Source organism: Theobroma cacao, chromosome 1 (assembly GCF_053813885.1).
Source record: "Theobroma cacao isolate CCN51 chromosome 1, ASM5381388v1, whole genome shotgun sequence".
Classification (NCBI taxonomy): Eukaryota; Viridiplantae; Streptophyta; class Magnoliopsida; order Malvales; family Malvaceae; genus Theobroma; species Theobroma cacao.
Window position 1 is genome coordinate 15,411,469 of NC_142639.1, and position 72,089 is coordinate 15,483,557.

The 72,089-nt window shown below is 34.7% G+C and overlaps 4 protein-coding genes and 1 non-coding gene across 6 annotated transcripts; 2 read left to right on the forward strand and 3 right to left on the reverse strand.

The window, feature by feature from the left end:
- The first annotated feature begins 3,094 nt into the window (after positions 1-3,094).
- Positions 3,095-7,330, forward strand: LOC18612644 (embryonic stem cell-specific 5-hydroxymethylcytosine-binding protein). Its single transcript, XM_007049549.3, has 8 exons — positions 3,095-3,295; positions 3,407-3,566; positions 4,176-4,261; positions 4,899-5,011; positions 5,304-5,369; positions 6,037-6,137; positions 6,252-6,317; positions 6,646-7,330. Exons 1-8 carry the CDS (start codon positions 3,201-3,203, stop codon positions 7,039-7,041), a joined length of 1,083 nt encoding a protein of 360 aa, XP_007049611.3. The 5' UTR covers positions 3,095-3,200; the 3' UTR covers positions 7,042-7,330.
- A 250-nt stretch (positions 7,331-7,580) lies between these two features.
- On the reverse strand, positions 7,581-9,330 carry YLMG1-1 (YGGT family protein). Of its 2 annotated transcripts, none has more exons than XM_018118911.2 (2): positions 8,479-9,330; positions 7,581-8,021 (listed from the first exon to the last, which is right to left on the reverse strand). In XM_018118911.2, the coding sequence occupies exon 1, from the start codon at positions 9,201-9,203 to the stop codon at positions 8,523-8,525; it is 681 nt and encodes a 226-aa protein (XP_017974400.2). In that variant the 5' UTR covers positions 9,204-9,330; the 3' UTR covers positions 7,581-8,021; positions 8,479-8,522. The 2 variants fall into 2 exon arrangements, with proteins under 2 accessions (XP_017974400.2, XP_007049612.3); XM_007049550.3 differs by having other exon boundaries at positions 7,581-7,976; positions 8,479-9,329.
- Positions 9,331-10,096: 766 nt separating this feature from the next.
- LOC18612646 (uncharacterized) lies at positions 10,097-11,022 on the reverse strand. The gene has a single exon (XM_018119059.2). The coding sequence runs from the start codon at positions 10,557-10,559 to the stop codon at positions 10,260-10,262; it is 300 nt and encodes a 99-aa protein (XP_017974548.1). The 5' UTR covers positions 10,560-11,022; the 3' UTR covers positions 10,097-10,259.
- A 1,483-nt stretch (positions 11,023-12,505) lies between these two features.
- Positions 12,506-14,046, reverse strand: LOC18612647 (uncharacterized). Its single transcript, XM_018119008.2, has 2 exons — positions 13,744-14,046; positions 12,506-13,057 (listed from the first exon to the last, which is right to left on the reverse strand). Exons 1-2 carry the CDS (start codon positions 13,867-13,869, stop codon positions 12,776-12,778), a joined length of 408 nt encoding a protein of 135 aa, XP_017974497.2. The 5' UTR covers positions 13,870-14,046; the 3' UTR covers positions 12,506-12,775.
- Positions 14,047-24,131: 10,085 nt separating this feature from the next.
- LOC148764574 (small nucleolar RNA R71) lies at positions 24,132-24,238 on the forward strand. Its single transcript, XR_016024313.1, has one exon. It is a non-coding gene; the product is annotated as a small nucleolar RNA R71 (small nucleolar RNA).
- Positions 24,239-72,089: the final 47,851 nt, after the last annotated feature.

The window sequence follows — 72,089 nt, forward strand, 5'->3', positions numbered from 1 at the left end:
AAGAACTATGCATAAAGATGCATAATTCATCCGTTAAATACAAAGTATTAGTAGGATGCATATTGATGTACTACTTATATAAATCGAGTTTATTAAATGATCCAATATGAATGATTATATAATAATCTTTATTCAATGGAATAAATTCAAAGTAGTTGAATACATTAAATAAGATAAACTTATTTTGTGCAAATCATAAGGTTAGTGGGAGTAAGATAAGTTACTCATCAAAAGTGTATATGATACATTTTCTAGTCCAAGGAAAATAAAATGGAACTAAAGAGTTAGAGCCTAAAAGCAGACTCAACAAAAGAATTTAGGATGATACATTAAAAGAGTTTAACATAGATAAAATCCTCAATGTTAAAGGTGACATAAAGTCATGATTGAACAGTTGTATTGGAATAGTTCTAAAACAAGAGATAACTGCATGATTATATCTATAATTAGATACAAACCTTTTGTTTAGGCTACAAAAGAAGAGATATTTGGATCATTGGTTTAATAAGCCAATAAATAATTCTGAGTTATTAAAGTAACAACAAGAGCCATAATAATAAAATCAAGGTCTCGTTGTGATCTAAATTAGTATTTCTATTATGATAATGGAGATTGTCAAACATATAAATTAACATATTCTCAAATATTGTAATTTAAGTTGTCCTAGTAGAGAGATAGTCGCTAAACGAAAAAGTTTGATATTGGATACATTAGTAATTGACTCAAGTGGAAGTGAGAGATTGTTGGTATATGCGCTTGAGTCAATTGGATTGGTTAAAGAATATATATTGTCATTTAATATATATTTAATCGCATAAGTATATGTGATAGATGTTTTCTTTTATGTTAGTGTAATAATAAGGAGTCACTATGCATCAAAACCATGTTCTTAAAATTATTCCTAGTCATTGTATTGTCAAGACAAGGCATTAACAATGCTCAAAGACTAGTACATGTTAAGCCTCCTTACTTGGGAAGTAAGCAATCGATCTCATAGATTGAAGTATATGGATACTTGAAGATAACATGTGGGTGCTTGTTAAAGAACAAGTTCACTGAACATGACATGCTATGAGAACTCCATTTGGTATTTCACTCTAGTGTTTATGGAATATGTTCTCAAGTGATGGTTGTGCAACTAGTTCTCGGACTTGAGATACTTGATCATCTTGTATGGGGAATGACATACTTTGATTTCACTTCTATAGGTCTAGAGGCAACCAAATGCCTAAAGAGGGTGTTTTTGATATGTCAACAAGCATACGAAGGTGAATGAGTGGTCAAGAGAGAATTCATCACCCTAAGTAATATGAGGGGATTTATCTCACTTGTTCTTAATTCTTGATTAACTTGTATAAAATCTTTGACTAAAGTATGATGAATTTAAAGAAAGCTAGTTTCCTAAATTCATAAAGTTAGTAACGAATTATGAAAACTAATATGGAATGTCATAAGTAAACACTAAGTCATTCTTTATGACATATCCAGGATATTTGACTAAAGGACCGTATTGCACTAAAAGGCTTATCACTAAAGGGCTTTATCAAATTCTTTAATTAATTTTCTAACATTTGGGTGGTTATGATGTATTGCTAGATGCCGCTCATTATCTATAAATATGAATCAATTATTAAATTGATATTTGATTAAAATTTATTTTTATTGCCAACACGTTAAAAGCCTAATAGGTCACACACATTAAGCGACATAATTGAGATTAAATAAGAATAATTAATTAAGTTGGACTTAATTGAAACAGACCAAAATATAGTGAAAAAATTAATTATGTTCACAAGGACTTAATTGAATAAAAATACAACGATTGTATCAAGGGTTATAATTTAGTTTGATTATATAAATATGTTATATTAGCCAACTAAAACTCTAAGCCTTTAGCTGTCTCATAAAAATAAGAAAAGAAAAATAGTTGTCTTTATCTTATAGAAACAAGATTTAGTAAGAATTTTTGGTCTTTTTGTTTTAGAAACAAAACTAGTTAACACAAGTAAAAATCTTATATTTGATAAGGTCTTATTCAATCATTGTATGAATTACTGTTAGAGGCCAAATATTTGAATGGTTGAAGATTTGACAAATCCTAAAAATGAAGAAGCAAAGATTTTGACTATAGGATTTCACATTGATTTGTTCTCTTTTTGGGTTACTTGCTTCATTACAAGTTTTTTGAATTTAATTGACTTTTGATTACAATATTTATAGTAAGGTATGTAACTTTTAAAATTATGAATGTTCATAATTTATTTTAAAATTATGAATGTTCATAATTTATTTTAAAATTATGAATGTTCATAATTTATTTAAAAATTACATGAAAAACACAAATATTGATCTTGTGCGATTTGATTGTTTCTTTGATTAAAATCTAATTTCTTAATTTTCATCGCGTTATTTTTTGAAATTTTTAATTATTCTCATATTTGAAAATGAAATCGAATCCCAGCAGCAACAATAACTTTACCATAAAACTCACATCTTTAGATTAATCACTTTGAATATGGAGGTTGCGAGGATATCGCAGGTATAATCATAAGAAGATGATTTCGAATCAATTGAAAAAAAAAGTTCTTAATAGATATGAGAATTAGATCAAAGTATTGAAGAATTATTTTTTGAGAACATCTTGATTGAAAGTGAGTGATTGACCATGGTACTAGTTCTTGATTCCCCTCCATTTAAATCTAACAAAATGGTGCATCAAAAAAAATTCTTACAAAATGGATTAATCACATAATTTCTTTCCTCGATTATAACATTAAAGAAGTAAATTCTCAATTAACACCAACATTAATTAACCCCGCAAGCGGGTGAAATCGCTTGTAAATTACTAAAAACTATTACTAACTCACCCAAAGGGAAAGAACCATTATATTATGATCAAGGTGAAATGGAAAAGAAAAGAAGAAACCACAAAGATTAAAACACGTCAGCATATCCACGTGTCTGAACTTAGCAGAATTAGAAAAAATACCCGGGAATTTGATTAGACAAGAACCGCCGATCTCCAGGCACCCGGAAATCCAACGGTTCTCAGAAAGTCTGTCAAGCACTTGCTTGGAAGCATTGGAATTAAAAAAAAAAAAAGAGCACACCGGCACTTGCTTCCCGCCCCTAAAAGTGTATTACTACTTATTCAGTTGACAAAAATCGCAAAAGTAGAAACCGATTGGAAGCAAAAAAAGATGTGCGGAAGAGCTCGTTGTACTCTTCGCGCCGATGACATCCCCAGAGCTTCCCATCGCAACGACGGCCCCGTCCGCCACGTTCACATGGACCGGTAAGATTAATCTGTTCGACTTTTTTTTTTTATCCTCCCTAGTTGCCGTGCGTGTATTTATTTATTTGTTTATTTTTGCTGATTTTGGATTTTGATTTTAAAACCATATAGGTACCGTCCATCGTATAACGTTGGCCCGGGAATGAATTTGCCGGTTGTTCGACGGGACGATGGATCTAATGGCGACGGAGGAGTTGTTCTTCACTGCATGAAATGGGGATTAATTCCTAGTTTTACTAAGAAAACCGATAAGCCTGACTTTTACAAGATGGTAATCTCCTGATTAATTCCGTTTTGAATCTGTTGGCAGCATTCTTGTTATTTAGGCTTTGTTTTGTTTTGTTGTTTTTGTTTTTGCTATTTACTTTTTACACACATAAGTAAAAAACAAATAATGCATTTCTATTTAATACTAGCAAATAATATATCCGAGGAATTAAATTTGAAATTGCACTTTTAGAAATGAGAAAACACATGCTTTACTTTCATGTGAAAATGAAACAATTATGTTTTGAAAGTAATGCTTTATTTTAGCAATCTATTCTTTTTTGATCAAATATGATTTTGATTTGTAGGTTTTGCTTTTACATTTTAGTAACTTTGAAGAAGTAAATAACAAATAGTTAAAACAAGTAACAAAAGTAAACCAAACAAAGCCTTAGAGGCATGTTAGCAAAATCTTTAGTTGCTTATTTACATTATAGAGTTATTACTGTAGCTTCTTATTTCATTTTGCTTGTAAAATCCCGTCATATCTCCAAATTTTTTGTGGCTTAAATTTAAAATCTGTATTTATATACCTTCTGTATATGCATTTCGAGGAGACTGAATATCTAATGTTGTAAAACTACTTGATGTAACATGGATTACAAATTCACAGTTCAATGCTCGGTCTGAGTCAGTATGTGAAAAGGCTTCTTTTCGGCGTCTACTCCCTAAAAGCCGGTGCCTAGTAGCAGTTGAAGGGTATGGATGGTACATTGATCTATTTACTAAAAATTACATATTCTCTCTGGTTCTCTGCACCTATTCTTATGCTTTATGAAATCAAATTTCAAAGCCCTCTGATTTGTTTATGAAGATGCTATAGCTGAAGCCTGCTACCGCAACCAGTGTTGAAGCAATATTTCTGTGGAGTGCACCAACACTCAAATTGAGAATAATGACCTATCTTGAAGCATTGCATGTCTGTTTCTTTTGATGTCTTCTGTTGGCTTATGGATAAGAGCAAACTGCAGGTTCACTAACCTTGTTAGAAATTTTGTTAATTGGTTCTGGTGGTTGTTTTCTAGCCTGAGAATATCTTAGTTTTATTTGAATTTTTGCCTCTTGTAAGACAATATAAATCAAAACTTATTTCAATAGGAAACTGGACCTTCCAGGTTGACTATATCCTGTTGCTGGTTGTGTCCTTTTTTTTTGGTAGACTGTTTGTGCCTTATTCAAGTTTGATTTACAAATCTCTTCCTGAACTTTTATTTGTGCTGTTTTTGTCATCATTTTGTAGAAGTTTCTGCCCTCATATTTGTATAGGTTTCCTTACTACAGGCGCTTACCATTTGATTGTGTCATTTATCTCCACAAGCATTGTTTGTATATTCAGATTCTATGAGTGGAAGAAAGATGGCTCGAAAAAGCAGCCTTACTACATTCATTTCAAAGATGGTAGGCCTCTAGTGTTTGCTGCTCTTTATGACTGTTGGGAGAATTCAGAAGGTGAAGTGCTCTTTTAAATGCCTTTGGAATTAAATTTAGGCCGTTTGCTTTCAGTATCTGATTTTTCTTTCCCCATTTGGTTAACTTGGTAATAATTTTGTTGGCCCTCTGCTTTATTCATTCACTTCAGACAATTATTTATATTTGTGTTGTACCACATTTAGATTTTCTTTGGGTCAAAATTTGTTCTTTGATGACATAAGATACCTCTTCTTCTAGGATACAAGCTGTAATCATTTTTTTTCATTATTATTCATTTAAGTCGATTACAGTGGTGTATTTGTTCTTGCAGGTGAGAAACTTTACACCTTCACGATACTTACAACTGCCTCCTCATCAGCTTTTCTGTGGCTGCATGGTAAGTCATGCTTCTTTGAATTTGTTTTGTGCTTACTAAGGTTATGGGCCTAAACAGAGTACAATAGTGCATTCTGATCCATGTGCCAACTCCTTGTAATGAGAAAACCCTTAGTTTGTTGATTTTGTTTGTTTGTTTCAGAATATAATAATGTTCCTAAAGCCTGATGGTTACAGGCTTTGTTTCATTTGAACGAGATCAACAGTCCACTTTTATAAATAAAATTTAAGACACATGGTTGTGGCATAGTGAACTTTGAAGTCAAATAAAGGTGAATAAAGAAAAGGGGAAAAGGAGTAACTGGTTGATAACCAAAGCATCTCTGGCTTTTACTCAATTTTTTCCAAACCAATATATAAACATCAATGTAGATCTTAATGTAAAGGGGTTCTTGTGGAAGAGGAACCGTTAAGGGGTTCTTGTGGAAGAGGAACCGTTAGGGTTGCTTCCAGAAGAGGTAGTGTTGGGGGTCCTTCTGGAAAAGGTAAAGTTAGGGTTTCTTTCCGAAAGAGGTAGTGTTGGGAGTTATTCTGAAAGGGGTAGTATTGGAGTCCTTTCGGAAGGGCAAAGGCTGCATCGTAAACAAGTGAAACAGGATGTACAAATATCCATGAATTACAAATTCTTTCAAGTATTGCTAACATATTCAGTTAATGTTTCTTTGTAGACAGGATGCCGGTAATTTTGGGTGACAAGGAATCAACAGATACATGGCTAAATGGTACTAAAATTGATACGCTGCTTAAGCCATATGAAAATCCAGATTTGGTAAGAGCTTTATTATCAATGTGAGAAATTACCAGGATACATCTGCCTTTTACATATCTTGAATGATAACGAGGTTCTAATTGATTTTCTTGGATGCTAAAATTTATCTTTCAGGTTTGGTATCCAGTGACCTCTGCAATTGGTAAGCTGTCTTTTGAAGGACCAGAGTGTGTCAAGGAGGTAGGGCAAATAGGATATTATGTAATGTAGTATCTTATTCTAGCAGATTCTGCTAGTCCAGATTCTAGGTCTAGATACACCATATATAGGGAATTTTCTGAATCTCCTTGGTCGCAGGGATCGTGTTCAACAGTAGGGAAGGTTTAGCCAGTAACTTTGCATCTGTCGTGATTCCTTACTTTGTTTGATTAACTGGTTCTGCTTAGCTTGGTTGAGAAATTACTTTACTTGAGTGAAAAAATTTTCCAAAGTTGCATTCCGGGGTAACTCCTCATTTTGGGTTTAATTCCAAAGAATCCAATAATTACTTCTTCAACTGTGTTGGTAGGTACCATTGAAGACACAGGAAAAGAATCCGATTTCAAAGTTTTTCTCAACAAGGGAGGTTAAGAGGGAACAAGAATCAAACATGGAGAAAAGTTTGTGTGATGAATCTGTCCAAACAAATTTGCTGAAGAACTTGAAGGAGGAGCCGAATAGTCCAGAAGACAAAGAAATTCCATCCTTGGCTTCAAAGGAGGACAACGATTCAAAATCTAGTGTTCTTGTCCCAACTTGTGAGGACGTCAGGAAGTGCCAAACAAAGAGGGACTACGAGGAGTTTTCAGCTGATACAAAGCCAGCTAAAGATGAAATTGAAGTAAGTCCTGCCAGGAAAAAGGGAAACATCAAGGGTGTTGCTGGTAAGCAACCAACGCTATTTGCGTACTTTGGCAAAAGATAGTTTGTTCCACTGCAATGCATTTGCTTGGGTCAAGGAACAGGTTCACTGTATGGAAACTGCATGTTTATGAGACAGTGCAGGTTGTATTTTGGAGGCCGGGTGGGATCTACATGTAGGATTTTGTGGCAAATACTGGTCTGCATTTTGGAATTGTAGTTTAGATCTCTTTGGGTGGCACATTTTGAACTCCTTGTTTGGTGGGAAGAGACTCGGTTGTACTTGTATGGATTTAGGATCCATGTATATGATTATGAATAGTTCCTTTCAAAAGAAAACAGAACCTTACTAACTTCCTTCTCAGATTTTTCATGTGAGAATTATCTTATACATTGAACAGTTTGCTGGGGACAATCCTGCTTGAAATAACTTATCATTACTGGTAACATTCTTTATCTCTCTATCTTCATTTCTGGGATTACAATTAACTCAGGTAATCTGTCCAAAACAATCAACACGTTGATAACATCTAAGCTGATCAAACATTCAAAAGTAATACAAGAATGTCTCCAGGTGGATTAGTATCGAAGTTCCTCAAGCTATTTTGAAAGGATTAGTAATCTTTTAATTCACCAGTGTCTGTTCCGTTTGTACGGACAACATAACTAGTACAAATCCTCAGTATCTTCCGCACATCCACATTATTTTTCATCAAAGCAAGTTTTTGTTCAATATAATTGTCAACCTAACGCTTAACCTTGCTGACTGAACCTAATGCTTAACCCTGCTGACTGAAGGTTCCACCTAATTAGCCTAATTGTTCCTTCAGGAGAAGAAGATTAAGATTGCTCAACAATGAGAAGTCCTACCAGTATTCAACAAAATTAAAGAACTACATTCCAAGCCTTGATATTGGATACACTTTTGAAAGATCCCATAGCAGTGGACTAAAAGTATTTGGCAGCAGCTCCTTAGCAGGGCAGTGATCAATTCAGCAGCTAAAGAATTACATGTTTCAGTAGTGCGAAACCAAATGTATTTAGCTGTTGTAAAAATCAAAATTAGCAGGGTCTAATGACATTCACAACAAAGTGCATCACATTTCATTTTGGATGGAAAAGATGGAAACTATTGGCAAGTTAACTAAGTTTTCAAGGCTTACAAGTACTTTAACATTATACACTAGTTTCATCAGGAGTTGGCTTTTAATTCAAATATGCAATAAAACCTTAAAATTCTTCTACATTTCCATCACAGAAATCGAAAACACTTTTCTTCTGACAATCCTAGAGTTCAATGATAGGATTTTATAGCATTTCTCTATATAAAGTCATTAAAACAAAAGAAAAAACAGAGCATTGTATTAGTAACATCTAATATCTCAGATATAACTGCCAAGATTTATATATCTGAATGTACTACAAAATAATACCATAACATAAACAAGAACAAAATTTTTTTTTTACTAAATTCACTACAAAAGTGCACACTAAAAACTACCTTGAATTATCATTTCTTACTCACTCTCCTTGTGGCACAAGGAATCAATACATTCCTCTGCTGTTATTCAGAATCGACCCGAGAGTCCCCAACACCGCAAAAGCCAGAAGTGGACTAACATCCAAGGTATCGAAAATGGGCGGAATTATATTCCTAAACAGATTCAAATAAGGATCACAAAGATCCCTAATAGCTGAAAGTGGCTGCCTGTCCCAAGGGATGTTAGGGAACCAACTGAGTAAAACCCTAACCATCAAAACCCCACTGTATATATCAAGCCACTTTGCTAAACCCGCGGCCACCACCGTCAACGGCGTGTTCAGGTATCCGCTCGGGCGGTCCTTTAAGGAAGCGAAGAAGAGCGGTCCCACAGTGGAAAAAGCGTTAGGGTTCTGGGAGATTGTTTTGAGAGCAAAATTTTGGACCATCTTGGTGAAGATAATGGTGGCGGAGAGGGCTATGGAGAAAAGGGTTTTGAGGGTTCGAGTTGAATCCTTGAGTCGGGACTGAGCCGGGATTTGGGGTGGTCTGCAGGGTATCGTTCGGGAAGGAGAGACGGAAGCTAAAAGGGTAAACTTGGGGTGTTTTTGGTTGGGGTTTGAGGGTTTAATGGGGAGAGAGAGGGCAAGGGAGTTGGTTTTGGAGGTGAAGATTGGGGAAATAGGGTTTCGTGGAGGGAGGTAATTTGAAGCTCGGAGAAGGAGGGTCTGGCTGAGTAACGACATGCTTGGAAATTTTTGTTTAGTTTTCTTTTTCTTTTTTTTTTCTCGGGAAACAAACGTAAAGAGAGAGACGGGTTTGAGGTTACGATGGAGAAAAGTGGATTAACTACCGGAGAGCTACGTTATCCATATGTACTGAGTCGACTCTCGAGTTAGGAAGCTTCGGTTTTCCATTATACTTACTTGGATAATAGGACTGGCATAAACAGGAAACTCAAAAACTCACAAGCCCATTAACAATAGAAGCCCAAAGAGATAAGGCCCAGTTGGGACAGAGTATTGTATTTTCAAGCATATGAGGTGAGGAACAGTGAGTACTTAGTAATGATTAATTGAAAATGATGTAGATGTTTAATATTGCCTACTTTCTTATACAAACGAAATTAAGTGACTTGGTTAATACCATTTTAAAAAGTACTCTGTCATTGGAAGGGAAAAATCAAATTATTATGCATTTTGTATTAAATGAGATAATTAAAAGTCACGTTTACATAATTTTGTTTAAGTCGGTAAAATATGAATGATAATCAATACTAACAGATATCCTTGGTTGTACGTGGAATTAACTTGTTAGATGATGAGAACTTGCATTCTGGCGCTGCAGCCTCATTATTTCCAGTTGAAGCTGTAGGTTTTTATAGCCAAGAGGGGTTGGCCCCGGCAAAGGAGCAAAGTCCAGTGTGGTACCTAGTAATGAGATGAGCTAGCCTCCTGACAGCTAGCTCACAATTCTTTTCAGGTAAAATCCAACCTATCTTTTGAGCTCCACCATCGTTTTAGCCTGAATTGCTCAATCAACATACATACATTAAATTTGAAAGAGGACCAAAAACCAAAACAGTGAGAGGGAGGAAGAATTTTCAGTTTCTGTGTAAAGCATATTGGAAGAATCTTCAATCTTCAGCACCATAATTTAGTCAATATTGGCAACATTAGATTTACTTGTTACCGGATAATATAAAGAGAGGTCATGTAGCTTAAGTACATCATTAACAGAAGAAAAGAAAACTAAAACCAAAGGAAAAAAAAAAAAAAAAAAGGGAAAGTATCCAAATTATATCAACATAAGGGAAATAATTGAGGGCGTAAGAAGGGCAAGTACATATAATAAGCCTGTATCCACTTTCCCTTGGGCGTGATTTCCACGATGATCTTCTTCAGCATTCTCAGAGGACCTACCATGACCCCCCATTGAACAACTGGACGTGACCCTAGGCAGAACCCTCGCCGCTTAGCCTTATTCCCCAGCCGTATGGTGCTTCCCCTCCTCCTCCGCAGCCGCCTCCGCCCCGGGCACCACCCAACCAGCACTGTTGAATTTGGAAACATTGATATGGTCATGGAACCTCTCTTCAGCATCCTTAAAAATGGTTGTGCTAAGTGTTTAGTCAATTTGCATCTTAATTCTTATATAGTGACTGTAAAGATAGAGCGAGGTTTTGTTAATCATGAAGGTCATAATGGCAGCAATTATAACAATCATGATGCTCAGGGCCTGATGCTAAAGAGAGTTGAATAAAAAATTGTCTTCAGGAAGGATTTCATTCTATTCTTTTTCTTTTGAGGCTTGTGGTAGTCATGATTAGAACAGATGGGGGTTCCTCATCTAGCTTCAAATAAGTTCAAAGAAAACTAGTAGGTGAGAGGTATCAATCACCAAGGAATCCAATTATGCCTCATCACACGTTTGTCCAGGGAAAAAGAAGGAAAGGGCCTCCCAATAGTTTTTATTCTTTAGTTTCCTTTTTGTTGTACTTCCACTTATTCCATCATTCTGTTTCCAGTTAATGTTTGTAAATTCACTGCAACTTTATCACTTCTTCTAGCTGGGCTTCTTCCTTGGGGAGTGGGCTTTAAATGATTATGGATCACCACAGCAGCTAACTATCTGATCCTGTTGCCAGTGCCTAACTGTACTTTTGAAACCCATACACAGTGTTCGCCCGGACTTGTTCATTTGCTGGACCCTTGAACAGTTGAACTCTACTTGGGTTATTTTCTTGTCACTAGATTTTCATATTGACCGGAGAAAATTAAGATGAGAACATCTGGGAAATTGCCAAACACGCTCAGGAGAGAAACTTACTTCGTTCTCAACCTTTCAAGAAATTTAATTTCATGGACAAGCTATGAAAATCTTAGTTTTATATGCACAAAACATGTTATGACACAGATCAACAATGACAATTTGATTTGATAAAATTTATTCAAAAGGAAACAAGGCCCTCACCTCCGTTTGTTAATTTTGTTTGATAATACAGATACTCCACACAAATAGATGGCAGGGCTGGGCCTGGGAGCCTGATAAATACAGTATCAGACTTCAGGTTGGCAAGTGCTGCCTCAGCTCTCTCTGAGAGGAGTTTATTGACCAACAACTCATATCCATTAGAGACTGTGCCTTAATCTATAAATTTGTTTTGTGGATATGGGGTAGTAATATAATTCTGGATTTTCATTTTTTCCAAGTGTACTGCAAAACAGGGCGTACGGAAAAGATTTTCCTCCATTTCACACCTTTCAGAAACATGGCTTTCACTTGATGCCTGCCCTTGAGAAACACACCCACATATAATTTATACAGCGAGGATACCAAATGCTTTCCAACTAGCAAATTTATAGACATAGAATCATATAAAGCCTATCTCTGTTTTCGTTTTCTCCCAGTCCCCAAAAAGAAATTTATCTTGAGTGAAAGTGGAGAAGCGTTGTTTGATGTGACATGTTTGTTTGTATTCATTCAGTTTGAGCACTTTCTGTGGAAAAATCCGGTAGAAAATTGCTGTGACTTTTCCTGGAATGGAATCACCATGTACCTTTTGTTAATAGTCATATTGATCATCAATTCATCATCAAGGAGTACTAACTAGTAAACATTCATTGGGGGCCTTGGCTTGCTTGGGCAATAAATAGTCAAATTTCAAGTACCAACTCACCCCTGTTGAGAAAACGCTAGAAGGCTTTTCAAGCATGTTTAAAGCGAGTAACTATCATTCAAACCCTTTGGAAAAAAGCACTTAAAACACACTACAAAGCCTATCCACGGAAAGGCTCATTGGCCATCCATTCAAAAAGAGTGTAAAGTTTTATGGGCTCAAAAGAATTTGTCAGCAGGCAATTACCCACTCTTCATGCTTTCTTTCTTAAATCCCTTGGATTAATTTAGATAAAAGAAAAGGAAAAGAATGACAATTCACTCTGCCTGGTTATTGGCATGATTGGTTTCCTACCATTTTCTAACTCTCAAATACGATAGGAAATAAGATAAAGAAAAGAAGAGTACCGTAAGCCCAAAACAGCAGATATGGGAAGGCAAACTTTTTTCTTATCATATCTCAATATATATATATCTGTCAGAAGGATCCGATTCAGCAGCTGAAACAGTAACAAATTCTATAGGAATAAATGCCAAACATACCACCCATACTTGTCTGCATGCAATGAAACTCCTCTTAGCTCTCTATTCTAGCTTAGACCTACTCATACTCATCCAAAACCCTACGACATCCACCTATAGCAGCACCTATATTCCAGTAAAATATAAAATAAACTGAAGAAAGTAGCATATGAGTCGTTCAGGGAGCTTTTGGATGATCATCAACCGCCTCTGCAGTGCCATTATTGCTGTTGGTGTAGTTCTTTGAGGCCGGGTACTTGATAGCATTAAGTTCAACTTTGCGCAGAGCAGCTTTCGCCAGATCAATGCCACAGATATCAGAGAGCCTGACAAGGTAGAGTAGAACATCAGAAAGCTCTTCACCAAGGTGCACTTTCTCCTCTTCTTTCCAATCAGGCAGTCCTTTTGGGACCTCTCCTTTCCACTGAAATATCTCAGAGAGTTCTCCCACTTCACCCACCTATACGATTCATCACAAATATCCAAAAATACAAAAGTTACTCTCTACCAGGGTCAGCCGTTTCAATGAACAAGAATCATTAGTCTTTTGGAGCATGTTTAATTGCTATCGGTTTATGAATATGATAGGAAAAGTAAGAGCAAGAAAAAGGTCATTATTTCGTGGGATTCACAACAAAAAAGGGCAAGCCTATTTGCACTTTGCAGAGACAGTTGGTCAAGTTTGACCCTGTGCGAGACAACATTCACATACCAAGTTAAAAAGCGAAAACCCTAACTTGGAAATCAAGAAAAGTACTAGCAATGAGGAGGAAACAGAAATGGCCCACTTGCGAAGTTGAATCCAAGTTTTGCGTTTTAAGGAGCACAGGATAACGATAAAGTAATTAATATTTCTTCTAATCCAACTGGTTTAAGCTGTATTTTGTTTGGTCAAATCTCCGCAACATAGAAAATGGAAGACATTAGTACAACAACAAAAATAATATACTGGTAATATCTGACCTTCCATCTTTCTTGGGTCATAGAAATCATAGAGATAAATTATCAGGAAACTACCTAATATCCAGAGACAAAACTTTAAAAACCATAACAGAACGATAAGGAAAACCAGAGAAAAATATATAGACAGAAAGAGAAATCCTCATGATGTTTTTCTTGGGATAGACTATACAGAGATACACATACCAGGGCCAAAAGGAGATTTCTAGGGCTGTGAAACTGATCCCAGTCTCTTTCCTTGGCAAAGTTGGCCATTTTCTGCTTGAGAAGATCAAGACTCACACTTTGATCAACTTCCTGAACCCCGGTCATCTTTCTAGTACCTTTGTCTAGATGGACAGGGAAAAGATGCTAAGAGAGAAATGATCGATGGATGAAGATTGAGAAAGAGAGAAAGAGAGAGGAATAGAGAGACAACCATATATAAAAAAGAGGATGGGGAGAGACCAGAAAACAAAGGGATGTTCTATTGTGGAAAGTAGTAATTGAATTTAAGCCCTTACCTTGTCTGTACTCTTAATTTGGTAAATAGGCTGGTGTGCAGGTATATTTGTACTCATACAACGTACAAATACGGCTAATTAAGCAGGGTAGGAGACGCTACAGCTACATCCTTACAAGCTATTTACAGTCCATGATGCCACGTGTTAGTATCCCACATGGATTCTCGCCTCGATCCTTGGGCACCCTCGTGTCTTTGTAGGGACCACATGTTCTTTGTTGTTGTTCTTCTTCTTAGTTACTTTCATTGGCTTGTTTGCTTTGGCTGGAAACCGGCCTTCCCTTCCTTCTTGGCACTGGCAATCTCTGCGCCTCGCCAGCGCCAGGACCGGGGCCATGGGTCAAGAATAATCTCCTGGTGGAATTGGAGAATTGAATTTATTTCCTTTCGTTTCTGTTTAGCCTAATTAATAGAATAGAAAAAAAAGGAAAAATAACATAACATACCATAAAAATCCTCTAGCATTTAAGAATGTAATCCCAACAGGGGTGAGTGGGTGCCAGCTCCACCTCCTAATTTGCATTTACACCTAAGAATAAATGAGAAAGAATAACAATAGAATGGGAAGTACAACTGAGTTTACAGTTGAGCACAGGACAATTGCACTTAAAAATGTTTATTATATTTTAGTTATAATGGAAATCACTCTACTTAAAAATGCCCGGTGATTATGATGCCAATTAAGTTCACATAAGCTATTAATTGTTTTTATCCCCTTTTTTAAAAATCTGATTAATGCAAATTGTTTGTTTTTGTTTTACAAAATAATCAAGGGGAGCTTCTAATTAAACACCATGAATAAATTTCTGATTTTTGACAGTTTCCACATGCCAATATGTATAGTTATGACATTAATTATAATTCTGATTAAAAGAAAACATTTTTTGGCCTATTAGCTGGCAACCTGGTCACACTTCAATTGCAGTATGCGTTTCATAACTTGACAATTTGGCCTCATCACTTTCTTTTTATAAGTAATTTTGCCTCACTGTTGCTAGTGCCTAGAATGTTTGGTGAAACGAAAATTTAATTCCAAAATATAGAATAATTGTTTAATCATTTGCGGTTAGATTTATTCTATATGGAAGATAAGTTAGGAGAGCAAAGAGGATCTCACTAAGGCAGAATGAAGGCTACAAATAAGTGAAAGTTGACCCCAAAACTTAAAGCCAATATATATTCTGGACTGTTGTGTGCATTCACACTTAGTGATTTGCATTCTTATATATGGTTAAGGTGATTTTGAATCCTTATCATCAAAACTTATATTTGTTTGTGTTTAAAAAATTTTCCAGAAGGATGTTAGTAGGCCTGGCTTTCAAGTGTTGCACTTTAATGATGCCGTGAACTTGAGTTCATTAATTAAAAATATATGTGTCAATTAGTATAAAGTTAGAAGTAAGGTTCATTGTTTCATATATAGAATGCGAAAGGAGATAGATGATGCCTACTTTTTGGAGTTGTGATGATGCTAGGTTATGTCAGCCTCAAATTAAGAATCTCTCATCCAGAACAGACAAGCAAAAATCTGTGTATCTTCTGTTAAACTTGATTTACGTGACTTTATTTCTTTCGGTGACAACAGTTTAACCAAAAGTTTTGTTATCCTCATCGGACTTGGGACATTGCTTCACAAAAGTCTACGCCTTACTCAAGCTACAAGTAAAAGCTTCCGAGCAAGGTTCAATAGGTTACACCAAATCCACTCATGGAAAAGTCTAGTCTCCATCAGGAAACCACCATCTTAGAATTGAGAAACAGGTGATTTGTGGGTTTAATTTGTCTGCTATTTTTTGTCTTCTGGTGTGAAATGTTAAAGCTTGCGTCAGAAATTTGATGTATCATTTGCTTCAGACCCAGTTTTAATTTAATTCGTCTTTCAATAGTTTTAAACTCATTATCTGTTTGTATATTTGTGTTTGCATAGATTCGGTTGCTCCATATCTGCTTTATATATTGTTCAACTGAAGCCTCACTTGAGGCATGTCAATTTTGAATCAATATATGTACACTTCAGCTGTCTATTTTTTGGTGATTTAATTTCTTTATTAAACCATCCAAGTATAGCCCCTAATCCCTGAAAACAATTATAATTATTGCAAGCAATTATCAAGTTGTGTTTAGAATATTAAGCATGACACACATAGTTTTGAGATGGTAACCTCCTACTGGCCGATGTCCACAAATCTGGGCAGACACAACTGTGATTGGCCCTGCCTAACTTCTTGCCCCTTTTGTTTTTTTCTAGTTCAGCTGTCCATAAAATAGCCCAAGAGAATTTGTTTTTAGCAAAAGAACCAAAATTTTCTATTGGAGCAGCCTCAACAAGGTTCCAAACAATGCAGAGCTGGTTCCTTAAATAAACCAGGTTCCAGCCGAGATCAGCTTTTCTACCACCAATAAGGTTTGGAAGCTTGCAACCTTATAATATGCATACCTTTTCCTATACAATGCCTATTACTTACAATCAAATATGTGGGTTGTCCTATTTTTGAATTTGTATTGGTATATATGAATGATTTGTGGGTCTTAAGCAAGAACTCATTACTGATCTTAAGGATAGTCAACCTCTTGATCTTGAAAGGGATTGGCAGCACCAAGCAAAAAGACTCTATGATATGTAATTTTGCGTTTTAAGTAAGCATGAGTATATACGTTTCAAAAAAGAAAAAAAGTAAGCATGAGTATGCAAAGACATGCTCAAGTGAGCTTGAAAGTAGGACAAGTATACTTGAACTATGCTTGAGCTTGTAATTTTGGGATGTGTAGCAGCTTGAGTTAGGCTTGAGCAATGGTTAGACGGAATGAAATAAAAGGAAAGCAAAGATGCAGTGGGATTAGCGGAAACTGTGGTGCATTTGATGGCGCTTGGAAAATGTCAGCTATAAGGACAGGTGCTATGCTATGCCTATACCCAAGGCGGGAGAGGCGTGGACAGCATGCCGCGGCTGCTTTAGATAAATTAATTAATCAGCATAAAGCTACTGCCAATTTTTATTCTGGTAGATAAGTAAGGGAAAGATTTTGTCTAAGAAATCTAGATATCAATAACTAATCTTAGATCATCAATCTACAATATAATTTCTTTATCTTGGATTCATTTAAAACAACATTTTCTTCTGAATATCATATCTTTCTCAACAAGGAGACCAAGTTGCATACTAGAACCAATCAATCTCTCGCACTCATCTCATTTACCACTATTGTTTATTTGCCTAGTATCACGGGCGGTGCTACCTTAAAGAATAAAGATTAATATATATATATATATATTCATATATATTCATATCTACATAAAATCCTGATGCTTAGCAGTGATAAAACCAGGTTCTAGAAATATTCTAAAGCAAACCCAAATTTTCAAAATATTTGGTTTGATCCAACGGATAAAGATTCTTGGATTCTTGGATTTTCATGCTAAGAAGAGATACTGTTAAATTGCCTGAATCAAACATGTTAGTATGACAACAAATAAATTTATTGAGGAAATATATTTTGTCAACAAGCAGCAAAATAATATACAAAAATAAAAAAATATAAAAATTTACGTGATTTGAGCTTACTTTTACTTTCATAGACATTAGTGATGAGAAAATTTCATTATAAATAACAAGATGAAATTAAAAAACAACAAGTTTTGATATCTAAACTTACTTGGCCAGCTATACACCTTCAACATGAGAGCAATGGCTCTTCAAACTACCTAAACTCTCTCGACTCTTTTTCTAACTTTGTTTGGCCGTAAAGAACCTGAATGACAAAAGCTCACATTTTACCTTTACAGTTAACCTTTTTTTGCACTTCCAAAACAAGGCATAAATAAACAAGAAACATGATGGGCAAAGAAAGGTACGTAGAGGTAAAAAGGTCAAGCGAATGCAAAACAAGTAAAAAACCATGGCAAGGAAAGTCAAAGGGGTGAGCAACAAAAAGGGGGCGAGCGGACATGGGTCTGGCTTTGGCTTTGAATCTTCAGTCTTTCACCCAACAAATTTCCATTTTGTCTTAAAATTCTTCGGGCCAAACTTATATTGAGTTTCTCAAAATCGAAATGCTTCTGCCACAAGTGCTTCTTAGGGCATTCACTGATTGCAAATACCAACCAAGTCCCAGCAATGCTTGAACTTTAAGTAGGGATAATCTCTGTTAACATGTCCGCGAGATTCTCCTCCATTTGATTGGTTTTAGTATGCAATTTGGTGGGTTATGTTCTCTTGTTGACAAAGATATGATATCTGACACAATGTCAGATCTTAAACAAAGTAGTATCCGACACCAATGTGTTTGGTTTTAGTAAAGTCCAAGAAACTTTACTGATCACAATGTCATCAAGCCAAACATGATCTTAAACAAAGTAATATCTGACGTCAATATGTCTTTGGTTTGCTCATAAAACTTTGATTTTTGGTTAAATGAATACGACTTTAACTATCGTAAAACAAACTAGCAGAAATCTGCTGGAAACCCAAATTGCATACCAAACCTTTTAACCATATAGCTTCCTTCACTCCTTTCGCGGTCGCTCTATATTTTGCCTCAAATCCCAGATAAGGCCATATTAGATGGTATCATAGCCTTCCAACTAACAGCTGTTCGAAAAGTCGTATAAGAAAATAAATAAAAAGGCTTTAAACGTGCTGTAACATAATATTTTTAAAAAATTGTTGTCTATATTATCCAGATTTGCAGATAAGGACTGTTCAAAATATAACAACCTTATTTTAGAATTCTATTAAAAAGTGAAGTTCTATTTTAGAAGTGTTTCTCTTTTATAATCATGTCGGTGTGCTTCAGTAGTTGTTTTTGTTAAAAAAACACAAAAAATATTTATTTATTTCAAGAGTTGTCTTAAACATTTAATAAACGTATCTGAATAATATTAACTAATGTGAGGCTCCAATAAACCCACGTATTATAAGTTATCTAACAATAGCACTTCCGAAGGAGTGAAGACATACTATGTCAAAGATATCCTCCGATCCAATTCCCCAGCATAATCAGAGTCTAGAAAACCATTGACACTACTAGAACAGTCACTCCAATCATACACCAAACACAGATCCTCAGTACCTCTCAGATACCTGGGATCCATTTCACGGCGTACAAGTGTTCAGAATAAGTCACACATACTGGCTCACTACATTGACTACATGTGAAATGTCTACCTGAATGCAAACCATGGCATAAAACCACACTCCCAATTGCACTCGAGTGAAAGGTGTGAGACGTCTGCTGCTCTTCCTCATTAGACTATGGTGACAACTAGGTTAAAATCCTAAAGTGCGTTGCTAAAGGAGTACTCACAGATTTAGCCCCATCCATGCCAAAGCGTTCAAAAACCGCTTTCAATAAAAGTTTCTTAACTAAGCAATGCTTTACAATCTCTATGAATACATCCATATCTAATAATTTTTTAGTAGCCCTCAAAACCTTCATCTCAAACTCACCACTCAATTGTGATTTTTAATTTTTGATTTTGTGCACGTTCTTGACAGCGATCAACATAAAACAACAAATAAATAAATGAACCATTCGACGTGACCACAATTAATCCTAAAATTATCAAGTCGCATATTCCATTACATAAGTGATTGTTTAAATCTATATAAAGGTTTGTCGCAACAAGCAAATGTGATATTCTTTAACAAGAACTATGAAACCTAAGGATGTAAATAGATAGGATATCTGTTATATATTTTGAGGTACTCTAAATCAAAGTCTATTGTTTGATAGGGCACACAAACCTATAAATACTCGATGAAAATTTTAAATTGTTGCTCGAACTTATACTTGAATATCTTAGACACTATATGTCAAATACCTATACCTGTTAAATACTCGATTTAAATACATTTAAAATTAATTTTTATGTATATTATTTATGAAAATAAAATTAATAAATTAAAGTTATAAAAAAATTAAATTTTAATATTATATTTAGAACAATTAATGAATTTTAATAAATATTACAGTAATTATAAGAAATTTATAAACAAAAAATATATAAAAAAACTAAAAATATTAAAAACTATTAATTATAATTAGGTTCGGTTAGTGAGTATTCTAAGACCACTACTCAACCCTGTTGAAACTTGTGATAGGTAATAATTTTAATATTCAAAACTTAATTATAAGATACTTGATCTTACTTAATCGGGTCAAGTAATACAAGGTACCCAATTGTAAGGTACCTAACAACATTTCTAGTGAAACCTTCTAGCTGACACATATTGATCATTTTGTCAAGCTCACTGAACAGGAAAGCTATTTTCAAATCAAGCTGCTCAAATTCTAAGTCAAACATGACCGCAATGGCAAGCAACACAAATGGAGCTCTGCATCATAAATTGGAGAGCAAACCCATTTTAGTTAATCCACTCCTTTTGACTAAAGCCCTTAACAACCAATGGTGCCTTGAATCTACCTGCCGCAACCCTTGCGATGCATTCTTTTGTCTAAAGGGGCCATTTGCAACGAACAGTGGTTTGGCTACGTACTTTGCGGTTTGACTAACCCCCAAGTGTGGTTCTTGTGAAGAGATTCCATCTCTTCACTCATAGCAACTGCCCACTGTGTTGACTTATCACATCTGATATATCTTTTGTAACTCTAAGGTTTTATAAAAGGGCGGAGTTAGTTAATTTTTATTAATCGTTTTATAAAGATCGAGTTTTACTTGAAAAGTATCTATTTCTTCAAGATTGAGTTTAGGATGTTTTGATTAATATTACTTTTGTTCATGATTTGAAATATTAGCTCAAGTGTAGGAAAATTATTTAGATGATTTGCATCTTTTCTTTTAAAAAAGTTGTCAATTGTTTTTAACTTACTCGTATTTTAATCAAATCTGAAATTTTTTTTGAAAAGTGTTTTTATTGAACCTCTAATTGACTAAAAACTTCTAACCTTGATATGGGTGTGAAAACTTATACAATTACACGGAAAAAACCACTTGCAAAACTTGATGGTTGCTCAAAGAGAACAAAAAGGCCCAACAACAAAATAAAGGCAGCACATGAGACCACTAATATAAAAAAACCTAAGATCATATCCTAATCAATGTGTAGCCAACATTTAATATTTTCATTTTATTTCTATTTAAACTTTAAGTACTAAATATAAAACTATAATGCATAAAGTATAAATAGTTAAATACGATCTATATGATTTCACAAAATAATTAAATATATAAATAGTTAAATAATATAAATAGAAAGAAGATGATAAAAATTTTTTTACCTTCTCTTAATTTCACACAATGGTAATAAATGGTCTCTGTCATTCCTTATTCAAGTTTAGAAGCCCATAAATCTCTTTTGAGGAAAAAGTGTACTTTAATGATGTGTTACAGAGAAAAGATTAAAGTAAAAACAAAAGTACAAAAGAGAAGAGAAAGAGAAAAAGAAAAAGGGAGAAAGAGGCGTGAAGAAACTTAAATTAAGATATAAAGTTACGTAGGGTTTATGAAATTATTTTATTATTTTTATTAATATTAAATAAAAAAAATTATTTTCAGGAAGCTATTAAAAATATATATATTAAATAAAAAATTCCATAAATTTTTTAAAGAATCATTAAAAAATATATAATAAATAAAAATTTCAAAATTTTAAAAGGCCATTAAAATATATATATAAATATATATAATAAAAAATTTTAGAAATTTTGGGGGGCTGCAGTACCTTCCACCCTTGGTTCTATACCAATGGACTCTATCACACTTAGTGATACAAATAATGAATGCTCTATAAATCAATTGGTTGGATTTATAGAGATATAGTATGTATTTTTAAGCATTTACAATTAACAAAAGGTATTTTTTATTTTCATAAGACTATAGATGTTGACAAGATGATTATACAATCCATGGAATGTTATATTCTTTACTAAATGAATTATAAAGTGTTATAATTATGAAATCTTTATTGCATCAAAGCATTATTCCTAAATTGTTCTTAGTCAATGTTATATCAAGAAATGAATATTGGTAAAACTTAAAGACCAACACATGTTTATGTTCCCCACTTATGAAGTGAGAAATTAATCTTTTAGGTTGAAATATAGGGTACTTGAACTAATATGTGGGTGCTTGTTATATGAACAAGTTTACTAAACATGACCCCATGAGAATTTCATATCGCTCAAGTGTTTATGGAATAAATTCTTATGTGAAATTTGTGTAAGTGATAATTCAACTTGAGATTATTAGGTTAACTTATGTATGGAATGTTATGCTTTGGTACTATCTGAAGTGGTACTAATCAAGGATGCTCAAAAGGATGGATATTGGGTATAGTATAAAACACATGAACTTGAAGGTAAATGAATAATCAATAGAGGATTTATCACCTCAAGTGAAACTATAAGGGGAATATTTCATTGCCTCTTGACAAGTAATAACTCATGAAAGCTCTTGGTCAAGGCAAGCAAAGATGTTAACCAAAGGGTTTGTCTATTCTCTAATAGTTAGTTTGATTACTAGATTCAAGTGTTAAAATGGTAAAGATAAAATAGAGTAGACGCTGCATTATACTTTATGTCTTGTTGAGACATTAGATGATGAATAGATATTAATTACATGGGAAGACTATGCATTGAAAGCTTGAATTAGACCATTATGGCTCTTTTTAACATTTGGTTAGTCATAATACATTGCTAGATGTCAGTATTGAAATATGAATTAATTAATCTGAAATTGATGATGGTTTCAATAGAGGTTGATTCATCTTATCTTATTTGCTTAGGATTATTATATTTTTGAAAATTCAGAATTTCATTAGTGGGAAAAAGTTCCTAGCAAAAACAAAGGGATTTTAAACCTATACGCTTCATAAACAAAAAATATTGGCTCAAAATCAACCTTTACTAGTACAAACAGTAAGCAAAATCATCCTTCACAAGTTCTCAATAGAATCCTATTTGCCTAGGATTATATATTATATTTATTTTCAATATGTTAAAACCCCAATAGGTCACATACATTAAAAAATAATAATTGAGAACGTAAAATAGGAAAATTAATTTAGACTTAATTGAAAGAAGTTAAGAACTTTAAGGACTTACTTAAATGGTTCAATTTAGTTAAAAGGCAATATTGCAATTAGCATAAAAGTTATACAAAACTTATTATGGTTTTTTTTTTTATAATTGGGGGAGGGGAGATTTGAACCCTACTCTTTATGTGGGATTATGCACCAACCAATGAGCCAAATGGTCGAGTGCACAAAACTTATTATGGTTAGGTTAATACAATTGCTTATAAATATAAGCTTGTGCAACACATTAGAGACACAACATTCACATTTGAAACCTTGGGAAATAAGATGAAAGAAATAAACAAAAGTTGTAAGCCTTGGATATTGGTTTTAGAGGAGAAACACTGAGTGTCGAATCCCTCTTTACCTATAGTTAGATATCTACTTTTTCTTCCATTTTCTTTCTTGCCAACTATTAGATTAGTAATTAGAATTAAACATGCACTTTTATTTCATGATTTGATTTTGAATGGATGCGAATGTGGATGATAATGGATTTAGACTCATTGGATGTGGATGTATATTTGGATGGTTAATTTTATGGTAATTTTGAAAGAAAGACTACGAGTCTTGCTGTTCTTTACATTTTTTCTAGGTTATAATATTCTCTTCTTATTTTACTCCTCTCGAATGTAACTTGAGATTTCTTTATAAATTATGTAAAAGTTATATATTGTCTATTACCCACAAAGTGAACTGTGTCTGTGTTGCTACTTGGACACTGATCACTAGTGTGTCCATCTTTATGATATTCACACACTACAAAAAGACTCTGAACAAAATTAACGTTAAAAGAATCAAATTTTTTAGTTAGAGTAGCTACTTGTGTGGTTAATGTCGTGATTGCATCCACTTCGAGAACTCCAACTACTCTTTTATGTGTAGATCGCTCTAATGGCCACACCATCTTTACCAATGGGTCATATGCATCATCAATGGACTTTGCCATGAGAGCTGCTTCAATAGCAGCATCAATGGTGGTTCTTACTTGACTACTCAAACTGATGTAAAACGTTTGGACTTAAAGCCATTTTGGAAGACCATGATGAGGACATCGCCTAAGTAGGTCTTTATATCTCTCTCAAGCTTCGTACAACGACTTACCATCAAACTGTGTAATCAAAGTGATATCATTCCTCATCTTTGCAGTCTTTGCTAGAGGAAAGAATTTGGCAAGGAATTTCTAAGCAAGGTCATCCCAAGTTGTAATTGAGCCAGTAGGCAACGAGTTCAACCACACCTTCGCCTTGTCTCGTAACGAAAATGGAAACAGCCTCAAGCGAATTGCATCATTCGTGACCCCGTTGTGCTTAAATGTATCACATATTTCAAGGAAGTTTGAAATATGCGCGTTCGGATAATCATTTAGAAGACCTCCAAATTGAACTAATGTCTAGATCATAATGATGATGGCTGGTTTATTCTTGAAATTATTTGCTTGAATGGTTGGCTTTATGATGCTTGATGGAATACCTTGGACTAACGGAGCAACATAGTCTCTTAACGAACGATTTTCACCTACTATTCTTTCTTGGACTTGTCGCTCTTCTTGTTGTTCAGCCGTTATACTTGAAAAAGTAGAATCTTGTAAATTTTTATTTTCGAGTCTTTAAAATGTCCTTTCAATTTCACAGTCACAAGAAATAATTTTCAAGTTTCTTTTTCTTCTCATACAATACCCAAAACGTACTTGAAAAACACAAGAAAAACTTGAACTAAGAAAATTTTGTTTAATTTAATATCAGCAAAATAATTAGGAAATGTAAATCCCTAGCAATGTTTCCAAAAACTTGTTGTCAATTTTGTACACGTAAGTATACGTATCGCTCAAGTAATATAGAAGTAAGTCGAGTATTGTTTCTTATCAAAATTTTCTCCTAGACTTATATTAAGTATTAAATCTGTAACAAAAATTTCCTATCCAAGCACTCGATTTTTAACCATAATTTAATATAAAATTTACCACTTAAACTAAACTAAAGATATGAATGTAATTCATTTTTTTTACTCAAGAAACTATTTTTGTAAAAACTAAGGATCATAACATCTTTCAATATTTCATTTGAACACAGTCTTTTTCTTTAAACTTAGATTAATGGGGTCTATGGCTAACTTAGAAACTAATGTTATGTACGAGTCTCTATCGAGATTCTTGCACACATACTTTTCAAAATTAATCTCATATGTTTATGTAAATTAGTTAACAAAAGCTCATTAAGTTTATGTTTTAATTGGCTGCCTAAGGTTTTTAGGTATATGTTTATTCTAAATACGAATCTATCACTTAACCTTTAAGTGAATCGAACATAAGCTATTCAAATCAATGGTTTAGTCTAAACTCGCGCTGTCAAGTTTCATTTAGACAACCTAATCATTTCAATTAATGATCAAGTAGAGAAAAGCATTAAACATGAAATTGAATAAACTATATAATACCCATTAATACTAATAAAAAAAGAATCGTATAATCAAACTACATATTAAAATAAACCATAATCCTAGAAAAATAGATTAGTTCATAATCATTTCTTTAGCAAACGTCACAGATTCAATAGAAAAAATTATTTCTATAGCAGAAAAATGAGAAAGAAACGAAACACTAGAATGAAGAACAAGGCTACAATTGACTCTCGATCTTCAATCCTTTTCTTTCTTCTAGTTTCCTCCCTTTGTAGAATCTTTTTCTTTTCTCTCTAATTGTTGTTTCTTTCCTCTCTCAGACTCTCCCTTTCAGTTGCTGAGAATCACATATTTATAGCCACCAAAAAGCCTTAAGAAAAGAAATCTCGAATAGTTGAGTTTTACTAAAACATGTCAGAATGCCACAGCCTTGTTTCTTGGGCACTGTGGTGCTCCACACTTGGATTTTTTTAATGTTTTCCAACCGACACGTGGCTTTCCTCCATGGGTGCCACGGTGCTTAGCTCTTGTGATTTTGTATGGGAGCAATGATGTTCCCTTGGGTGCTGCGGCCTTGAGTCTTGCAAGGCTATGACACTGCTCTTTGTGTTGCCTTGGTGTAAAACTACTGCAGTTTCTCATCTTGCAATGCAATTTCCTCCTACCTCGAGATTGATTTGGACAAAATGGTAAACATGAATGTTGTAAGTCTGCCTCTCAAATTTTCCATGTACCAAAAATCACATTGATTAAATCTCTGTAGCTCGAGTTACGTCCAAATTTTCGCAATATGTTTAGTAAAAATCTGCACTTAGTCTCTATTGCATAGTTCATCACCATTTAACTTTATGCACTTAAAAACCTACAAACACAAGGACTAAATCAGTATTGACTTAAAATAGGACTTTCAATGAAAATGATATAGAATTACTTGAATTAAACTAAGTTAACATGCTTTAAATTAATCAACTAAAAACATAAAAATTATCTAAAAACTATTTAAAACATAGGAACTCAGCTGCATTAACATCACAAAATGTGACCAAATAACTCTATATAATAGAGTTATCAATAGGCCTAATGGAAACTCTATTTAAAATGTAAGCAATTGTGTTTACAACTTTAGCCTAAAAATACTTTAGCAAGTTGTTTTCAAACTTGTCAAAAATATTGTTCTTGTCATTTCTTTTAAAGTTCTATTTTTTCTTTCAATAACTTCATTTTGTTGTGAAGTTCTATGAGTTGAAAAATTGTGATCAAAACCATTTTCATTGCAAAATGTTTCCAAATCACCACCTTCAAATTCTCCACCATGGTCATTTCTAATGCTAACAATGGAAAACGCTTTCTCCTTTTGCACTAGCTTGTAATGTTTAAAAAAAGTATATAATGCATCATCTTTGTGAGTAAGAAAATACACCCAAGTATACCTTGAATAATTATCAACAATAACAAAGTCATATGACTTGCCTCTCATGCTAACAACGTCAAAAGGTCCAAACAAGACAATATACAATAGTTCAAGTGGTCTAGAAGTTGAAATCACTTTTTTTTTATTTGAAAGAGCTTTTTACTTGTTTCCCAAATTGACATACATAACAAATTTTATCATTTTCATAAAAAATCTTTGGAAGTCTAATAACTAAATCTTTCCTTAAGAGTTTTGAAATTGTGTGCATGCTAACATGTCTTAGTTTTTTATGCCACAATCAACTATCACATATATCATTTGCCATAAGACATGCTTTATTTTGAATCTCAATTTCATCAAGAAAAATTACATACATATTCTCAACCTTTTTGCTAATAAATATAACTTTACTAGTATCAATGTCAATCACATGGCATACATGAGAGTCAAAGCAAACTCTAAATCCTTTATCCCACAGTTAACCAATGCTTAACAAGTTATGCCTAAAACTTTTAACAAATAAAACATGCTTGATTTGAGTTTGATAAGTGTTACCAATGGTTTCAATTCCTTGGATGATACCTTTGGAGTTGTCACTAAATGAAACACTACCACTTTTATTTTTATCAAGCTTGACAAATAACTTTCATGTCCAATCATATGACTTGAGCAGCCACTGTCCAAGTACCAAGGTTGCCTTTCCTTTGGTTGATCTTTTAAACATTGTTCATTTTGCTCTTGCTGAACTTACAAAACAATTTTTCAATTCTTCTTTAAAGGTACCTATATTTTGATGGGTCCTTAGAGGTTAGTGGGTACATAAAAACCTTTAAGCACTTAAACCATTTTGATTTTAGGAGGGTTATTTCTCTTATGATAGCAATCATAGGAGAAATGACCTCTTTAGCTGCATACATAACAATGAAATGAAAATGCATCGTTTTCTTTCTAAACACATCATTTCTTTTTGGTTTCTTTTTTTTGTTCAATTTCAATTTTGAATTTTCTTCAATTAAAGTTTGAGAGCGACATTTTCATACAATGCCATTTGCAAGGCTTTAATTTTGCTTTCAAGTTCTAGCTTCAAAAATTCAAAATTAGTTTTGGGATGCTCTAACTCAAATTGAAAAATATTTCTTTGATTAGAAATAGATTTGAAATCATGCTTAATTTTTTCTAGTTCATCATCTAAGGATATAGCTTTCTTTCTCAAGAATTTATACTTTAGAGCTAACTTTTCAAATTCAACATACAAACAATCATACTCATTTTGAAATTTATTATATGAAATTTCACATAAGCTAGAAGTTACCTTTAGTTATTCATCTTTGGCCATCAAGAAAAAGTTGGCTTTTGCTTCCATTTTTTCTTTTTCATCCTTGCCATTAAGCAAAAGTTGGCTTTTGCTTCAATCTTTTCTTTTTCATCCTCTAAGCTAAATGAGTCATTATCAGATCACGTTGCTGCCACCGTTACTTTCTTTGGCTTATTATTTTTCTTAGAAGATTCTTATTTGATCAATGGACATTTGGATTTAAAGTGGCCTAGTTTCTTGCATTCAAAGCACATAACTTCATCTCTTTTGTTGGATTCATTCTTGTATTTATTCTTTTATGAAGAACCTTGATCTTTTCTATAATTTCTTCTTCCAAGTCTCTTGTCTTTTTGTCCCATGAGCCTTTTAAATTTTCTAGCAATCATAGCTAATTCATCATCTTCATCATTTGTGAGGCTTTTCAATTTTTCTTCAAGTGAGTTTACTTTTAAGGCTAGACTATTTTTTCCTCCTTAACTTCCTTCTTTTCCTCTTCTTCTTCTTTAATTTCCAGCTCATGTGTGACAAGTGAATCACATATGTCATCGAGTGTTATTGCATTGAGGTCATTCACTTCTCGAATTGCAGTCACCTTTGGCTTCTAACTTATTGGTAGGCTTCTAAGTAGCCTTTTTACGAATTCATGTTCTGTTTTCTAAGTTGATTGAGCTTGTTGGCAATGTTAGTGAATCGACCATACATGGTGGTGATGTTTTCTCTCAGTTCCATTTTAAACATTTCATTGCTATGGCTGATAAGAGTAATCTTAGATTCCTTAACTTAAGAAGTTCCTTCATGAATAATCCTAAGTTGTTCCCGAATTTCTTTAGCGGTGGTACAAGCAGAAAATTTTGTTAAACTCCATAGTGCTTAATGCATAATGAAAAGTGTTAATAGCTTTAAAGTTTATTTGGACTTTTCTCATTTCAACTTCTGTCTACTCCTTTCTAGGTTTGAGAATTTTCTCACCAATGATTAAATTGGTATTAATGGGAATAAAAATACCTTGGTGATAACATCCTACATCTCATAGTCAACAACTCTAATATAAATGGATATTCTAGTACTCCAATATTGGTAATTTGATCCATCAAATAGAGAAAGTCTATTTGTGGATTGACTTTCAGCTACATTAGAGTTTTGAGTAGTCATTGGATCTTTCCCTAAGATTGTTAAGCCTTAAACTCAAAGGTTAGACTCTGATACCATTTGTTGATCCCAAAAGAAGTGCTAGAGGGAGGTGAATAACACTTAAAATTTTTTGAAGGCAACTCTTTGAGCTTTAGAAACTTTTGGTTGATTTACGATGGTAGGCTTGAAAACTTGTTGAGGTTAGAGAACACCAAGTAAAAAGAAGGTTAAGAGAAGTGGATAAAACACAATATTTATAGTAGTTTGGTCCTTTTGACCTACATCCACTACTTTGATCTTCCCAATCAAGGATTTTTAACCTAATTTCACTAAAACTAGTGGAACAACTTCCACAAAGTTTATACAATGTGAGTTTCTAACTCAAGCTCCAAACTCTTACAATAATCCCTAAGCTTTCTAAAGCTTAGTTTACCTTTTAGGGTGCCTCACACACTCTAAATAAACAAAGTAAAAGAATAAGATGAAGTATAATTCATCACTTAGCCTATTTAAGATGTACAAGTTTTAGCTTAAACAATTTTACAAAGGTTAGAAGTGGAACACACTTGAAAAGAGAAGTTTTTGGCTTTTATTGGCTCAATCAATCTTTTAGGTGCTTTTCTAATGCATTTATGATCGTTTGAACCCCTTTTTTATACTTAGAGAAAGAAAATAAACCGTTGGAGACAGTTTGGAAGCAATCTACCTATTATTTTATCTTTTAGCGGTTTAAAATTCAAATCTGTTTGGTCTTTTAATCGATTAAAATGGATTTTAACCAATTAAAATCTTTTTTACTATCTTCTTGTTTCTTTAGGTTAATCGATTAAAATTGATTTTAATCAATTAAAATCATTTTGTCTATCCCCATAGCTTTAAGTTAATCGATTAACCTTGTCTTTGATCGATTAAAAGCTCTCTACTTCTTCTTTGATGAATTAATCTGATTTTTGATCGATTAGAATTTCCTAGGGTTCAAATTTTTTCACTTGGCGCTCTTTCACAGTCAACTCAAATTCGAATCTTCACTTTTTTGATCCAAGATACTTTTTCTTTGAATTTTAATCGATTAAACCGTATGGTTAATCCATTAAAGTTGCTACAATATCCTTCAGTACAATTTTAATTGATTAAACCTTGTGTTAATCGATTAAAATCCCTCTACTTGTCTCAGTGTGCATTCTAGTGTTGTTTTAATCAATTAAAATTCTGTGCTAATCGATTCAAAGCTCTCTATTCTTCTCGAAGTCCATTCCATTGTTATTTTAATCAATTCAATTGTAGGTTAATCGATTAAAATCTCTCTATGAAGCATTAAGTCCTTCTTTTTGACTATTATGATCGATTAAGATGAAATGATGATTGATTAAACTTCATGAAACATCTTTTATCTTGCTTGAATCATTTTCTTTGGACTTGGGACTTATTATGGGGAATTGGGGATGTGAAATAAACATTAATATACCCATTTTACCCTTATACACTTAAGTGACATAATTAGATATTAATGAACGAGTAATATTTTGTTATCATAAAAAACGTATGGAGTCAACTACTTTTTATATCGTTCGACTTTTAGCCTATGTCCATGGAGAAAGATGATAAGAAAATTCCACTAGAATGAATAAAATGAAGAATGCAACAAGTTTTGATACCTAAAACTAATTCAAATTGCCACACTCTTTTTCCACATGAAAGTAAAGGCTTTTCAAACTACCTAAACTCTTACATAGCGGTGAGCAGTGGTTGATTTCAATTGTGGAGGAAACCAAAACTGATCAAACCAACCCTCAACCAAAACTAATCAAAACTGACCGAGCTACATAAAAACCGTTCAAACCAAAACCAATCATAGTTAGGTCGGTTTCGGGTTTTATGAGTTTTGGGCTTCACCGCTCCTTTTTCATATCTTGATAACATATTTTGTGGTTCTAAGTTTCATCCATGGTAGGACATAGATTAACTTGAAATCAATAATACTATGAGATCTTTTTTGTATTTCTTTTTAATTTTACCCCTTTTTTAAAAAATTTCATGATTACAAATCATGTTACATGTTTTATTAATAATATTATGTGGTATTTGCACTCTTTGAATATACGATTGACACATAAGGTTTGCCAGTTGAATTGTGAAATTCTTTGCAGCCACCCCTCAGAGAGAGAGAGAATAAACCAAACTAATAATTTAGAAGTCTGGTATCTAGATGAGATCAAATTGATCGACCAACATCCCTAAATAAAGTTTGATGTTTCCTAGTATTGATAATGTAAAAGGCGGGAAAGATTTTGGATGAGTAGAAGTGAGATCTAGTCATTTGGAGAAGACCTAAGAGAGCTCTTATTAATGCAGTGGGATCTCCGAGAAGACGAGGTAGAAGGCATAGAGAATAATGCTACATATGGACATAGGTCAAGTAGAACTTAATTAAAAAAAGGCTATATAAGTCTCGATTCGTCGATGGATGTCAGGGGAGAGATCTCCCCCCAGCGACCGAACCTGTCAATCGATAAAACCGATCGATGCTTCAACGGGAACTGATTAACCAACCTATTTTGGGTCGAAAATTAACGGTGACGGTTAGTTATGTAGTTACAACCGACCATAGCAGAGTCCTTGAACTCTTTTTTCACCATTGTTTTGCCGAAATACTCCAAATGACAAAAACTCACTCTTTTACCTTTGTAGACACATTTTCTTGCACTTCTAAAAGTCACTAATGAACACGAAATAGGGACACAGGAGGTAAAAAAGATCAAGTGAGGACAAAAACAAGTAAAAAACTAAGGCAGGGAAAATCGACGAAAGCGAAAAGGGTGGAGGAGGAGGAGGGGAGGGGGAGCAGACATGGGTCCGGCTTTGAATTGTTAATCCAATTGCCCATCAGATAAACTTCAGGGCCTTGTTTAAAATTCCTTGTTCGTGGCTTTTGTCAATCTTTTTTGCAAGTTTCAGACAATAGACTTAACCTTTAAGCAAGTCACCAAAGCTTTTTCGGTAGTCACTGTCAATATGATAACGATAAAGCAGACCGAAAGTGAACTTTTAATCAAATCGAAAACCATCCTTTCAAAGAACCTATACATGTCTGGCCTTGGAAAGTGACCCTGATCTTAAGTCGCCGGGGGTGCAGGAACAAAGTAGTAGTTAAAAGTTGAATTTGAGAAAAATTGAAGGGTGCAGTTGACCCTCCAGAGTCTTAAAATCGTCTTTATCGGCAACTGATGAGTTAGTCATTGCATTGGACTTGATCCTGGTGCAACCTAAGCAAAGCTTCAGGGTCAAACAGAACTCTTTTGTAAAAGACAAAAGGTTTAGGTTCATAAGAGCTGTTAAGAGGAGAAATGAGAGAAAAAGTCCACAGGTTAGTGACAACCGAAGATGTGATGCAAGTGCAACTCGTGTACTGCGGATTGGCTTATTAATGTTATATCTGCCCGCTTTGCGTTGCGTGTAGGGGATTTGTTCAGATATGAATTGAAATTTGGTGGCTGATTTTAGTCACGGACTGAATTGATATGAAGTGGCACTCAGCCAATCGTTGGGTTTTTAGGTTTTAGAGCTGGTGATGGATAATGGGCACCAGGTTGGCTGTTCTTTAGACAATAACACTCACTATACTTTTAACCCCATACGAATTAAGTCGAGTTTCAAATTTTGATATGAATTCATAAGAATCGGTATCAATAAGAATGTAGTTATTAAAATTTGGCATCAGTTTTTGTAACCGTTTACTCAACCGGGGAATGATGACAAAGTCTGAGTTTAATGACACATACAGGTTCAAGATTGGGATTTTCTGTTGAACTAGCTCGTTAATATTGTATAATTGTATGATGAGTATAAAAGGAAAAAAAAAAAAGCGTTCAAGTTAGGTTGGATCGCTGGTTAGCTTTTCAATTTCCAATAGGGTAGGATTTGTCATTTGAGGTACATATGTCCGATATTTCCAAGAACCCTTCCTGGGTTCATTTTATAAGCAAGTACTGGACTTGGACCTTTGCTGATTGGGAATTGGAGTAATAATTTGCCTAGTCCACCTGGGCCTAAATTTGGGTTTTTGGTGGATGGTCGAGGGGTTGCTTAATTTTGCTCATTTCTTGGCAATCCGAGAGAAGAGATTTGCAATTGCATGATTCATATTTTGATTATTTATTTATTATCAAGTTACTTTTATAAAAAATGATAAAAAATTAGTAAAAATGTCAATTAAATAGATTTTTAATAAATAAAGCTATTTTTTGAATGAGTAATCTTTTTATAATAATGATATATTTTTTTGTTTTTAACCACAACAATAATTTTATAAATTTATTTTTGGTACAAAAACATTGATAAATTAATTTTAAAATCTATTGTATACTTTGGTGAGTCAACTTTAGTCCATAATTTATATTCAATTTTTCTTTTACAAAGGAATATCATATGCCACAAAAAACGTTTCAATTCTTTTTATTGTATCGTGCCCATAAATTGATGGTATCCTATCTTTTAGGTCGTTTGAGGCTTTGGGTTTTAATTTGAGTACATAATCACATGGATTTGATTTTGTGGAAATTATCATAAAATCTTCACAAGGCTTAATTACAATAACATTAAAAAAAAAATCTTGGTTTAAGTGTTGAACTAGGAAGCATACGGCATGATAGTTCGTGTGATCTTGCTTTTGGAGTGACTTTGTGAGGTTGTGACTAGTGGTTTATTTACTTATGAAAAAAGGAGGAAAAAAAAAACCCTTCATTTTCAAGGTGACGCCATTGATGAAGTTTGACATGAGTCTTTCATTGAAAGATTGTGCAACCCATTAATTTAACACTCATAAAAGTATACGTCCCTATAGTCCTTTTTTGTTTTGCTGATCGATCAAACAACCAATTCCGAGTTTTTCTCTCAATGCCCCAGGCTGTCAATTTCTAATTTTGTTTATCTGCTCTCCTTATCAATGGCCTCGACTTTCCCATGGATTTGATTGATTTGTGATGCCTGACCTGAAACTCAGTTTGCACCCGCAAGCATGATGAGCTTATACAGACCATCAACCTTGGTTCTTATATCAATTTTTCAAGTAAAAGAGGAAGCGGCACATTTTTAACTCACTGGAATCTATATCCTCCAGCACTGTATATTGCATCCAATCTCTCGACTGCAGCTCCCTATAGAGTAATTGGTGAGCAGGCTACCCTATAAACATTTTCATAAGCCAATTTTGTTTTACGAAAGGAGTATGTCTTAAACTATTTTTCATAAGCCAGTGATCATGGTTACTTTTGTCATCTCAAATCTTGCAAATGTATGTGTTTCCTATTCAATGAAATTTTATCTCCATTTACAATTTTGAAATTAGATCTTTAAAGAGAGATATTTCTATAGTGGTTAAAATATGAAACTTTTGATCGGGAAGTTTCAACTTGGATTGTGAGAAGAGAGGAGGGGATGATGGGATGAAAGATGACCACCTCAATGTCTAATCTAAAATATATTGATCTCTTTGCACCAAACATGTCTCTTGTACGAGTGGAGGTATATTGAATGATTTATGTTCACGTATTTCAGACTCTCCAATTCTGGCACCCAGCCTTTTATTTAGTAATCTTCATATTTGCTCCCTTTTATATTTTATAGTATTTGGCACTTGAGTAATGTATATTCCCTTTCATTTATAACTTTCTTTCATGATCAAGATATATTATTTGGGGATTTGAACAAACTCTTGGAGCTAAAAAAAACATCATGCATACACCTCTCATTCCATATATAAAATATCATCTCGATTTAACACTATATAAGTTTATAATCACTCGTAATACGCAATATTGCTCTGCTGTAAAACTCATATGAATTTTAATCATCGGAGGAGTCTTCTCGAATACAAACTGTGGCCACCCTCAACGTTGCTGGCCCTTTTTTTTTGGCAGGTCATTGGCTGAGCGCCAACGCTGATCACCCCTTAGCTGCTTTTTGCGGAAAACACTGTCCTTGAACTAAGGAAATTAGGATGACTTCAGGTTTTGTGCGGGCAGCACTTCATTTTCAGGTGACCTCCATGATGAAGATTGATCGTGGATGCCGATAATACGATGAAAGATTTTAAGGGTCCATTGATTTTGTGTTTACGTTCCTACGGCCTAATATCTTCTCAGATCCTAGCAACCAATTCCGTGTTTTTCTCTAGTGATTATAGCCCTTCCTAGTGTTTTCCCAGATCAAGCAACCAAGTCCAGGTTTCTCTCTTGCTGTCCCTATCCATTTCTGCTTTTTCTTCATCTTCAACTGATTAATGGCCACATGCTCATGTTTATGATGGCTGAAACCCAGATCTAAGCCTCATGCAGCCTGATCCTTCATCTACTTTCAATCTTGGCTAGTATGCATTTTAAGTGAATGTCGGACAGAGACCGATGATGGATCCTTAGTGGTTACTTGGATTTGACTCATCTGCAATCTACTTGTCCATTTTAACACAAATAGTACATTATCAAATTTCGTAAGTATATTCTTTACATAATGGAGATGAATCATAGACGGACCTTTCTAAATTATTGTAGGAAATCCAATTGGCCAGATGATTCATATTGTAGGAAAAAGTTAAAAGTCCCAAGAGTCCTAATAATAAAATAAATTCTCTTCAAAACCAAATGCTCTAAGTCTATAAATATAGGAGAGTTGTTTTGGAAAAATTCTCTAATTCAATACTCAAAGGAAGCAACAACTTGATTTCTATCTTTTTCTTCAAGTAAGTTTTCTTTTTTTTTTTTTAAATTAGAACATAGGAAAGATTTCAAAAATATTTGATCCAAAATCATTGAAACTAGATTACTGTTCTTTTTTTTAGGCATAATGCTTTAAAAAACCCTTGAACAAAAATCAAATAAATTCTTATTTTTCTATTGCATTCAATTTTTTATTTTTGGTTAAATATGCTCATGTAATTAACGATTGGCTAATTGTCATTAGTAAAAATGATATCTACCATTTTTATGCCTACGTGATGCTGATGCAGTCCTGACATTGAGGGTTAAAATGTAATGTGGTTATGTCATTATGTCACATCATCGTTCATGATATCATATTAATATGCCACGTCAATGCAACGTGGCATAAAAAAAGTGACGTTTTGCCCAACGATAATTAATCAATATTAGTCATAAGAGTTTATTTAATCTAAAACAAAAGTATAAGAGTTAGATTGAAAGCAATAAAAAATTAAGGGTTTATTGGAAATTTTTTTAATAATTCAAGTTTTTTTTGGATATTATGCCTTTCTTTTTTTGCATTTCCCAACACTGCATAAGGTTTCTTATGCTCAGTGCTCTCCTGTGTGTGCTTGCCTATGTAGGCGTTCCACATGCTCTAGGCTTAGCCTCATGCACACAACAAATTGCTTGCCGCATGCTACCTCCCTTTTTAATTTTTATGCATAAAAGATAATATTATCGCATTTATATACTTTTCTCATTTTGGCCTTAATGTTTGTAGAATTTCATTTCCTTTCTCCTTTATGGTTAAGACCTGCTATTATGAGCCTAGTAAAGCTATTCTTGCTATAAGGAAGAAGAAAACTACCACCAATAAGAGGTAGGCTACTACTTTAGAAGCTCTTTCTCTTAAGAAAATATGATTAAGGAAGACTAGTAAGTCCTCTCTATTTTTGAAAATTGGGAGGATGAAGTTATTAAAAAAGAGGAAAAGATTGTTCTTGGAAACAAGCCTGTCAAGGGAGGTTAATAAGCATTCCTTTGATTTCGTTGGATATTATTTGTATTGCATTTACCTTGAGACACCTCTCAAGGCTTGCGTTTCAAGAATGTTGATTTTTGAAATTCAAATTTGAGTATGGTGAATTTCCACTTTATGTTACCAAGTTTGACTCCAATTCGCAGTTTGTTCACAGTTAGGATGAATGGGTGGAGAAAGTGTTAAAGAATCATGATCATGTAAAACACCTATTTTGTCTTGGGAGTACTTGATGTTGTGAAGGTCACTTATAAAACTTGTATTTGTAAAGAGAGAAGAATGGATGTATGATGTGTTATTTTTGTTTCTCTCATACAACAATTATAACCTAGGGAGAGTTTAATTTCACTTTGGAAGATGTACATGTTCTTTTGGAGCTTCTTTATATAAAGAAACATGGTTTTCATTCCACTAAGTCTCTTAAAAAGATGAGCACCTTCAAGAATTTTTTTTTCTCTACTTAAAAGTCAAGGCAAGACTTCGAAAGTTACACGATTCTCCAATTAAATATCATTATTCTATAAGTAGTTCAACATTAAACCCATGAGAGCAATTTTCTTGAGTATCTAAACCATTGATATGAATTAGTGGCGTTGTTGATTTTATGTTTGGCTCACACGTATTTCCTAGATGTCCAAATGAAGGGATTTCTCTTGCAATCATTCCTTTGGCAATTAAAATCACTAAAGGAATAAACTTTCCTCTTGCACCACTTTATTTGGGCCTTTTGTATGAAAGGTTAGACTTTTATTGATTTAAGACTAAAGAATTAGTTAGTTGGTATAGAGTTTTGACTTATGTAGATATTGTTTGTGTTACGTGCCTTACGCATATCATCTGTTTGTGTCTTTTTTCATGAGTAGTGTTTCATCAAGGGATAATTATAGAGTTTGGGTGGCATGATCAAGTTTCAAAGAGTAAGATACTTGAGTTAATAGATGTAGCAAGAGAATTTAATTTCAGAATCTTACGTGCAACGCAATAATGGATTTGGCAATCTTCTGATTTATCATGATTGGCATCCATTTCGATCTAAGAAATAGAGAGCACAAGGAGTTAACTTTTACTTATAAGTTCATAGTTTTTAGCTACCTTTCATGATTGAAAGTGCTAGGTTGGGTGTTAATAGAAATTTTCTTTCTACCGAGTATATTCACTTTATAGAGTCGTGGGCCAATTTGAGTATGACAAGCCAACTCCACTTGGACCTTCTTTACTCCATAGCTTTTTATCTTATATTTCTTCATTTCTTCTCCAAGAGCTCCGAGTTCATTTGGCTAAGCTTAAGAGTTGTATTGTCTTGACTTTTGATAAAGTTAGTATTCATAATTTTGTATGGGTTGCTTATTAAAGAGAATGCCTTAAAGGATGGAAATCATGGTTTTAACTACTGATGAATTTTAAGGCACACATCTACATTCCTTATATTAGTAACAATGATATATCCTTGCTTTTGATTCCTCTTAAAAAAAAAAAAGAGAAAAAGTATGGATGGCGAAGAAGGTGAGGATTGAGTTGCTAAACCAAAAAGCAACATGTGTCTCCTTAAGAAGTAAGCTTATTCTTCATTGTTTTCTTTTATTTGTCATTATTGTATTCTTGTGCATTTATTCATTTTGGTTTTTTTTTTCCTAGAGAAAATTAGCTGCAAATGTAAATAGTAGTTCTTAAGTTGAAGAAGAGGATATTTCTAAGGTTAAGATTGAGGAAAACTTGCATGACATTGAGGACAATAGAGAGTCAGACGAATGGGTTTTTCCCAAACACAATAATTCTATTGATGTGGATAAGGCTGAAGTTTGCTAGCTCTACTTTAGCAAAAGATATGCTGGCAAAAAGTCTTGATGATTTGATTGATTTGGATGCCTTTATTCTTTCTAATATTCAAAGAAAGAAAAATGTTACTTAAGCGTAGATTCCATATATCCAAAATGACACTTAGATTGTTTAGAGTAATGCAAATGTCGTTGTTAGAGTTGTACAAAATGTGAGCACCACTTTCAAAATTGTTTGGGATGTTCATGATAAAAACGTAAACTCTACTTTTGGTTTTAGGTTGCTTAGAACAACATAAGTGTTATTTTTTATGAGACCTTTACAGTTACTCGAAGTATTAAAAATAATATTGGTGTTTCCACTTTTCTAATGCTAGTCTCCATGTTTTCTTTTCCTTAGTGAAGTTGCCAAAATGTAAAGGGTTTCTTCTGTGATATGGAGAGAAGTAGTGTTGACTAAGTAAAACGAGATGTGTTGGAGGTGACACAGAGGAAGATTGGAGCAATCCTTGAAGTATTCAATGCTGTGACAGGTGGTGACGGACAAAGGGTAGAAAGTAAGGAAACAACATATAGTAAAGTAAAATAAGAGCTAAGTAAGTGTCACAACCCATTTTTAGGGGCCTATGATTGGCACATGGAACTATACCTGCATAGCCCACTAAACTTAAGCCAGCTTCTTAAATTCATACATAAACTGATCAATCATGTAAAGCATTAAACATTCACTTCATATTTCTCATAAACTGTTTGAAGGTGCCATCACACCATTAGGGAATTCTGCCTTATAATGTGCAGGAACACTCATATACATGCATCGTAGCATTCTAAAACATAGTTTAGAAATCATCTCTTTAAACATGAACTTGCACCTTGGTGCTCAACTAGGCCCTTAGCCATAAAAACATAAATCAATAAAATATGAATAGTACCATGAAAGACTTGATGGGTTTGGGTATGGACAGTATGCTCAAAATATGTAGTGGAAAGAAAATTAAAACTTTATAACTAAACAACCAAAACATGCCTCCACCCATGGATCACGTTGGTGATATTTAACACATAAAAGCATAAAATAAATTATTATTTAAAAAGTTATCTTGCCAAGTAATTTCGTAATCATAATGGCATTTCTTGAAGCAATCCTGTGAACACCACAAGCAGCAAAAATCCTAGCCAATCAAGTGCTTGGCCTCCAACGGTAGTATACACGACTGCACCTAAACCTTCAAGAAAGAAAGGAGTTTTTAACTATACTTTATGCTAGCAAAGAGGACAACAATTGTCTTTTTCTTCTTTTTCACAATCTTAGCCAAACCTCTCTTGAAAATTGCTTCATAAGCAATTTTCCCTTTCACACAAAGGGAATGGTGGCAAAGAGAGAAAACGTTTTTCTTTTTTTGACAAAAACTAGGTTTTCTTCAATTGTGAAAAACTCTCATATGAAAAGTAGTTAAAAGGTAACTTATATAGTCAGGTTAAAATAACTTTAATTTTGCAATTAAGCCCTCAATATTATAACACATTATAATATTGAGTTCATTACTTAATTAAACTCTTTTAATTAAGTCATTGGAAATTAAAATCAAAATTAATTTTCTTTATATTTTGCAATTAAGGCCTTATAAGTATAACTATTTATAATTATGCCTAAAACTTAATTAAACTCTATTAATTAAGTTTATAGAAGTTAATTACCTAGCATGTGATTTAAGTCAAACTTAAATCATCACTCTCTCAATTTAATTCAAATAGAATCATTGTGTGTGAACCCTTAGATTCCTAACGTGTTGGCAATGGAATTAAGTAATGACTTAATTGATTAATATAAGTTCCAATCAATTAATTTATAATCAATTTCATAGACCAAGATTGGCATTAATAATGCATCATGGTCACCCAATTGTTAAGAGAGTCAAAGGGTTCTTTGACAACCTTTCAGTGTACAGTTTCTCACTATAATTCATTCCCTCATCATATATCCCCGGAGATGATAAGAGTTTGGTATAATGTCTACTCTTATTGACCTCTATATTCGTTCCTACAGTTATAGCATTAGTTTTATAGAGAGTTATGAAACCTTTTTTCATAATCTCCATGTCGCCTTGGCCAAGGACTTCAATAAGCTAATGTTAACCAAAAACTAAAAGGATATATCCTCTAAAACACTTGAGGTAATGATTCCTATCTTGACCACTCATTTGCCTTCACATGCTTCATACTATACCCAAAAACATCCTTGGTTAGGCATCTGTAGGGATGAAATCAAAGCGTAGCACTCCACACATAAGATAATCTGGTGTCTCAAGTCTAGGGAGTATTTACACAATTGACACATGAAAAGTGTTGCATAGACACTAGAGTGTATTACCAATGCACTTATTATGGCGGGTCATGCTTAGTGAACTTGCTCTCCTAGGCAAACACCTATATTCTAGTTTCAAGTATCTCTATATTTCAAGATGAGATCGATTGCTTACTTTCAAAGTAAGGAACATAAAATATACCAATCTCTAAGCATCATTGATATCCAGTCTCAATGATACATTGACCAAGAACATTTTGAGATTATGCTTTGATGCATAGGGATCTCATAATTGCAACCATTACAATTTCCTTACAAGGCATATTAATCTCATAGACTTCATCCAATTAGACTTATAACTCATTATAATTGATGTCTTATTGATGAAGAAAAACCTCTAATCATTCAACATGAATGATATTGTTGCATGATTGGAATCAAGCCTTAACTAATCCCAATTGACTGCAGGGCTCATCCTTATAAGTTAGAGTGCTTGGATTTCCTCCTAAAAAGCGCTTTTTTATAGTCACTAGCTTGATTATGGTTAAAGTTTGAGTTTGCATAGAAAAGCTTGAGGTGTGAGAGTAACCTCCTCTTAAGATGAGGTTGTAGTGCCTTTAACTCAAGATTTAATGCTTGCTTAACCTTTGGTGGTGGAATAGACTGACTTTTATCTAACTACTCAAATTGAGTTCTTCTTGAATAATGCGTTTTTGCTATAATCTCCTTAGGTAACTCATCAATTGTATCCAAAAAAAGAATGGGAGGCACATGTGGCTTGACTTGTGGTGATGTAGATATTTCCTCTTCTTACTTTATTTCTTCATCTTGAACTTGATTGCTGGAAGTATTTCCTTGATCTACTTTATCTCCATCTTCTTGAGGTGTATTATTGATGGTACTAACTAGTTGACCTACTTGTGTCTTAAGATTTCATATTGATTTTGCTTAACTTTGAATGAAGGCATCAGTGTTTGTCATGAATTGCATGAACATATCCTCTATTGAAGGCTTTTTCTCTAGCATAGGAGCTCTAACTTGTGACTAAAAACCATTATGGAAAATAGGCTGTGATGAATATGTAGGACCATGATCATTACTCCTTGAAAAATTTTCGTGATTTCGTCATGAGTTGTAAATGTTGGAGTATGACTTATTTTGTTACCCATCAAAGCTTCCATCAAATTGCATTGATTTGCAATAGGTTGAACAACAATCACTTGAATGCCTATCTCCACAAAGCACACATGTCACAAAAGCACTTTGAAAAGCATTATCACCCCAAGCATTAATTTTCTGAGACAAAGCATTTACTTGGGTGGCTAAAACACTGATTGCATCCAATGCATAATCACTAGCAACCCTCCTAGGCATAAATTGTTCAGATAGCCACTGATAGTTCATCAACTCAATCAAAAGCATCTGAAAATAAAAGAAAAGTTTGAGGTAAGATTATGAATGCTTGGTATTAATATTAACAAGAAAGAATTAAAAATCAATTCCTCGACAACGACTCCAAAAACTTGTTGATTTCTCACACAAGTGCACGTATCGTTAACGAGTAATATAGTAATGAATAGAGTATCATTTCCATGAAGAGTTGTTTTAATTCTTACTATTAACTACTAAAATTATAACACCCTAATCTTATTCAAACAACAGAATTTTAAAATTATTAAAGAGAAAAATTAAAACTACTAAACTGAAACTTCAATCAACTACCAGACCTAAGATTATGATGTCCCTCAATACTTCATCTAATTTTTGTCTCTCTCTTTTAACTCAGTTTAATGGATCAAGTTGCTAACCTAAAGTCTTAAATTATTTACAAGTCTCTATCGAGTTTCTCATAAAAATACATATCCCAATTAATTTACCATATGTCTATGCAAATTAAATTGAAGAAAGATTCATTAAGTTCGTGCTCTAATTTTGGCTACGTATAGCTTATAAGTATATGTCTACTACCCTATATGCAAATCAAACCATCTAATCAACTAAGTGTATTCGATCATACGTTATTCTATTCAAGGTCTACCTAAATCTTTTTCGTCAAGGTTTAACTTAGGTTTCCAATTCAATCTATTTGGTGATCAAGCAATTAAAAGCATTAAGAATGTAATAAAATAAACAACTTAAATTTATCAAATATAAGTAAAAGAAAGATATATAATTCAAACTACATATTGAGTTTAATCACAATCTTAGATTAATGAATTAGTTTCCCATCAAGTCACACATCATCATCAAATTAAGTTTAAACAATAAAAACAAACTAAGAAAATAAAAGAATAATAAAAAGATAAAACTCAAGAATTATAATCTTGATCTTCCAAGTCTTTTTGAATCCTTCACATTCTTCTTAACTTCAATGACTTTTTAGCTTGACTCTCAACTTTCAATCTGGTGTTTTTTTCCTTTTTTTTAAGTCCTCAAAAAGGTTGTTTTTATAGGCTTTGAAGTTAGGCCAAGTTGGGTGAAGAAAGAAGTCAATATCAGCTAGGATTTTCTCATCAGACTATATGGGTCCCAACCTTACCCAATTAATTAACTGAAATCCTAATTGCTCTAGGACTGCTGCAGTGTGTTGACTTTGACAAGATTTTTGACCACCTTCCTAGCCTAACTGGGCCAAGTAGTAAGCATAAAAGTTGTATTTTTTTCTCTTATCTTTCCAATGATCTAAGAATCGCTTCATTTAAATCTCTGTAGAAAAAGTTATGACCAAAATACCAAAACATATGTAGTGTAAATCTGCACCTTGAAATTGCTCTCATTCTTCATTAAAATTCTTCTTCCATCAAACACCTACAAAAGTACAAATAAATCAACAACAACCTATCTTAACCACATTAACACTAATTTAAGCATAAAATTAACTAAGATTAGATTGACTCACCTAAATTAACTAATTTAAAATAATTAAATAAAACTTACTAATTTCTATGTATTATTACCAAAACTAAGCTAAATTATTATCAAAATTAAGCTCAAATAATTCTATATTATAGAGTTATCATGAGACTTCATCTTCAAGTCTCGATACTTCATTCATATAAACCCAAAATTTGGGTTATTTTCAACGTTCATCCATCTCATTTAACCTCATAGACTTAGGATCAGTCGTACGCCTTAACTTTCATCCATAATTGGTTAAGAAATCTTGTTCTAAGCATCTGTAATGTAACATGCATTAGAATAACTAAGAAACTTACAAATTAATCAAGTCAACAAGCAAGCTAAGGACTAGCTAGTAACTATGAAAATGTTCATCTCCTATAGGACATAATATTGATAATGGTATTATCCCTCATTACCCATGGGATTGATAATGGTATAACCCCTATTAACTTGGGCAAACGAGGCACACATGGGAATGGAATCACTGCCTTACTCCCATCCTCATAAAGATATGGTAATGGTATAACCCCCATTACCCATGAACCTCATAGTTGTTAATGGTATAACCCCCATTAACTTAGGCAATCTATCATTCTAATATATTGTGACACCCTGAACCTTTGTATAGAAGTCAATAAGGCTTTATCTATAAGACGAAAGGTCAATTGACGTAAATTTAAGTGCCAAAGAGGGGTGACAGGTGAAAGAAATATTTCAGAATAAAATATTTCACGCACGAAAAAATAATAATAACATAATAATATTTTATTCAATGATGAATTGGCGGAGTTAAAAGATAATTGGGAAGTGAACTGGGGCAAAGTGAGACATTTTGGGACCCGAGGAGTCAAGTGGGGGATTTTAGAATAAAATAATATTAAAATATTAATATTTTATCTATTATTGAAATTAGTCATGGAGGATGATTATATGGCCAATCTAAGTAAGGGAGAAGAGGTAAGAAATAATTTTGAAAGAAAAACGACGTTGGTGGGGCTGTGTGCCTTCATTAAATAAAGTAAGAGAGGGTAAGTATATATTTAAATATTATAGAGATGCGTTGGTGAAGTATAAAATTGATATTTTATTTGTGCAAGTGTAAAGGAAGAAAATGGGAGAAAATTGGAACTAAAAGAATGATGAGAGTACTTAATTATAAATAATGAGAACCTTGGAGGACTTAATGGTAATTTTTCCAAATTAACTTGGTCAAAGCTTCCCAAAGAAGCTTTGACTCTTCTTCTTTTTCCCATGACCGGCCTTCACTCTCCAACAAGCATCATTTTTCTTCTTCTTCTTCTCCCACCCAATGCCACTTCCCCCTTGAAATGAAAATCAATTTCTTTTCTTCTTCTTCCTTTCTTTTTCCTTTCCTTTCTTCTCTTGGTTCTTCATCATTCTCCCACGTCCTTGTTCACCAAACCCACAATTCTTCACTCCATCTTCGTGACAATCAGACTTTAAGAGAGAGAAAGGGGAAATTTTTTTTTCTCATTTCTTTCCTTCATTTCCATCATATTTCACTTTCATCAATACTCAAGCTTTTTAGCTTCAGATCTACGTTTTTAAAGCTAAGAGATATACATTTTCAATTCTTGAATTTTAAAATTTATGGGTTTATATTTTTAGACTTTATCCCCTAATTTTCTTCATATTCTTTTTCTTGTAAATATTAGGTTTTGTTGTTATTTATGTCTCCAAGCTCACCAAGATAAAGAAACTTTAAATTGGAATAGTTGGTTTAATGGGTTTGTGAATTATACTAGAATTCTAAATTAAATGTTAAGTTAGAATGTAGTTTATCTAGTATATATTTATTAGAATTATTAAGTTCAAATTTATGACATATTTAAGGTTATTATTGTTTATTGGTAGATATAGGTCCCAATGGTACTTCCAGACTTAACTTGAATTAAGATCTTGTGGGTGCTAGTTTTGTAAGATAGCATTACCAAGGTGAATGAACTTGCATCTAAAACGTTTTGAACAAATGTGCATGTGTTTGAATAAAGTATTTAAATATCTTTGGTTGACTCTTTTAAAAACCTTGCATGGGAACAAGCCTTTCATGAGTGATATTTCTATGTTGTTAAGTGTAAAATGTGATGAATCACATGTTTGAAACATTATGTTGAATTGTCAATTGAATTGTGACGGGTGATGCATTGAAAATTTTGTGATGCTTTAAACTAGTGGCATAACAGTTAATATTATTTTCTTTGAATGTCGGACTGTGCAACCATGTGTATGACCAATAAAATAATGAACTTTGTGGAATGTATTATGATGCACAGATCCTTATTATATGTTGTTATGTGTGCTATGCTTTGAAAGGTAATATTGAATGATAATTATAATCGTGCATGTGCGGTATGGGAGTGCACATGGCAGTGATGGTGGTGTATGGTATGGGAGTTTGGGATGATGATATTTGCCATGTGTGGTGTGAGAGTGCACATGTTGATGATATTTACCATGTGTGGTGTGGGAGTGCACATGATGATGATATTTACCATGTGCGTTGTGGGAGTGAACATGATGATGATATTTGCCATGTGCGGTGTGGGAGTGCACATGATGATGATGTTTGCCATGTGCAGTGTGGGAGTGCACATGATGGTATCAGCTATGTGCGGTGTGGGACTGCACATGAGCTGAGTTGAGGTTGGTGGGTGTATGTGCAGAGTCGTGGTGACTAGTGTGGGGATGACCTTGGAGTATGTTTGAATTATCTATATATTTATATATACATAATGTATACATGAATTCTTACACGCATGTGCACCTATCCTGTAGAGTAAAGATATTTGAAAAATGTAATGTGATTGAATTGTATATTGAAAGTTGATATTCTTAAATGCTTCCAAAATGAGTTAAAAGACATCATAGCATCGAGTTTAGTTTTCGAAGAATAAATGGTATTGTTTTTAACATAAGTGCATCATATTTTCTTAAAACCTTCCGTATTGTTGCTTGTTCCCTTCCTATGTTCACTCATTGGGTTTCTACTCATTCTTTTTAACTTCATGTTTTAGGTTTTCTGATTTGGAGGTAATTGGATCCTAGGTCTAGGTGCTCCTACTTATCCATTTTTGGTAGGTTTTCCATGACACTTAACGTTAGCACCCACGTTCAAACTTACTCCGCTGACGGTCAGGGTCTTTGTATGTGTATGTGCATACTTGATGTGAATTGCTAAGATTTATTTGGCAAACCATCTATGTATATTTTGATTGATGATGCCATTATGAGTGTATACTTGGGTTTCCTGAATTGTTTCCGAAGAAATTATCATTTGAACAATATGAATTATAGATCTTAAAGAAATATGGATGGTAGATGGACTGATGTACAAGTTCACATAGAAAGGGTTGCTTAGGCTTAGTGGGCTGTGCTTATTGGGCCCTTGAACCGGTCATGGCTCGAAAACTAGGCTGTGACATATATAGTTCATCATACTCATGTAGCATTGTCATATATATGACATCTTAAACATGTAATCATACTTGTCTCATATGGTATATGGAAACAAAATCACGTACATATTATAATTCAGCATACATCATGTGCCTAATCTCATTTTGTGTACATTTATGCCATCTCATAACTCATAGGTGGGAATATCTTCCTCCACCATAACATCGTATAGCATCTTAAGCATACATTCATACCCATCTCATGTAGTATGTGGAAACATCATCACATACATATTACAACTTAGCATACTTCATGCAATTCATACATTTCTCATTGAAGTGGTGACTTGGTTCAAAACAATTGAAAGGACTTGTCCCCCCTTGTTGAAAACTAATACATAATAGAATATTTACATATATATATATATATATATATATGTATGTATAACTTTGAAAACTCTTTCAAAACATAGATTCAATCACAAACACATTTTTATCTATAAAAAATTGATAAAGACCATAGCAACTAAGTAAATTATCAAATCATACTTTTAGCTTTACATACTAAAATAGTTTAAAAACGATGTATCCACTCACCTTTTCGGAGCATATTGAACCTTTTCTCGATTTTCATTAAATACTCGGCTTCTCCAAAATCACTAACTTTTTCTATTGTGCCTAGTAACATTTAAACGAGTATCAATAACATTCCTAGCATAGAAAATATTACTCTAACCAAACCTCGAGTATAAATCTATAGTCAAACTTCATCTATTCTCTATTTAAATTTGTTGTTTTATTCTCTAACCATTGTCTAGTCTCTAAAACCATTTTTTGTTAAGGATAACTAGGGATGTAAATGGATATTTACTAATCGAGGTATCTACGGGTACCTAACTCAATAACATAGGGTTCGAGTACCCCATAATTAGTTATGGGGTAGGTTTGAGTACTACTTTTAGTACTAGACTCGAGTTCGGGTAAGGTTCAGGTATCACCCTTAGGGTACCTTAAACTCGAATCCGATTATATTTATTTCAGGTATTAACAGGTACCTGGTACTTGTATAACCTGATTATAGTTATATTATGTATAATGTTTTAAAATTTTGTAACTAGCGAGACTTAAACCTTTGTTTTCTTTGTATTCTTAACAAACTTAACCGTCTCTACCAACTTCCTCTTTTGTGAATTATTAGAAGTAAAATAAATTTATATTACTTAAAGTATGATGCAAACTTAATTATATAAAATTTTTATATTAGTTGAACTTATAAACTAATAAATGTAAAATAAATTTATATTACTTGAACTATGATGCAAACTTAAATATATAAGATTTTTATAGCAGTTGAATTTGTAAACTAAAAAATGTAAAATTAATTTATATTACTTGAACTATGAGGCAAACTTAATATATAAACTGTTATATTAGTTGAACTGTAAACTAACAAATGTAAAATAAATTTAAATTACTTGAACTATGATACAAACTTAAATATATAAAATTTTTATATTAGTTGAACTTGTAAAAATAATAAATATAGAATAAATTTATATTACTTGAACTATGATCTAAATTTAAATATATAAAATTTTTATATTAGTTGAACTTGTAAACTAATAAATATAAAATAAATTTATATTACTTGAATTATGATGCAAACTTAAATATATAAAATTTTTATAGTAGTTGAACTTGTAAACTAATAAGTGTAAAATTAGTTTATATTACTTGAATTATGAAGCAAACTTAATATATAAAATATTTATATTATTTGAACTTGTAAACTAACAAATATAAAATAAATTTATATTATTTGAATTATGATGCAAACTTAAGTATATAAAATTTTTATATTAGTTGAACTTGTAAACTAATCAATGTAAAATAAATTTATATTACTTGAACTTTGATGTAAATTTAAATATATAAAATTTTTATATTAGTTGAACTTGTAATTTGTAAACTCATATATGGAAAATGAATTTATATTACTTGAATTATGATGCAAATGTAATAACATATCATTATTTTGTTTAATAAACACTTTAACCTTTTGGAAGCAACATATAATATTTTTCCTTAATTTATGTTTAATTTTTCTTGAAGTAACTTTAATTATCTTCTAAACTATTTTAATTTGATCTGGTATCTTATATCTATTTACTTCCCATTTATGACTTATCTACAATATATAAACAAAGACTAGATAATCATATAAGATATAAAAATTTTACATTATATTTGTTGTCTTTATTTTTTATTTAAGATAAGGTAAGATAACACTAGGAAATAAATATAAGATAACATAATATAATGGAGAATAGATAATACCCTAATTTGTCTAAAAGACTAAAACGGTGTTATTTTGTACCTTTCTTTCCTACAGGTAGCAGCCCAAACTCTAAATATTTATACCTTATTTTTTCTCCACAATTTCCTTTCCTTTTCCCTTTCAACTAATTGTTGCTGTGGTGCTCGGTGCTTCAATGGTGAAATAATATCTTGTCACTACAGGTAACTGGTATAGTGTTTTTATTTTGAAAATTAAGAGAGAATTTTTATTTGTGAGTAAACATCAAAGTAGGTTTCATCCAAAAACTTTGGAGGCATTAATGTGCACCTAAAATTAGTTGAAGAATGAAATAGAAGGTAAATAATATACTAGTTTTTTTTTTCACTTGTTTTATAAAAATATTTATTATATTTTAAGTTACATAATTTTTCATAATTTTAATTTGTGTAGGATCTTCACTTGGAGGTGACCTTTGCACAATTGATAATGAGGAAGAAAAGGAATTCAAATAAAATTTATGATGTATTTATGTTGTTGTATGTTACATTTAAATGTGATGTTTGATACTACACTTGTATTATTTTTATGTAGTATTATTGTTGATTTTAATTGTGAAATAGTTTTTAATTGGTAGGTAATTATATATGAATTAATGTAAAGCATTTTTTATTTGGGTTTCGGACTCAGGTTATTAAACGAGTATCCAAATACTAAAAATTTGCTTTGAATAATTGAGTAATTAACGGATTTGGATAATTAGCAAGTAGTGATATACTAATAGGGTTTGATTTTGGGTAGTTATTTTTAATTTTATCCAGGTTTTTATAGGATTCAAGTATCTTAGTATTTAAACAGTTTCAAAATCCATTTACTTCTTTAAGGATTGTAGACACTAAATTTAAAATAAAAAACAGAGTGAAAAATATAATGAAAAATGAAAAAATGAAAGAATGAAAAAAGGAGAGAGGTACGACTGGCAGGGTGCGTCCGCACCCTGCCAGGCACCTCTCTCACCTGCCAGACGCGAATTTTTCGCGTCTGGCAGGGTAGTGGAGCGCCCCCTCCAAAGCCCAGAAGTCGGGTATAAATGGGAGGGGGAGAACCTGCAGCAAAGGGGGAGAACCTGCAGCAAATGGGAGGGGGAGAACCTGCAGCAAAGGGGGAGAACCTGCAGCAAATGGGAGGGGGAGAACCTGCAGCAAAGGGGGGACCAGCTTTCTAAGCAATAAAAAGCAACCAGAGAACCAGAAAAATGGGGAAGGAGAGCTGGGCAGAAAAATAGAGAAAAGAGGGAGAGGCGTTCTGCTGCCGGCGCAAGAAGAAGGAGCACCGAACGGAGGAAGAGAGAGAGGAGCGGCGGCTGGCGCGGCACCAGATCTGCAAGTGACGCAGTGCCAGCGACAGTGAGGATCGGGCGAGAAGGAGAAAGGGAGAAGAATGGTGAGTGAAGAAAGAGGGAGGGTCCAAAGGTTAAAAATGGCACCGTTTTGACTCACCCAAAACCCCTTTTGATTACAAAACGACACTGTTTCGGTGTTGGAGGGAGTGGCTATTCATAACGAGGTAAATTTTTCATTTTTATTATAGATATATTGGCTTGATTTTGTGGTGCTAAGTTTGACTTAAAATATATATATATATATATATATATATAAAATAAAAAAAAAGAGGAAGCTAATTGGTTTCGTTAGAGTATTAATTTAGCTAAAGAACATATAATATTTAGCGGATTGTTTGTTTTAAAAAATATATATATAAATATGGGAAAAGATGAAATGTGGAACATATTTATGAGATTCATAGTCATGAAAATTTATGTAGAGATAATAAGAGCGAAAATAAATTAGGGAGAACTAGAATTAAAATATGATGAAACAAAAATGTGGAAAAATCAAATTAGGTAAAAAGGTAGTTCTATATAAATGGAGAAAGAACAAAATAGAAGAAGATAAAGAACTATTTAATATAGATAAGATAACTGTTCAATTTGATGCCGATGATGGGATAATCGATCGGGATGCGAGAAGTCGCAATCCCGAGCTTATGTTCCCTAGGCTCGAAATCCGAATCAAGGCCCCACCAGTATGATGGGAGGGTCTCGTTTTCAAAATTTCGAGATTCTTAATAAATGAAAAGTTTGACTATACCAAAAAATTACTTGATAAAAATAATAAATATATAATAATAATTCAAACATATAATAAATAATTAATTTGTGAAAATACAATATACATGACATTAAATAAATAAAATAATAAAATAATAAAAAACAACTAATTTAAAATTAAGCATTGAATATTAAATGGCACAAACTATAAAAAACGTAAAAAATAAAAAAAAATAAAAAAACAATAATAATAATATATGTATGAAGTGAGATCTTAGGCATTAGGTTTGAATAAAAATCGCTTATAAAAAATATAATAAAAATAAAAATATAAAAATATATATATAGTACGATAAAAAAATATATAATTTTTATTCATTAAAATAACACAGAATTATAAACAATTTGTCTAACTATAAATGAAAAACAAAGAACTTAGAACAAAAAAATGTAAAGTATAAAAATAATAATAAGAATAATAATAAGAAATAAGAATAGGAAATAGGATAATAAAATATATAATAAAATAAAAAAAATTAATGATAATAAAAAATAAATAATTGCATTAGCATAGCATATACATATTGCATCATACATATCATTGCATATCAATATTTTTGGTTTTCGAGTTCAAACCCCAATGATGGGATCTTGCGGGGATCCTGCGAAGGCGGGTATTTCTCGAAAAGTTCCTTAGGTGAAAAGATGTCCTCGGGTCCCACCAGTATGATGAGAGGGCTCGAGAACCATCTTTAATAAAAGGCTTTTGCCCGAATTAGGTTCATTATGCACAAAAATATTATTTTAAAAAGAAAACGTACGATGACCCCGATGACGGGAATTATTCATCGAATTTGCGAAGGCGAGTTTCTCGGATACTTCCCTAGGTGAGAGAATATCCCGAGTCCCACCAGTATGATGGGCGGATTCGAAAAATATCCTCGATAAAAGGTTATTTGTCCGGCATTTTTATCTCACGCCATGCATTTCATCTCGCCACTCATTTGCGTTCCATTTTAGGTTAAATAATAAAAATAATAATTAAGGAAATCTAGTGAAATTAAAAATTAAAGCCCAATATGATGATCTAAAAATGGTACCGTTCATAGAACGGGCGTCTGAGGGGTGCTAATCCTTCCCCGGGCGTAACCGCACTCCCGAACCTAGATCCAGAAAATTGTAGACCGGTTTAAGGTTCTTTTCGGTGGGCTTAAAATTAATTTAAGTTTGCATCGATTAGAATCGAGTCAATAGGTGGCCGATCACACCTAGTAAAAAAAAGGGATTGGTGGCGACTCCTAGTTAAATTTTTTAGTGAGTTTTCACATTCACGTCTAGCGGTCGGGTTCCCGGACCCGCACGTTACGACAGCTGGCGACTCCACTGGGGAATAGAGAGTCGAGCCATAAAAAAATAATAATAATAGGTTATCCAAGGCTTTAAATAATTCACTGTTTTCTTAACATTAATGATTTGTACTGCATACTTTGTTTGGTACATTAGTTTATTTCGCATTTATTACTTTATTGCTTCTAATACTTGTGGGGATTTATGGTAGAGGGATGTGAGATTGTTACTTTGAACTCATGGTTTCCTTCACACACACAGCACATTTTACATTCATGCATAAACCCTCCACCCGGGTTATGTCCTTTTTAGGAGGGAGTTTAGTAGCTACGCTCTCGTGAGGTGATAACCTCCGCACGGGCTAGTGAAGACTCCCACTCAAATCAAACCTAGTCCGTTTGAAGCCTGTAATGGGTGAGGACCGGGGTGCCTTACTAGTCCGTGTGGACGACAGTGAGGAACGATTTGGGAACCTTAGCTCTGTTTATAAACCCCGCTCAGCATATAGAGTACCGAGAGCAGCTTAACCTTAGAAAGAGCCATACCCGTGAGAATATACCTTATAAATAGGTACACATGAAGGAATTTCTTCTACTCCCTCTATTTTAAATTATGCCCCGAGATAATAAAGTATCGTGGAGTAGACAATAAAACCCATGATATTGCTTGGTATTCTCTCATTATTTTTAACATTCCATTATTTCTTTTTACCATACTAACTTAAGTTTATTTTGCTTGTCATGCGCATGTTACATGTTCATTCGCATACATCGTAATTGCATATAGGAGAAATATTGGCTACACAACATTCAACCTAAGAGATCCCAGTTATATCCATGGCATCGTCATCAGCAGGCCCGCTCACCATATACAGAAATGACTATGAGATAGAGTTACAGATGAGGCAGATTCAACAGGAAAAAGGAGACTGTTTGACCCAAGGACATATCTCAATTTTACCCGAGAGAGTTCACTTGGATCTTCAGCAGAATGACTTTACAGAGATGGTAGGAATTTGGGAACAATGGAGACGTGCTCACCGAGACAATTTTCAGAACAAGTATGGACACATTGCATGGCTCCTATATGTACCAGTCGATGACCAGATGCTCCGAGCCATTATCCAGTTTTGGGATCCCTCATATCGTTGCTTTGTCTTTAACAAGGTGGACATGACCCCTACCATAGAAGAATACTCCTCTCTGCTCCGGATAGACCATATGCAGCCTGACAAGATCTATTGGAGGGCCCAGAAGACGGGACACCGACGAAAGTTGGCCAAGTTATTAGGAATGACTACGGTGGAAGTGGATCAGCATTTGAAGAAGAAAGGAGACACAGAATGCCTTCCGTGGAGTTTCTTGAACGGATATATTAAAAAACACATGGAGGATGAACAAGGTCTCTTGGCTTTTGCGATGGCGATTTACGGCTTAGTGGTCTTCCCGAAGGTTCTAGGTCATGTGGAGGTGTCAGTCATAGACTTCTTTGATCAGGTGGCAAGGAGCATCAACCCGGCCCCGTCCATCTTAGCTGAAACCTTCAAATCCTTGAATTTCTGTCGACGCAAAGGTGAGGGACGATTCATCGGATGTGCTCAACTCCTAACCATATGGATCAAAAGCCATTTCGAATGCAAAGAGAGCAAATTTCGAAAGCTTTATCTGTCTGCGAGTTGTCCTATCCTTGAGTTCTGCGAAAGTGAATGGCCCGACTACAAAAGGAAAGAAGAGTGGGTCACAAGGCTCCGGAGGTTAATGAGCATTGAAGTGACTTGGAGAGCTCCATGGATGCCACGAATGCAAGTAATGTATAAATGTGGGGATAAGCTGTGGGTACCACTGATGGGACCTTGGGGAGCCATCAGCTATGCCCCAATAATGGTGCGGAGACAGTTTGGATCTGAGCAATTCGTGCCCATGACTCACCAGCTCGACCAGTTAGAGTTTACATATGGAGAGCCAGAAACGCTAAAGAGAATTGAGGAAATTGCTCAAGACTGGAAAAAAACTTGCCGAGTAGATCAGGGAAGGGTTACTGATGAAGTCACCACAGGATATCATACTTGGCATGACCAAAGGGTGAAAAATGTCATACATCCCCCGAAGAACCCATCCAAACATCCCGTAAACCCAGAACCTCAAGACGTCCTGTTGGAGAGTGAGTTAACGAGGAAAAGACTTGAAAAGGAGATGATGAATATGAAGCGTAGGCATGAGGATGAGCTAGAAGAAGTGAAGAAAGAAACTGCAAGAAAGGTACGGGTGGCTTTGAAAGAGCGGGATGAGTGGCAAAGCAAGTTTGAGGAAGTGAGCGTGGCAAATTCTTCTCTGTTAGCCCGAATACAAGAACTCCAAAGTGCCAACAACGCTTTGCAGCACGAGGTACAAAGGAAAGAACAAACCATCCAAGAGTTGAAAAATGACTGCGACATGTTGGAAACTGCCATGGAGGGCTATAAGGCACAGTATGAAGCAGTAAGGCAAGAATATTTCCAAATGAGGGAAAGAAACAATTCATGCGCACAAAGCCTTCAAAGGAAAGAAGCCGAAATGCAATGGATACTGAGGCAGATGAGAGAAGTGGCATTTAGAGCTCGAGTAATGGCAGACAAGACTGAAGAACTCAGGCGGGAGATCCTTCCCAAGGATGAATTGAGTGAGCGGTTGATCAGTCACCTCAAGATGGTTAGGGACCAATATGACAAAGTCGGTTTTTCTTTTTGATAGTTATGTATGGTTTTAGACAATGATGTAATTGGATATTTAAGTTTTATGGATGCGGATTTTCTTATGGTAAATGTTGGATGGCCAATATTTTTTCTATTCAAATACATTTCATTTGCATCATAATGCATGATTCAGATAAAAATAATAAATAATAATGCACTCAATATAAAATTCTAACTTATTCCTTGAACTAATAGAACAAAATTCCAGAAAAACAAATTCTCCACAGATACAATACAAGAGCCCGTTCTAAGATCATGGGGGACGAGCATTCAGAGAGGATGGATAAGATTGAGAAGAAGCAAGAAGAAATCATGGGTCAGTTATCAAAAATTTTGGAGTTAATATCTACAGATAAAGGAAAGAAAGTGGCGGGGAGTTCTGGTACACCAGAAGCCGTTCAACAGACAGAAACCAATACAGACCCCGTGTATCCACCAGGATTTACACCTCCACCTGCAAGGAATGCTTCTATTCCCATGCCATCCATGGGTCAATATCCATTTTTTGGGATGCCAATAGGACCACCACCGACTTATGCTCAGCAAAGGCCAATTGGAGGGGCAAGTCCTTCAGATCCCATCTCTGTGCCTGATTTGGATGATCCAAAGGAACAAGAGAAGCTCAAATGTGGATCCGTTGAATCGAAAGATAATCCCGATACTCATCAAAAATTTGACCTTTTTGAGGAAAGACTGCGCATGGTAGAAGGAATGGGAATGTATTGTTCTATGGATGCAATTGAGCTTTGTCTGGTTCCAGATGTGGTTATACCCCCAAAGTTCAAAGTTCCAGACTTTGAGAAGTATGATGGAACCAAGTGCCCGGTCACACATATCACCATGTATTGTAGAAGGATGGCCTCATATGCTCATGATGACAAACTCTTAATACATTGCTTCCAAGATAGCCTTACTGGTGCTGCAGCAAAATGGTACGTCCAACTGGACCGCAATCGAATCCACACGTGGAAAGACCTTGCTCGGGCGTTTGTAGCTCAGTATAAGCACGTTACAGATATGGCTCCGGATCGCCTTTCTTTACAAAACATGGAGAAGAAAACCACTAAAAGCTTCAAAGAATACGCTCAAAGATGGAGGAATGTGGCCTCTCAAGTTCAGCAACCATTGACTGAGAAAGAAACCACTGTAATGTTTGTCAACACCTTGCGAGCCCCTTACTATGAACGATTGGTTGGTAGTGCCACAAAGAACTTTGCTGATATGGTGATTTCGGGAGAAATGATAGAAACTGCCATTAAGCAAGGGAAGATAGAAGGAGGTGATATGGCAAACACCAGGAAAGGGGGAACTTTCAAGAGGAAAGAAGGAGAAGCCCAAGCCGTTACTTCAGGACAACACCAAGGAGGAACATACAACCCTTACCAGCCATACCTACCATACCCCTATTACCCAGCTGTGCACAACACTTCACAAAGCCCATACCCATACCCGCCTATGCCAAATGCCTTCCCTAACCCGTACCCATATAATCCCATCCAACGGACACCTTACCCACATGCTTCCACACCTGTTACAGCTTCAACCACACAACAAACAACACCTTCAAACAACCATACTACTGGTGAATCAAGAGGATGGCGAAACAAGCAAGAGAAAGTGCAGTTTGACCCTATCCCAATCCCTTATGCTGAACTCTTCACTCAGTTGGTTGCAAACCATCTAGTAGCTCCCTTATACATAGAGCCATTAAAACCTCCATTCCCAAGATGGTATGACACGTCCGCCCATTGTGATTATCATTACGGAATCGAAGGTCACTCGATTGAGAATTGCACGGCATTTAAGCATAAGGTGCAAGGGTTGATCAAGGCAGGAATCCTGAACTTTGAAAAAAAGCCAGAACAGAATGTTAACAACAACCCACTGCCAAATCATGCTGGGGCAGGGGTAAATGCAATCGAAAGGGAGGTGTATGTTAAAAGGAACATTCGGGAAGTGGAAACCTCCATGGAGAAAGTATTTGAAGCCTTGGTAAAAGCCGATATGCTCGAGGTGTGGCCTGAATGTCCTAATGTGAATGACTCACGAGATATCCAAAGACTATGTTGCTTGTACCACAAAGGATGTGTGGGACATTCAATCCAGGGTTGTAGTTCTTTCCGGAAGGAAGTGCAAAGAATGATGGACGAATCAAAGATCGAGTTCTATACGGAAGCTTCAGAGTCAGCAGTAAACATGATATCCAAGGAGTCTACTCACCCAATGAAGATAAAACCTTTGACCATTTTCTACGAACCAAAAGGAGAGCTTGTGGAGGACAAAAACCATGCCAAGATGGTCATCGAAGTCCCTAAACCCTTCCCCTACAAAGACAACAAAGCTGTCCCATGGAACTACAACTGCAATGTACAAGTTTCGGAAGCGAAGAAATGGATAGCTGAATCTCAAGATGATGCTGCCAATATAACTGGTGTTGGAGGGATTACCCGCAGCGGACGCTGCTATTCACCGGAAGCATTCGAGAATCTCAAGAATGAGAAGGGAGAGGAAAAAGAGCAAAGTCCTAGAGAAGAAAAGGTACAACCTCCGGAATCGACAGATGGCTCAAAAAGATCGGTGACAGAAAAAGAAGCTGCCGAGTTCCTCAAGTTCATCAAACATAGTGAGTACAATGTAGTTGAGCAATTGAACCGGATGCCCGCTCGTATTTCACTACTATCTTTGCTCCTCAGCTCAGAACCACATAGGAACTCTCTGATGAAGATTCTGAACCAAGCATATGTGGATCATGATATCTCAGTTGAAAATTTGGACTACATTGTTGGGAACATTTCGGTGGGTAACATAATATCCTTTAGCGATGAAGAAATCCCTTCTGGAGGTAGAGGAAATTACAAAGCCTTGCACATCACTACCAAGTGTAAAGGTTGTACCGTCGCAAAGGTACTGCTTGACAACGGATCGTCCTTAAATGTGATGCCCATGAGGACCTTGGCCCATTTACCCATCAACATGTCCTACATGCGAAAGAGTCAGATGATCGTAAGAGCTTTCGATGGAACAAGGAGAGAAGTAGTAGGGGACATTGAGATACCAGTAGAAATTGGTCCATGTACCTTTACCATTGAATTTCAGGTTATGGATATTGCTCCTTCATACAATTATTTGTTGGGAAGACCTTGGATACACATGGCTGGGGTCATACCTTCATCTTTTCATCAGAAGGTCAAGTTCATAGTGGAAGGGAAGATTGTCTGTGTTAACGGGGAAGAGGACTTACTCATAAGCAAGCCAGCAGATACGCCTTACGTGGAAGCGGCGGAGGAAGTGCCTGAATGTTCCTTTCGATCTTTCGAGTTCGTTAACACCACGTATGTGGGAGAAGGAACCACACCGCCTATTCCGAGGCTTTCCAAAACCACCAAGATGGTTGTCAGTCAGATATTAGGAAAAGGATACCGAGCAGGGGCAGGATTGGGAAAAGAACTGCAAGGTATTAGAAGTCCCATACGCACTACCAAAAATGAAGAAAGGTTTGGCCTGGGGTACAAGCCAACTAAGAAGGAAAGAGAAGAAATGATAGCCGAAAGAAGAAAAGAAAGGTTGGCTCGCTTTAAGGGGCATGAGTTGGAAATCCGAGGAATGACATATCCTCATCTTTACAAGACATTCCGATCTGGAGGTTGCATCTTTCCTGAATCACTCACCGTTGAGAACCAAGAATCAGTGTCAGCTCTAGGAGGGACTTTTTCTGATTTGTCAATATGTGCAACGGAGGAAGGTGAAGAACAGCCAAGAAATGCGGATGAGATTCCTACTACATACCTTGGGCCACCGAATCTAAAGCTGAGCAACTGGACCACCATGAGTTTACCAGTCACTTGTGATTCAATTTCAAAGTAATGCAAACTAAACATCCATGCTTATGCCCAAAAGCATTGGAATTTTATGTATCGGGCTTTTTATCATTTATCATTTTAATAAATTGACATGCGTAGTGCATTTCTCATATCTCCTCTCATAATTAATCATTTCCATTAGTGTCGTTTCATCCTTTTATTTTAACTATTTACCTATACAATAGCTCTACATATTTCAATTCCCTTTACCTTCCAGGATTCCAAATAATGAATGCAAAGATGATAATGACAGTGGTTTTGAAGTTGATTTTGAAAAAGGTACAAGTGTCAGTGAACTTGACAGTACAGAAAACGTGGAGGATTATGATTTAACTCCGGACTTGTTAAGGCTAGTAGAACAGGAGGGGAGACAAATTGTCCCACATCAAGAGATACTTGAAACAATTAATTTGGGAGATGAAGAAAATAAGAAAGAAGTTAGAATTGGTGTGACGTTGGTGTCAATGGAAAAAGAAAAACTAATAAAGCTACTTCATGAATATGTAGATGTGTTTGCATGGTCTTATCAAGATATGCCAAGACTCAACACAGACATTGTAGCCCATAAACTGCCTTTGAAACCTGAATGCAAACCGATTAAGCAAAAGTTGAGAAGAATGAAACCTGAAATGTTGTTGAAAATTAAAGAAGAAGTGAAAAAGCAGTTCGATGCAGGATTCTTGGAAGTAGCTAAGTACCCTGAATGGGTTGCAAATATTGTCCCAGTTCCTAAGAAAGACGGGAAGGTGAGAATGTGTGTGGATTATCGAGACTTGAATAGAGCTAGCCCAAAAGATAATTTTCCTCTTCCCCACATTGACACCCTTGTTGACAATACTGCCCGCCACTCCATGTTTTCCTTTATGGATGGCTTTTCAGGGTATAACCAAATTAAGATGGCACCAGAGGATAGAGAGAAAACTACCTTCATAACTATGTGGGGGACCTTTTGTTATAAGGTAATGCCATTTGGCTTGAAGAATGCCGGGGCAACTTATCAACGAGCTATGGTGACTCTCTTCCATGATATGATGCACAAAGAGGTTGAGGTGTATGTGGATGATATGATTGTAAAAGCTCGCAAAACAGAGGACCATGCGACTAATCTTGAAAGATTATTTAAGAGGTTACGGAAGTTCCAGCTCAGATTAAATCCGGCAAAGTGCACTTTTGGAGTCACTTCAGGAAAGCTACTGGGTTTCATCGTCAGTGAAAGAGGAATAGAAGTTGACCCAGATAAGGTTCAAGCAATCCGTGATTTGCCCCCTCCCAAGACTCAAAAAGAAGTTAGAGGATTTTTGGGGAGATTAAATTATATAGCCCGGTTCATATCACAACTCACACTCAAATGTGACCCGATCTTCAAACTCCTTCGCAAACACAATCCGGGGGCGTGGAATGAGGAGTGCCAAGTTGCTTTTAACAAAGTTAAAGAATATTTGTTGAGTCCGCCAGTATTGGCACCACCTGTGGTCGGGAGACCCCTCCTCTTATACTTAACGGTAAATGAAGGATCCATGAGATGTGTGTTAGGGCAACATGATGAAACTGGTAAGAAAGAAAGGGCAGTTTACTACTTGAGCAAGAAGTTCACTGAATATGAGTCCAAGTATTCCTCGTTGGAAAAGATGTGTTGTGCTTTAGCATGGACGACGCATCGACTCAGGCAGTACATGCTATATCATACCACTTGGCTCATTGTAAAATTGGACCCGATTAAATACATCTTCGAGAAACCTTCCTTATCAGGTAGAGTGGCAAGATGGCAAGTGTTATTGTCTGAATATGATATTGTATATGTGTCCCAGAAAGCTATCAAAGGAAGTGCAATCGCAGATTTTCTTGCAGAAAGGGTGGAAGAGGATTATGAACCAATGGAGTTTGAGTTTCCAGATGAGGACTTGATGTCAATATGTCAAACAAGTGGGGAGGAATCAGGGAAAGAGAATTGGAAGATGTTTTTCGACGGAGCTTCGAATGCCTTGGGGCATGGCATAGGGGTCGTGTTAGTATCACCAGAAGGAGATCATTATCCCGTTATAGCTAAACTCAACTTCTATTGCACCAATAATGTAGCTGAATATGAAGCTTGTGTCATGGGCATTCAAGCAGCAATCGAGAGGAAAATTCACATTTTGGAAGTGTATGGGGACTCTGCTTTGGTTATTTATCAATTGCGAGGAGAATGGGAGACACGTGACTCAAAGTTAGTTCGGTATCACAAGTATGTATCAAAGCTGATTGAAAATTTTGATGAAATTTGCTTCAATCATTTGCCCCGAGAGGAGAACCAAATGGCCGATGCATTAGCCACGCTGGCGGCAATGTTCAAAGTTGGTACCAATGTCAAGATCCAACCCATCATGATTAATCTTCGAGAGTGTCCCGCGCACTGCTCTAGTGTAGAAGAAGAAATAGACGGGAAACCGTGGTACCACGATATTGTGCATTATCTCAAATTTCAGCAGTACCCGGATCAAAGCTCAGAAAATGATAAGAAAACCATTAGAAGGTTGGCAATGAATTTCTTCTTGGATGGGAACATCTTATACAAAAGAAGTAGGGATCAAACGCTTTTGAGATGCGTGGATTCAACTGAAGCTCGGAGAATAGTCGAAGAAGTTCACGAAGGAGTTTGTGGAGCACATGCAAGTGGACATAAGTTGGCGAGACAGGTCATGAGGGCAGGGTATTACTGGCTCACGTTGGAAAAGGATTGTATAGACTTCGCCCGAAAGTGTCACAAGTGTCAAATATATGCGGACAGAATCCACACCCCTGCTAATTCACTGCATGTATTGGCATCACCATGGCCATTCTCAATGTGGGGCATGGATGTGATTGGGTTGATAACCCCGAAGGCATCAAATGGGCATCGATTTATTCTGGTGGCAATTGACTACTTTACTAAGTGGGTAGAAGCAGCATCTTATGCCAATGTGACCCAGAAAGTGGTATGTAAATTCGTCCAAAAAGAAATAATATGCCGCTATGGTCTCCCAGAAAGGATCATCACGGATAACGCTAGTAACCTCAATGGTTCGATGATGAAAGAGGTTTGTGCCAAGTTCAAGATCAAGCATCACAATTCAACACCTTATTGCCCAAAGATGAATGGAGCAGTGGAAGCAGCCAACAAGAACATCAAAAGGATAATTGAAAAGATGACAGATATATACAAAGATTGGCATGAGAAGTTACCTTTTGCTTTGCATGCTTATCGCACAACAGTCCGAACTTCCACGGGAGCTACACCGTTCTCTTTGGTATATGGGATGGAAGCAGTTTTGCCAATTGAAGTGGAAATCCCTTCCCTTCGGGTCCTTAAAGAAGTACAGTTGGAAGAAGCCGAATGGGTTAATGCTCGTTATGAGCAATTGAATCTCATAGAAGAAAAAAGGTTGACAGCACTTTGCCATGGGCAGTTATATCAAAAGAGAATGATGAGGGCATATGACAAGAAGGCACACTCTCGACAGTTTCGAGAAGGAGAATTAGTATTGAAAAGAATTCTCCCGAACCAGCATGATCCTCGCGAGAAATGGACACCGAATTGGGAAGGACCATTCGTGGTGAAGAAAGCTTTTTCAGGAGGAGCACTAATTTTGGCGGAGATGGATGGAAGGGAGTTTTCCAACCCGATGAATGCCGATGCTGTCAAGAAATATTTTGCATAAAAAAAAATGAATAATAATAAAAAAAAAAAAAAAGAAGAAAATTTTCAAGTTGAAAACCTGAAAAGGCAGCTTGAATTTGGGAGATGTGTTTAGGGCGAAAACCTGAAAGGGCGGTCTAGACACGAAAAGGTCCAAATACTACAAATGCTTAACACAGAAAGGGTGAAGCTCATGATCCGAGATGTTCATGCAAAAGGCAAGGGAGCTGACAAATGTGCCTATTTCGGGATAAAATTTTGAGACTACTGTTAATATCTATCGAAACAGTCATTAAGAAAGGACTATATCCCGTTTGTATTAATCAATTTTCCCTTATTCCTTGTCATTATACTTGATTGTAGAAACTTCACTTTTTTCTAATGAAAAATAGCCTTTCACTCCCAACAACACCCTCATTTCCATTCTGCCAAAAGAGGAGATATGAGTACATTGCATTGCATTTGCCATAAAATTAGAATGATACTCAATAAAGAGCATGATAAAGTAAGAAATGTTTGCAATATGTTGAAAAAAGGATCATAATTGACAGGGAATGAAATGGAGTCTAAGAAGGGAAAGAAAGGAATGTAATTAGCAATAGAATGGAGCACAGTTAAAATGTGAAGAGTGATTGGAACATGCATATGATAGAAGAAGAAAACAGTTATGAGCAATGAATTGAGGAAGACGAGAGATCAGAAATGTGATCGATTCATCCCCCATTGATCAAAGAAAAGGCTCTAAAAACACTAAAAAAGGGGAAACTGATGAAGATGAATTGACATGTTCAAAATTTTAAAACAATTGAAAAAGAGGGAAATTCATCTTTAAAATTATATGAATTTCAGATGAGGAATTGATTATTTTTCACCATTTAAAAAAAAAAAAAAGGGAAAAGGGTTTCGTTGCCTCAAGTTTGAAGAATTCATTTTTTAAAGGTACGTTGCCTCAGCTTTGAGGAGCTCATTTTCAAAATCTCGTTGCCTCAGTTTTGAGGAGTTCATTTTGAAGTTTTAGTGCCTCAGTTTTGAGGAGTTTATTTTCAAAATCTCGTTGCCTCAGTTTTGAGGAGTTCATTTTGAAGTTTTAGTGCCTCAGTTTTGAGGAGTTTATTTTTAAAATCTCGTTGCCTCAGTTTTGAGGAGTTCATTTTGAAGTTTTAGTGCCTCAGTTTTGAGGAGTTCGTTTTAAAGTCTCGTTGCCTCATTTTTGAGGAGTTCGTTTTTAAAATCTCGTTGCCTCATTTTTGAGGAGTTCGTTTTAAAAGTCTTGTGGCCTCAGTTTTGAGGAATTTATTTAAACTATATATATATATAATAAAATTTGGTAAGAGAATTAAAGAGTTTAGTCAAATACAGTGTCTACGTCTTTGCACTATTTCGAATTTTCGAAATGTTCAAAGAGGGGCAGCTGTAGACACTAAATTTAAAATAAAAAACAGAGTGAAAAATATAATGAAAAATGAAAAAATGAAAGAATGAAAAAAGGAGAGAGGTACGACTGGCAGGGTGCGGACGCACCCTGCCAGGCACCTCTCTCACCTGCCAGACGCGAATTTTTCGCGTCTGGCAGGGTAGTGGAACGCCCCCTCCAAAGCCCAGAAGTCGGGTATAAATGGGAGGGGGAGAACCTGCAGCAAAGGGGGAGAACCTGCAGCAAATGGGAGGGGGAGAACCTGCAGCAAAGGGGGGACCAGCTTTCTAAGCAATAAAAAGCAACCAGAGAACCAGAAAAATGGGGAAGGAGAGCTGGGCAGAAAAATAGAGAAAAGAGGGAGAGGCGTTCTGCTGCCGGCGCAAGAAGAAGGAGCACCGAACGGAGGAAGAGAGAGAGGAGCGGCGGCTGGCGCGGCACTAGAGAGAGAGGAGCGACGGCTGGCGCGGCACCAGATCTGCAAGTGACGCAGTGCCAGCGACAGTGAGGATCGGGCGAGAAGGAGAAAGGGAGAAGAATGGTGAGTGAAGAAAGAGGGAGGGTCCAAAGGTTAAAAATGGCACCGTTTTGACTCACCCAAAACCCCTTTTGATTACAAAACGACACTGTTTCGGTGTTGGAGGGAGTGGCTATTCATAACAAGGTAAATTTTTCATTTTTATTATAGATATATTGGCTTGATTTTGTGGTGCTAAGTTTGACTTAAAATATATATATATATATATAAAATAAAAAAAAAGAGGAAGCTAATTGGTTTCGTTAGAGTATTAATTTAGCTAAAGAACATATAATATTTAGCGGATTGTTTGTTTTAAAAAATATATATATAAATATGGGAAAAGATGAAATGTGGAACATATTTATGAGATTCATAGTCATGAAAATTTATGTAGAGATAATAAGAGCGAAAATAAATTAGGGAGAACTAGAATTAAAATATGATGAAACAAAAATGTGGAAAAATCAAATTAGGTAAAAAGGTAGTTCTATATAAATGGAGAAAGAACAAAATAGAAGAAGATAAAGAACTATTTAATATAGATAAGATAACTGTTCAATTTGATGCCGATGATGGGATAATCGATCGGGATGCGAGAAGTCGCAATCCCGAGCTTATGTTCCCTAGGCTCGGAATCCGAATCAAGGCCCCACCAGTATGATGGGAGGGTCTCGTTTTCAAAATTTCGAGATTCTTAATAAATGAAAAGTTTGACTATACCAAAAAATTACTTGATAAAAATAATAAATATATAATAATAATTCAAACATATAATAAATAATTAATTTGTGAAAATACAATATACATGACATTAAATAAATAAAATAATAAAATAATAAAAAACAACTAATTTAAAATTAAGCATTGAATATTAAATGGCACAAACTATAAAAAACGTAAAAAATAAAAAAAAATAAAAAAACAATAATAATAATATATGTATGAAGTGAGATCTTAGGCATTAGGTTTGAAAAAAAATCGCTTATAAAAAATATAATAAAAATAAAAATATAAAAATATATATATAGTACGATAAAAAAATATATAATTTTTATTCATTAAAATAACACAGAATTATAAACAATTTGTCTAACTATAAATGAAAAACAAAGAACTTAGAACAAAAAAATGTAAAGTATAAAAATAATAATAAGAATAATAATAAGAAATAAGAATAGGAAATAGGATAATAAAATATATAATAAAATAAAAATAATTAATGATAATAAAAAATAAATAATTGCATTAGCATAGCATATACATATTGCATCATACATATCATTGCATATCAATATTTTTGGTTTTCGAGTTCAAGCCCCAATGATGGGATCTTGCGGGGATCCTGCGAAGGCGGGTATTTCTCGAAAAGTTTCTTAGGTGAAAAGATGTCCTCGGGTCCCACCAGTATGATGAGAGGGCTCGAGAACCATCTTTAATAAAAGGCTTTTGCCCGAATTAGGTTCATTATGCACAAAAATATTATTTTAAAAAGAAAACGTACGATGACCCCGATGACGGGAATTATTCGTCGAATTTGCGAAGGCGAGTTTCTCGGATACTTCCCTAGGTGAGAGAATATCCCAAGTCCCACCAGTATGATGGGCGGATTCGAAAAATATCCTCGATAAAAGGTTATTTGTCCGGCATTTTTATCTCACGCCATGCATTTCATCTCGCCACTCATTTGCGTTCCATTTTAGGTTAAATAATAAAAATAATAATTAAGGAAATCTAGTGAAATTAAAAATTAAAGCCCAATATGATGATCTAGAAATGGTACCGTTCATAGAACGGGCGTCTGAGGGGTGCTAATCCTTCCTCGGGCGTAACCGCACTCCCGAACCTAGATCCAGAAAATTGTAGACCGGTTTAAGGTTCTTTTCGGTGGGCTTAAAATTAATTTAAGTTTGCATCGATTAGAATCGAGTCAATAGGTGGCCGATCACACCTAGTAAAAAAAAGGGATTGGTGGCGACTCCTAGTTAAATTTTTTAGTGAGTTTTCACATTCACGTCTAGCGGTCGGGTTCCCGGACCCGCACGTTACGACAAGGATAACATTACCTTGCTAAGCCCATTATGTTGGAAAATGTTTGAAACCTAGCATTTGAGATAAAATCACATTTTTAGAAATGGACAAAACCTTAAAAGGAAAACCCATAAACTTTAATGCTAGGAAATCATTTTTTTACCTCCAATAATGTTGGAAAACAAGTTAATAGCTAAAAATCACTTGCTTTTGAAGGAAAATGAATTTGAAGCTTGAAAGAGAGTTGAGAGAGTGAAAAACAGAGGGTTTGGCGGCTGAAATAATGAGAGGAATGTTAGGTCTCGAAGTTTTAGCCCTATTTATAGTTTGAGGTGTAAAAATACAAGTTTACTTTTTATTTTTTGAAGTCTAATGTTGAAGTATCGATACTTTAGGGCTAAGTCTTAATACTTTTGAAAATAGTTTTATTTTTAGGGTGCTTTTCGACCTAAGTCTTAAGACTTCTTGTGAAAATCTTGATACTTTCTTTCTAGGCAGCATGTTTCGATACCTTATGTAAAGCCTAGAGACATTATTCATCCCATGAATCAAGTCTTGATACTTTTCAGCCAAGTCTCAATACTTGGGCCCTAAAATGCTATTTACAAGTGAAAAATTAAGTCTTTTAGCCCTATTTGAATCCCAACATCCCCAAAACTCATTTGAAATCATTTAAAAGATATTCTTAATCAAATATGTGCCTAAAATCATTCATAAAAACTTTAAAATCTTAGCTCATCAAGTAATGTTACGCTTCTATCTTTTAGTTAAAAGGTGGGATTTCACATTCTCCCTTCTTTAAAAAAATTCATCCTCGAATTTGAGTTAAATGTTAACTAACCTCTTAAGTTTGAAACAAATAGAGATACTTGACACACATCTCATTCCTGGCCTCCCAAGTTACCTTTTGCTCGATTAGTTATGCCATAGGACCTTCACTTAAGTTATCTCTTTATTGCTTTCTTGACTTGTCTTTCTAAAATCTCCAAGGGTATTTCCTCATATGAAAAATCCTTTCTCAGCTAGATCTCTTCATGATGGCTCATTTAGGATGGATTGGGTTGATACTTCCAAAGTGTAGAAACATAGAGTACTAAGTGTATGTGCGCAAGACTCGGTAAAAGTGTTAAAAAGTAGGCTATGACATCGACTCTTTTAAAAATCTCATAGCGTTCAATTTATCTCGAGCTCAATTTACCTTTCTTGCCGAACCTCATGACCCCTTGGTCAGTTTCACTCTCAAAAACATGTGATCACCAAACTCGAACTCCAAGTCTCTATACTTGTAGTTGGCATAAGTCTTTTGCCTACTTTAGGCTGCCAACATTTGATCCTGTGTTAATCTAATATTATCCGACGCATCTTGGATCATGTCTGATCCTAGTAACTATCTTTTTCCAACCTCAAACCATCCAATGGGTGACCTACATCTGCATCCATACAAAACCTCGTAAGGCGCCATATGTATATTCATCTGATAACTATTGTTGTAAGCAAACTCCACAAATAGTAGATATCTATCCCAAGTAGCGCTAAAGTCTACCACACATGCCCTTAACATGTCCTCAAGTGTCTAGATGGTCCTCTTAGACTGTCCATCCGTATAAGGATGGAAAGTTGTACTAAAATTCACCTTGGTCCCCAATGCCTCATGAACTTAGTATGTTTGAGGTCGATGACTTTATGTACTAGACCATTTAGGTGTGATGACACCTTTTGTACTTGTTTCCTAGTTAACATAGTCTTACCCTTCGTTATATGGATGGTGGTGAGATTACACCGGTTTTACTTGGTGCTACAACACAAATTTGTATTTGCTGAGTAATGGATTCGATCCTACCTCTTTGTTTCAATTGTTTTTCTTAATAATGCGCTCCATAAACCACTTTCTTGTTATTTGGATATTTGGATTAAAAGAATGAGATATGTTGGTTTTGATCTTGAATCTTTGATCTTTATATGAATTTAGTTTGTGGTTTGAGAAAAACCTATATGAATCAAAAATGTACCTTGGTTTTGGTATTTGAACTTTAAGAATGATTATCAACTTGTTTGAGGATTTGGAATATTGTTTTTGGTTGAAAGAAATTGGGGTTACATAACAAAAATATCGAAACTCCAAGAAGAGGTATCGATACTTATTTTTTAGAAGTTCTCAGAATTCCATTCTATTTGAAAAGTGTTGATACTTATGACAAAAGTATCAATACTTTGAAACCTAAAAACCCTGGATGACATTATGTTGGAAAGGTATCAATACCCTTGTAGGAGGTATCGATATTTAAGGCTTGTTTGTGAATGTTTCACTGTTTTAAAAAAAAATTGAGATGCAAATGATTTGGGTATTAACTACCTCTTTTTGTAAAGGATTTGTTTACGTTTGAAATACCTTGAAATGTTTTGGTTACATTTAAGAAGCGAAACTTGGAAATATTTGAAAACTTTGCTCATTCATATTGAATTTGAAAGTATATTTGCTAAATACTCTTCCATTTACACTTGTTTCCCCTCCCTGTACATGCTCACGAAGCCTTTGTAACTCACGTGTTAGTTTCCCTTATTTTTGTTTACAGATCAGTAGACTGCTTGGCTCACTATTCTTCGAGAAGAGCTACTATGGTTGGTTTAGTGAGTGATCGATAAGGCATCTAGTAGGCGTCAAATCCCTTTACTTTAAGTTAACTCTGCTGGGCTTGTCCATTTGATATACTTTGAACTTTGTTTACATTTGTAATAAATATTTGAAATTGCCATGGGGTGGCTTATACTTTGATATTTGAGAAATGTTTTGCTTCCACACTTGAGCACGGAATTGTGCAAACTAATGTTTGAGATTTGATACATGTTTATACACACACACACACACACACATGCTTGGGTTGAGTGGGACCTTCCCATTAGATCCTTGCGTCGAGTCGTGGATTTTAAATTTGAGTCGTGACAATTTAATTACCTGTAGACCTAATATCATGTTCCCTACAAATTTATTGTCAAGATTCATGCAAAATCCATTAACCGCTCACTTTGCAACTGCCTAGAGAGTTCTAAGGTGCATTGAAGAGACTTCTAATTATGGGATGAGGTTTTGCAAACAACAAACTAAAAATCTTCAAAGGTATGGTGATATTGACTGACCTAGGTGCCTAGATGATTCTAATAGCACCTCTAATTATGTATTTTCATTTGGAAGTGGTGCCTTTGCATGGAACTCAGAAAACAAGAGGTGATATTACGACAAAAGAGCTTGCTAAGGCCAAGTTTGAATCACTAAGATCTAAATTTGGTGTTATCAAAAGCTGATCTCAAGGAGGAATGTTGAACTCGAGCTCATCTTGAAAACAGTCTTGACGCCATTTTGGAGTATTTTGAAATGTTCATGTGACTTGGTTGCAGCTCACCGATGCAAAGTTTAGTGGGAGACAAATGAAGATGGTCTAGTGTTGACTTTTTTGTATTAACTTACTGCAGTTTTTCTCATTTTTCTTGTAAATTTAGATTAGCTTAATTTGTATTACCCTTCTAAAAATGTACCTATCAACCAAAATTCAATGTCTTGGTTGTAAAATTGATATAATATGAATGAAGAATGACAGCAATTAGAATGTTGTTCCACTATTTTCTTTTTCATATTTTTCTCTATATGAAACTGTAATGCTGCTTCCTTAACAATAAGAACTAATAATAAGAGGGATAATGAAATCAACAAATGTTTTTCATATAATTTTCACCATAATAAAATAAACTTGGCACAAGGACAAAACAAAAGGAAACCAACCCTTAAAAATATCAGTTAAAAGATCTCCATTGCATTTAAGTTCTTTATGAAACTGTGCTGGAATATTGTCATGCTGATTTGGAGGTATGAATAAGATTCATGAATGTGCAGCTAAATGTACTAACCAGAGCCATAGGCCCACAAAAGCGTTACAGTATTGGTACTGAAACTCTATGTGAAATGGTCACCAGAATATTCTCATATCTACAAGAAAGCCAAATGCAATCAAGCATATAAATGTTGGCGGGTCTTGCTTGTTTCTGTATGCTTGGAAAATGGGGCCTCCCCTCCTTATGAGCTTCTGGCTTCTTTGTTAGTTTCAGTTCTGCCATTTTGTGCAATTGAATGGATTCAAAATAAAAAGTTGCCCATGTGATTTTTTGTTAGCTTATGTTTTAATATTTGGGACCACTGCCACATGCCAACTTGCAGAGGCAGAGCCTCACTTCAAAAACTCCTAAAGCTCCGTCAAGTCCTCCATTGGAAGAAACCCTAACAGCATATCTCATAAATTTGCTGAGTGTCTCTCAACAGTCAGCATGTTGTTCTGTTCGCAACAGAAAGAAAATGCAAAAAATTGCTTCACAATGAGCAAAACAAGGAAGGAATATTGGGAATGTACATTGGATGCAACTAAGTGAAAGCTATAATCCCAATGACCAGAAGTTGTTTTTAGATGGGATTTCAGGTTATTCTTTCCTCTTTCTCTTCATGTTGCTTTATGCAAAGAGAGCCAAAATAGGCCCAACCCATGCGGCAAAAACAAATAAGTAGATGGTCAATAATTAGGGGTGAAAATATAATATGGTAGTACTTAACTAAAACTCAATGTGTCTGCCCCTACGATATAAAGTTCACCAAGTTGACAAAA

Coding starts and splice junctions, on each gene's coding strand:
- LOC18612644 (XM_007049549.3), top strand. CDS start 3,201: ATGTGCGGAAGAGCTCGTTGTACTCTTCGCGCCGATGACATCCCCAGA. Junction 4,262..4,898: donor TGCCTAGTAGCAGTTGAAGG/GTATGGATGGTA, acceptor TTGTATATTCAG/ATTCTATGAGTGGAAGAAAG. Junction 5,012..5,303: donor CTGTTGGGAGAATTCAGAAG/GTGAAGTGCTCT, acceptor TTGTTCTTGCAG/GTGAGAAACTTTACACCTTC.
- YLMG1-1 (XM_018118911.2), bottom strand. CDS start 9,203: ATGTCGTTACTCAGCCAGACCCTCCTTCTCCGAGCTTCAAATTACCTC.
- LOC18612646 (XM_018119059.2), bottom strand. CDS start 10,559: ATGCTGAAGAGAGGTTCCATGACCATATCAATGTTTCCAAATTCAACA.
- LOC18612647 (XM_018119008.2), bottom strand. CDS start 13,869: ATGACCGGGGTTCAGGAAGTTGATCAAAGTGTGAGTCTTGATCTTCTC. Junction 13,058..13,743: donor GAAATCTCCTTTTGGCCCTG/GTATGTGTATCT, acceptor TGAATCGTATAG/GTGGGTGAAGTGGGAGAACT.